The sequence below is a fragment of the Capricornis sumatraensis genome, chromosome 6 (genome assembly GCF_032405125.1).
Source record: "Capricornis sumatraensis isolate serow.1 chromosome 6, serow.2, whole genome shotgun sequence".
Lineage (NCBI taxonomy): Eukaryota > Metazoa > Chordata > Mammalia > Artiodactyla > Bovidae > Capricornis > Capricornis sumatraensis.
In genome coordinates this window covers 47,974,157-48,032,472 of record NC_091074.1, presented here as the reverse complement: position 1 = coordinate 48,032,472, position 58,316 = coordinate 47,974,157, and the positions used below count along the sequence as shown (strand labels likewise).

The 58,316-nt window shown below is 38.3% G+C and overlaps 2 protein-coding genes and 1 pseudogene across 3 annotated transcripts; 2 read left to right on the top strand and 1 right to left on the bottom strand.

Moving 5' to 3' along the window:
* Positions 1–10,706: 10,706 nt before the first annotated feature.
* LOC138081392 (large ribosomal subunit protein eL33 pseudogene) lies at positions 10,707–11,041 on the top strand (annotated as a pseudogene).
* A 2,363-nt stretch (positions 11,042–13,404) lies between these two features.
* CDC37L1 (cell division cycle 37 like 1, HSP90 cochaperone) lies at positions 13,405–34,882 on the top strand. Its single transcript, XM_068973541.1, has 7 exons — positions 13,405–13,618; positions 17,365–17,646; positions 20,638–20,731; positions 23,328–23,443; positions 23,795–23,917; positions 27,587–27,751; positions 31,256–34,882. The coding sequence occupies exons 1-7, from the start codon at positions 13,487–13,489 to the stop codon at positions 31,355–31,357; spliced, it is 1,014 nt and encodes a 337-aa protein (XP_068829642.1). The 5' UTR covers positions 13,405–13,486; the 3' UTR covers positions 31,358–34,882.
* AK3 (adenylate kinase 3) lies at positions 34,783–56,092 on the bottom strand. Of its 2 annotated transcripts, XM_068973542.1 has the most exons (5): positions 55,831–56,092; positions 45,239–45,358; positions 44,095–44,267; positions 43,105–43,223; positions 34,783–37,807 (listed from the first exon to the last, which is right to left on the bottom strand). In XM_068973542.1, exons 1-5 carry the CDS (start codon positions 55,979–55,981, stop codon positions 37,687–37,689), a joined length of 684 nt encoding a protein of 227 aa, XP_068829643.1. In that variant the 5' UTR covers positions 55,982–56,092; the 3' UTR covers positions 34,783–37,686. The 2 variants fall into 2 exon arrangements, with proteins under 2 accessions (XP_068829643.1, XP_068829644.1); XM_068973543.1 differs by lacking the exon at positions 45,239–45,358.
* Positions 56,093–58,316: the final 2,224 nt, after the last annotated feature.

Genomic DNA, 58,316 nt, shown 5'->3' with positions numbered 1-58,316 from the left:
AGACCAGGAGCTGACTGTGGCTCCGATCATGAACTTCTTATTGGCAAATTCAGACTGAAGTTGAAGAAAGTAGGGAAAACCACTAGACCATTCAGGTATGACCTAAATCAAATCCCTTATGATTGTACAGTGAAGTGAGACATAGATTTAAAGGACTAGATCTGATAAACAGAGTGCCTGATGAACTATGGATGGAGGTTCATGACACTGTACAGGAGACAAGGATCAAAACCATCCCCAAGAAAAAGAAATGCAGAAAAGCAAAATGGCTATCTGAGGAGGCCTTACAAATAGCTATGAATAGAAGAGAAGCAAAAAGCAAAGGAGAAAAGGAAAGATAAACCCATTTGAATGCAGAGTTCCAAAGAATATCTAGGAGAGATAAGAAAGCCTTCCTCAGCGATCAATGCAAAGAAACAGAGGAAAACAATAGAATGGGAAAGACTAGAGATCTCATCAAGAAAATGAGATATACCAAGGGAACATTTCATGCAAAGATGGGCACAATAAAGGACAGAAATAGTATGGACCTAAGAGAAGCAGAAGATATTAAGAAGAGGTGGCAGGATACATAGAAGAACTGTACAAAAAAGATCTTCACGACTCAGATATTCACGGTGGTATGATAACTCACCTAGAGCCAGACATCCTGTAATGGGAAGTCAAGTGGGGCTCAGAAAGCATCACTACGAACAAAGCTAGTGAAGGCGATGGAATTCCAGTTGAGCTATTTCAAATCCTGAAGGATGATGCTGTGAAAGTGCTGCACTCAATATGCCAGCAAATTTGGAAAACTCAGCAGTGGCCACAGGACTGGAAAAACTCAGTTTTCATTCCAATCCCAAAGAAGGGCAATGCCAAAGAATGCTCAAACTACCACACAATTGCACTCATCTCACATGCTAGTGAAGTAATGCTCAAAATTCTTCAAGCCAGGCTTCAGCAATACATGAACCGTGAACTTCCAGATGTTCAAGTTGGTTTTACAAAAGGCAGAGGAACCAGAGATCAAATTGCCAACATCTGCTGGATCATGGAAAAAGCAAGAGAGTTCCAGAAAAACAGCTATTTCTGCTTTCTTGACTATGCCAAAGCCTTTGACTGTGTGGATCACAATCAACTAAGGAAAATTCTGAAAGAGATGGGAATACCAGACCACCTGACGTGCCTCTTGAGAAATCTGTATGCAGGTCAGGAAGCAACAGTTAGAACTGGATATGGAACAACAGACTGGTTCCAAATAGGAAAAGGAGTACATCAAGGCTGTATATTGTCATCCTGCTATTTAACTTCTATGCAGAGTACATCATGAGAAACGGTGGGGTGGAAGAAGCACAGGCTGGAATCAAGTCTGCTGGGAGAAATATCAATAACTTCAGATATGCAGATGACACCACCCTTATGGCAGAAAGTGAAGAACTAAAGAGCTCTTGATGAAAGTGAAAGAGGTAAGTGAAAAAGCTGGCTTAAAGCTCAACATTCAGAAAACGAAGATCATGGCATCCCATCCCATCACTTCACGGCAAATAGATGGGGAAACTGAACCAGTGGCTGACTTTATTTTTCTAGGCTCCAAAATCACTGCAGATGATGATTGAAGCCTTGAAATTAAAAGACATTTACTCCTTGGAAGGAAAGTTATGACCAATCTAGATAGCATATTAAAAAGCAGAGACATAACTTTGTCAACAAAGGTCCATCTAGTGAAGGCTATGGTTTTTCCAGTGGTCATGTATAGATGTGAGAGTTGGACTATAAAGAAAGCTAAGCACAGAAGAATTGTTGCTTTTGAACTGTGGTGTTGGAGAAGACTCTTGAGAGTCCCTTGGATGGCAAGGAGATCCAACCAGTCCATCCTAAAGGAGATCAGTCCTGGGTGTTCACTGGAAGGACTGATGTTGAAGCTGAAATCCAATATTTTGGCCACTTGATGTGAAGAGCTGACTCATTTGAAAAGACCCTAATGCTGGGAAAGATTTAGGCCAGGAGGAGAAGGGGACAACAGAGGATGAGATGGTTGGATAGTATCACCGACTCAGTGGACACAAATTTGGGTAAACTCCAGGAGTTGGTGATGGACAGGGAGGTCTGGTGTGATGTGGTTCATGGGGTCGCAAAGAGTCGGATACGACTGTGTGATTGAACTAACTGATGGTAAGCGCCAAGATGGAACAGTATGCAACATGGGAAAATAATAAAGCAAACCCACAAGTCCCAGCAGTAAAAACGCTAACATATAGGACTAAGAGGGGAAAAAAAAAGCATGGAACAAAAATGTGTAAAGTGTGCTGCCATTAGGAAGAGAATATGATGTGTACATATGTGCTAAGAATATTTCTGAAAGGAAAATCTAGAAACTACTCATGGTGGTTGTCTCTGGGAAAGAACCTAGAGTAGAGAGATAGAAAACTCACTTTTCATTTAATAGCCTTAGGTACTTTTCAAATAATTTTGCAAAATATTTACATTATCTAGTCTGAAAAGGAAAACAAAGTAAAACAAGTAGAGGGGCCTCTCTGGTGGATCAATGGTAAAGAATCTGCCTGCCAAAGCAGAAGACAGGGATTCAACCCCTGGTCCGGGAAGATCCCGCATGCCATGCAGCAACTAATAAGCCCGTGTGCCACAATTACTGAGCCTGTGCTCTAGAGCCCAGGAGCTGCAACTACTGAAGCCTGCATACTCCAGAGCTTGTGCTCTGCACAAGAGAAGCTATTGCAGTGAGAAACCCACACCCTGAAACAGAGTAGCCCCTACTTACCACAACTAGAGAAAAGCCCACGCAGCAACAAAGACCCAGCACAGCCATAATAAATAAATAAACACGTAGAAAATATAAACAACAGAAAGGATAAATACGGGATATAAGGACGGACCAGGAGCTGGCTTCTTCAGCACTGGGGCTCCATCTTCTATACTGCATGCTGTGAGAATACACACGCAAATGTGTCTGCTTTGCTTCCAGGGTATCTTACCATGTGACCCCTTGCTGTCTCAGGGACTCTAAAGCCCCTGAAATGATAAGCAACTTTTTATGTACAAACAACAGAATGATCTCTGTTCATTTCCAAGGCAAACCATTCAATATCACACTAATCCAAGTCTATGCCCCAACCAGTAATGCTGACGAAGTTGAAGTTGAACGGTTCTATAAAGACCTACAAGACCTTTTAGAACTAACACCCCAAAAAGATGACCTTTTTATTATAGGGGACTGCAATGCAAAAGTAGGAAGTCAAGAAACACCTGGAGTAACAGGCAAATTTGGCCTTGGAATGCGGAATGAAGCAGGGCAAAGACTAATAGAGTTTTGCAAGAAAATGCACTGGTCATAGCAAACACCTTCTTCCAACAACACAAGAGAAGACTCTACACATGGACATCACCAGATGGTCAACACCGAAATCAGACTGATTATATTCTTTGCAGCCAAACATGGAGAAGCTCTATACAGCCAACAAAAACAAGACCAGGAGCTGACTGTGGCTCAGATCATGAACTCCTTATTACCAAATTCAGACTTAAATTGAAGAAAGTAGGGAAAACCACTAGACCATTCCGGGAAATGGTCAAATCCCATATTATATAGTGGAAGTGAGTTAAGGGACTAGATCTGATAGATAGAGTGCCTGATGAACTATGGAATGAGGTTTGTGACATTGTACAGGAGACAGGGATCAAGACCATCCCCATGGAAAAGAAATGCAAAAAAGCAAAACAGCTGTCTGGGGAGGCCTTACAAATAGCTGTGAAAAGAAGAGAAGTGAAAAGCAAAGGAGAAAAGGAAAGATATACCCATTTGAATGCAGAGTTCCAAAGAATAGCAAGATGAGATAAGAAAGCCTTCCTCAGTGATCAGTGCAATGAAATAGAGGAAAACAACAGAATGGGAAAGATAAGAAATCTCTTCAAGGAAATTAGAGATACCAAGGGAACATTTCATGCAAAGATGGGCTTGATAAAGGACAGAAATGGTATGGACCTAACAGAAGCAGAAGATATTAAGAAGAGGTAGCAAGGATACATAGAACTGTACAAAAAAGATCTTCACAACCCAGATAATCACAATGGTGTAATCACTCACCTAGAGCCAGACATCCTGGAATGGGAACTCAAGTGGGCCTCAGAAAGCATCACTACAAACAAAGCTAGTGGAGGTGATGGAATTCCAGTTGAGCTATTTCAAATCCTGAAAGATGATGTTGTGAAAGTGCTGCACTCAATATGCCAGCAAATTTGGAAAACTCAGCAGTGGCCACAGGACTGGAAAAACTCAGTTTCATTCCAATCCCAAAGAAAGGCAATGCCAAAAAATGCTCAAACTACCGCACAATTGCACTCATCTCACACGCTAGTAAAGTAATGCTCAAAATTCTTCAAGCCAGGCTTCAGCAATACGTGAACTGTGAACTTCCCAATGTTCAAGCTGGTTTTAGAAAAGGCAGAGGAACCAGAGATCAAATTGCCAACATCTGCTGGATCATGGAAAAAGCAAGAGAGTTCCAGAAAAACAGCTATTTCTGCTTTCTTGACTATGCCAAAGCCTTTGACTGTGTGGATCACAATAAATTGTGGGAAATTCTGAAAGAGATGGGAATACCAGAGCACCTGACCTGCCTCTTGAGAAACCTGTATGCAGGTCAGGAAGCAACAGTTAGAACTGGACATGGAACAACAGACTGGTTCCAAATAGGAAAAGGAGTACATCAAGGGCGTATATTGTCACCCTGCTTCTTTAACTTATATGCAGAGTACATCATGAGAAATGCTGGGCTGGAAGCAGCACAAGCTGGAGTCAAGATTGCTGAGAGAAATATCAATAACCTCAGATATGCAGATGACACCACTCTTATGGCACAAAGTGAAGAGGAACTAAAAACCCTCTTGATGAAAGTGAAAGAGGAGAGAGAAAAAGTTGTCCTAAAGCTCAACATTCAGAAAATGAAGATCATGGCATCTCGTCCCATCACTTCTTGGCAAATAGATGGGGAAACAGTGGAAACAGTGTCAGGCTTTATTTTTTTGGGCTCCAAAATCACTGAAGATGGTGATTGCAGCCATGAAATTAAAAGACACTTACTCCTTGGAAGAAAAGTTATGACCAACCTAGACAGCATATTGAAAAGCAGAGACATTACTTTGCCAACAAAGGTCTGTCTAGTCAAGGCTATGGTTTTTCCAGTGGTCATGTATGGATGTGAGAGTTGGGCTGTGAAGAAGCCTGAGCACCAAAGAATTGATTCTTTTGAACTGTGGTGTTGGAGAAGACTCTTGAGAGTCCCTTGGATGGCAAGGAGATCCAACCAGTCCATGCTGAAAGAGATCAGCCCTGGGATTTCTTTGGAAGGAATGATGCTGAAGCTGAAACTCCAGTACTTTGGCCACCTCATGTGAAGAGTTGACTCATTGGAAAAGACTCTGATGCTGGGAGGGATTGTGGCAGGAGGAGAAGGGGACGACAGAGGATGAGATGGCTGGATGGCATCATGGACTCGACAGATGTGAGTCTGAGTGAACTCCGGGAGTTGGTGATGGACAGGGAGGCCTGGCGTGCTGCGATTCATGGGGTCGCAAAGAGTCAGACATGACTGAGCAACTGAACTGAACTGAACTGATAGTTGCATTTTCTGGGAAAAGAAGCTGTAATTGTCATTGGGCCACCCATGTTATTTGACAAGCAGCAGATAAGGAAAGTGGAGCTCTTCTCTCCATCACATTCATGTCCACTTATTAGAGCCAGTTGTCTCTACAAGGGCAGTGTATTCAATAAAAAGTGAGAAATATCTTCAGTGTCCTGTCCCAGGCCATTAGTTTATGTCTGGACTCAGACACATTTGTTAGACTCTAGAATCTTTTATGCCAGTGAATTCTTCATTAGCCAAAGTGAAGAATACCAGCAAATTGAGTTTCCAAAGTGAGTTGTTCATTAGTATTTGTGAGAAATAACTTCAAGGCAGGGGGTGGGCGAGGGGAGGAACCTCAAGTACCTAAAACAATCTGGATTATTTCAGCAATAACACAATGCCAGATTACTGATTTTTTTTTTTAAGTGCAGGCCCAGCTTCAAGATTCAGGAACTAATTTTTGTTTTAATGTTTCTCCTTCTTCAAGGAATTTCTCTGAAATGTTTTTTTTAACAGTTTCTTACAGTCTGATATATACATGAGAAAAGTTTTCCTTTCTGGCGTTTACTATAAATATATAAAAGAGCTCAATGAGCTATGTTGGGCTCTTTCCTGGGTTCTCATAAACTGCATAAAGATGAAGCTTATACATATATATATTATAAAAATCTTAAAATCACATCCTTTGGGGGAACTTCATATTAGAGGGATCAGGCTGTCACCATATGAACCCAGTGACCTCTCTCACCCTTACTAAAGGTGTCATCACATGTCTTCTTCCTATGTGATTCATAGGAAGCACTTTTGACACGAAAGGTGAAGTTGAATACAATTGAGACTCCAGAGCTGCAGGACATAGTAAGGTAGACATATATGGCTATTTAAATTTAAATTAACTAAAACTAAATAAAAATTAAAATTCAGTTCCTTACTCACACTAGTCCCCTCTAAGGTGCTCAATAGCCACAATGGCGAGTGGCTACTGTATTGGATAGTGCAAGTAGAATATTTCTGTAATCACAGAAACTTCTATTGAGCAGTGTTGCTCTAGAGCTAACTTCAGAGAGGATAGAGAAACGTGTTAATGACATCACAAGAAAGCAAACACATGTATCTAGAATGTGAAACATCCCATAAGACAACTAACCCAGTTAACCTGCAACAAGTCAACAATATTAAAAAAAAAAAAAAATGGCAGTGAGAAGGAGAAATGCTCTAGATTAAAAGATACAAGCTCTGGCAACCAAATGCAATATGTGGACTCTGTTGGAACACTGTTTAGACAAATCAACTTAAATAGAATATTTAACACTTTTGGGGAAATTTAATTATGGCTATAATACCAATAAATTAATTAATTAATCAAAATTAATTTTGATAGGTATGATAATGTCCCTTTGTTTATGGAAGCCAAATATCAACACTGTTTAGAGATGAATATTAAAGTATGTTGCAGAAAAGATCTCATGTCTAAGGCTTTGTTTCCAAATACTCTCACAAATAAATAAAATGAATAAAGGAAATGTAGCAAAATATTGATAACTGTTAACTTGGTGATGGATATAAGGAATATACTATAATTCTATACTTTTGTGTACTTAAAAATATTCATAGTAACAATTTAAAAATCTTTAACACATACTTAAATAGGAAAAGTAATCATATCTTTATGTAACTTTCACTGTCTTAAAATAGCCCATCAAAAGAGGATTCTTGGTGGTATTACTATGAATTCCCTTCAACAAAAGTCTTGCTGCTGGTCACTAAATCTGTCTGACTCTTTTGCAACCCCAAGGACTGTAGCCCACCAGGCTCCTCTGTCCATGGCATTTCTCAGGCTAGAATACTGGGGAGTGGGTTGCCATTTCCTTCTCCAGGGAGATCTTCCCAATTCAGGGATCAAACCTGTGTCTACTGCACTGCCAGGCAGATTCTTTACCAATGAGCTACCAGGGAAGCCCAACAGAAGTCTTACATAAACTCAAAGAGAAAACATGATGGATCTATTTACCTTAAATTCAGATAACATAAGAAAATTATTTGTAAGTAATTTTAAAAAGAAGTAATGCATTAAAGAACCATAGTCTCCGCATGAATAGCCAAAAAAGAGGGTGGCAATTTGAGTATTTCTTTAAGCATACATACTTCTTGAGAATTTCTCCCAAGAATCAGGAATGCTTGTAGGGAAGGAACTAAATTGCAATTGAACAGCTTTTAACAATCTTGAAGTCACCTCGGATCAGACTTACACAAGCTCTACTTCCCAAACTTTTATCAGAGTGCATGAGTCAAACTCATATTACTCTCGGGTTCTGCTTTGACTGACTGGCATTTGTAGGCTCAATACTTACTTAATGATACTGTACAAAACCTTCCACAAGGACTGCCCTTGGGCATTCTGGACTACATACATAATCTATATTTTTCCATTGTAAAGTAATTTCTATTCAGGAAAAATTAATTTGCTCCTTTGAGTTTCATCTGGTTAGTTCTATGTCCATGGAAGTAACAGGCTAATTACGACCAAAAGCAATTTCCAAGGAATTATATTATCCAATATAAGAAAGCAGGAAAGAGTCTGATTTAGTTCCAAGAACTGTAAAAAGTATCTGCTGTACTTGGGCATAAGATTTAGGCCCCAAAGTCAGCCATGGCTAAGATGAGGCTATTTATATCCATCCTATCTTCTCCTACCAAAACATAATTTTTCCCATTCTACCCTTTTTTACCTGTGTGTAATCCTACACCTTGCTTTTCATACTTGTTTCCATTCATTTGTTCCCTATTCATCCATCCTGCACACATTCAGTCAGTTCAGCTCAGTTCAGTCGCTCAGTCGTGTCTGACTCTGTGACCCCATGAATCGCATGATGCCAGGCCTCCCTGTCCATCACCAACTCCCAGAGTTCACTCAGACTCACGTCCATCGAGTCCGTGATGCCATCCAGCCATCTCATTCTCTGTCGTCCCCTTCTCCTCCTGCCACAATCCCCCCCAGCATCAGAATCTTTTCCAGTGAGTCAACTCTTCGCATGAGGTGGCCAAAGTACTGGAGTTTCAGCTTCAGCATCATTCCTTCCAAAGAAATCCCAGGGCTGATCTCCTTCAGCACGGACTGGTTGGATCTCCTTGCCATCCAAGGGACTCTCAAGAGTCTTCTCCAACACCACAGTTCAAAAGCATCAATTCTTCAGCACTCAGCCTTCTTCACAGTCTAACTCTCATATCCATACATGACCACCAGAAAAACCATAGCCTTGACTAGACGGACCTTTGTTGGCAAAGTAATGTCTCTGCTTTTCAAATATGCTATCTAGGTTGGTCATAACTTTTCTTCCAAGGAGTAAGCATCTTTTAATTTCATGGCTGCAATCACCATCTGCAGTGATTTTGGAGCCCAGAAAAATAAAGCCTGACACTGTTTACACTGTTTCTCCATCTATTTGCCATGAAGTGATGGGACCAGATGCCATGATCTTCATGTCCTGAATGTTGAGCTTTAAGCCAACTTTTTCTCTCTCCTCTTTCACTTTCATCAAGAGAGTTTTTAGTTCCTCTTCACTTTGTGCCATAAGAGTGGTGTCATCTGCATATTTGAGGTTATTGATATTTGATATCTTGATTCTAGCTTGTGTTTCTTCCACTCCAGCATTTCTCATGATGTACTCTGCATATAAGTTAAAGAAGCAGGGTGACAATATACACCCTTGATGTGGAACCAGTCTGTTGTTCCATGTCCAGTTCTAACTGTTGTTTCCTGACCTGCATACAAATTTCTCAAGAGGCAGGTCAGGTGGTCTGGTATTCCCATCTCTTTCAGAATTTTCCACAATTTATTGTGATCCACACAGTCAAAGGCTTTGGCATAGTCAAGAAAGCAGAAATAGCTGTTTTTCTGGAACTCTCTTGCTTTTTACATGATCCAGCAGATGTTGGCAATTTGATCTCTGGTTCCTCTGCCTTTTCTAAAACCAGCTTGAACATGGGGAAGTTCACGGTTCATGTATTGCTGAAGCCTGGCTTGAAGAATTTTGAGCATTACTTTACTAGCGTGTGAGATGAGTGCAATTGTGCGGTAGTTTGAGCATTTTTTGGCATTGCCTTTCTTTGGGATTGGAATGAAAACTGATCTTTTTCCAGTCGTGTAGCCACTGCTGAGTTTTCCAAATTTGCTGGCATATTGGTGCAGCACTTTCACAACATCATCTTTCAGGATTTGAAATAGCTCAACTGGAGTTCCATCACCTCCACTAGCTTTGTTCGTAGTGATGTTTTCTAAGGCCCACTTGAGTTCCCATTCCAGGATGTCTGGCTCTAGGTGAGTGATCAAACCGTCATGATTATCTTGGTTGTGAAGATCTTTTTTGTACAGTTCTTCTGTGTATTCTTGAGTACCTATTATGTGCTGGGTACCATTCTGGACAATGGAGGTACAAGAGTGAACAAGAAACAATCTATGCCCTTGTGGACCTTTCTTTCTAGTCAGGTACAAAGTGAAAGTGAAAGTCACTCAGTCATGTTCAACTCTTTTCAACCCCATGGACTATATAGTCCAGGAATAGTCCTGGAATTCTCTAGGCCAGAATACTAGAGTGGTTAGCCTTTCCCGTCTCCAGGGAATCTTCCCAACCAAGAGATTGAACCCAGGTCTCCCATATTGCAGGCAGATTCTTTACCAGCTGAGCTACTAGTTGGGTAAGAAATAAAATAAATACATGAATACAGGTAAGATAATAACCTTGTGATAAATACTAGGGAGGAAATGCCAAGTTAGAGGTGAGATCAAAAGTTATAGGTTAGGGGGAGTAAGAACCTAATTGCAACTCAATGGACAGGTCAGTCTAAGGGTATGATAGTTGATAAGATCTAAAAAGAAAAGCATGAGCACTAACAAGACTTTTAAAGAGCAAAGATACTCCAGCAAAGGGAACAACACATGTGGAAGGCCAGGAGTCAGGAAAGAAATGGATATATTTGAGGAACTGAAAGGCCAGTGAGCATACTAAGAGAAACTTGGGCAGGGGGTAGAGGAAGTTAAGAAATGACACTCAAGAGTTAGGCTAGCACTATAAAACGACAAATATGTCTGGAAGGCTGTGGTCCAAGGCAATTTTTGCTGGCTGTAAACAGGGTCTACGGAACCAAAGGGAACACACTGCTCTCCTGAAAATTGAAGGTGTATATGCTCGAGATGAAACTGAATTCTATTTAGGCAAGAGATGTGCTTATGTGTACAAAGCAAAGAACAACACAGTAACTCCTGGTGGAAAACCTAACAAAACCAGAGTAATCTGGGGAAAGATCACTCGAGCTCATGGAAACAGTGGCATGGTTCGTGCCAAATTCCAAAGCAATCTTCCTGCTAAGGCCATTGGACACAGAATTCGTGTGATGCTGTACCCTTCAAGAATTTAAACTTCTTGAAAATAAATAAAAGTGTGGATTTAAAAAAAAAAAAAAGGCTAGCACTAGAAGTTGACTCATTGGAAAAGACTCTGATGCTGGGAAGGACTGGGGGCAGGAGAAGGGGACAACAGAGAATGAGATGGCTGGATGGCATCACGGACTCGATGGACATGAGTCTGAGTGAACTCCGGGAGTTGGTGATGGACAGGGAGGCCTGGCGTGCTGCGATTCATGGGGTCGCAAAGAGTCGGACACGACTGAGCAACTGAACTGAATTGAACTGAACTGAGACAGGGTTAGTGTTGAGGAAGACAACGTGATTGCCTCCCTAAAAGCCATAAGCTCTTTTTCTTTGCCAATGGAACCCCAGTTTTGCATCGGTGGTGATGCATTTAGCTCCAGGGAATGAATCACAATTTATTTAAGCCAGTTCTGGCCAATGATATATAAGGGTAAGTCACTGAAAGTTTTTCAAGTAATAAAAAGTCACAAGTGAGTGAAGCTGTTTTCTTCTCTCCCTTCATACTTTGAAGTGAAGTCGCTCAGTTGTGTCCAAAGTAGCCTACCAGGCTCCTTCGTCCATGGGATTTTCCAGACGAGTACTGGAGTGGGTGGCCATTTCCTTCTCCAGAGAATCTTCCCCGACCCAGGGATCGAACCCGAGTCTCCCACATTGTAGGCAGACGCTTTACCGTCTGAGCCACCAGGGAAGCCTCTCCCTTCATACTTTAGGCGCTGTAACGTTTTTTTCCTAGGCCTTCCCTCCTAAACTCAAAAGGTTCAGTCACAGTGCTCCTCAACCTTCATTTGTAATTAATTATTAAGGTATAACATACATTCATTGGAAAATACCAGAGCAGCATAGTACAGGAAAGCTAAAAGTAGAAAGTAAAGATGCTCAGTGACTTCCTTGGCGGTCCAGTGGATAAAACTCCTAAAGCAAGTTTCCCCGGGTGAGATCCTTGGTCTAACTAAGATCCCACATATTGCTGAGGCAATATTTTGGCCCTGCCAAAATTTTTTAACTTTTTTTTTTTAAAGTAAAGATTCTCAGAAACTTTCCTCCCCAGCCCTACCCACCAGGAGTAATCATTAATAATTCTTGTTTATCCTCTAGGAACTTTCTATCACATGTGTACATACAAATTGTTTTTACACAAACTGAATTATTGTGTCTTGACAGATACGTATAGCTATATAAATATACATCTAAGAAAGTTGCCTTTTTTACTCACATTTTGGAGATATTTCTATACCAGCACATTTATATATACTTCCTTTTGTTCCTTGCCACCAAAAAAAAAAAGAAAAAAAAAAGCTATAATAAACACCTTTGTGGATATATCACTGGTTACTGGTACAAAAATAATTGTTGGATAGTTTCCCGGTAATTAAGCTGCCAAATCAAAGCATTTAAACCTCTGATACTGTCAAATTACCCCTCGGAAAGGTTACACATGTGATATTCTAAACAGCATTTCCTCACATCTTGTCTACATCCGGTGTTAACAAACTTCAAAAGATTGAAAACATGGCGTCTGGTTATTTTTATTTGGTTCTTTAATTATTTTGGGGGTCTCTATTATTAAGTAGGACAACAATGCCTGATTGTTAAACCTGCAAAAGTTTTTCAAGTCATATTCCCTGAGATGACCCCACCTCTTCCCCTTAAAATTTAATTGTGACCTTCGGCATGCAGGGCCTAAGGAGACCCATGCCTCAAAAAAAGGGGATAAAGCTTAACGATTAAAGGGCATATCTAGAAATAAAAGGAATCCCTCCCTATACATTCGTCATTAGTGGTACTCATCATTAGGGGTATTTTTTAAGCCCCTCAGTATTTTATCTTTGGCATACTCCTCCTCCCTGTCAAGCTTCGCAGAATCCTCGTTGCTTGTAACTCGAAATGAGAGGAAAATCGGCTGTTTTTCAAAATTCTCTTCCCTTCAACCGCCCCTTACTTCAACCCCCGCCTCAGACACTGGTTTACATATCCTTAATGAGTACGGGAATGAGTTGCAGGTTTTAAACAATACTTTCTCTGGACCTTCTAGGACCCACTGTTTACTGCGTAAGAAACTCCAGATAACCAGTATTTAATACGACACGACCCTCAGAGCCAGGGAGAGTAAATCAGCACCGCTGAAAGGATTCATAAAAAGAAGTTCTAAACAACAGAGCAGTCCAAACCCAACCCCTACTTCTAAGCCCCGGGACCCCACCCCCCACGGCCCCGCCTTCCAACCCGGAAGTGATGCACAAAGTGGAGTCCGTCTTTTTCCGCCGTCCGCCAGCTGCGCGGCCGGGACTAACGCTGCGCGTACGTCGGCGTCGGGGCTAGCAGAGGGATTCTGGGTAACGGCCCCAGCAGGCTGGGGCGGCTGGCTCCCCGCAGCGGGTTCTACTCGCGCCAAGTCCGTTGGCTGTGGGGGTTATAGAGCCGCGGGCAGCCGGACATGGAGCAGCCGTGGCCGCCGCCAGGACCTTGGAGCCTCCCTCGGGCAGAGGGTGAGGCTGAGGAAGAGAGTGACTTGGACTTGTCCCCCGGTTCTCCCCGCTGCCCGCAGCTGCCGGGAGGCGGCACCCAGGTGAGAAGGGAGCCCGTGTTCTGCGGGGTGGGGGTGGGGGTGGGGGTGGGGGTGGGGGGGATGGGGAGGTGTCGTCACCAGGCCCGCAGAGGTCTCTGTCTCTGCGACCCTGTTCTGAGCCCCCATCTCCCCCTTTTACCCACCCCGACCCCGGGCATCGGGGGCCTGATGTCATCCCATCGCTTTGTAACATCTACTGAGTTCTTCGAAGAGGGTCTGGCCATATATTCCCAACCTCCACCTCCACACACACCTTTTTCACCTTGGCTAATTTCTCACCCTTGAAATTCCTCTCCCCCACCCCTCTTCTGATGGCACCCAGATTTAGGACAGCTCAGTCTATAATGTTGACCCTTTGTCCTCTTGTGCCTGCTCTTATCCGAGCACTTTATTCTCTTGAAGGTTCTAATATTTGTGCACAGTTGATGGGAACAGTGAATGGTTGTATTTCAATAATTCTCTGAGCCCCTTACTAAAGACTTTAGGTCCAATTTATTTTACTGACTTGACATCTGAGCAAATTCTGCAAACCTTGCTTTTGATGCTGGCGTAAATCTCGGCCATTCGCGTGACCATTTCCCCCTTAAGTTTATGATTTTAGTTTTGCTTCGTACCATTCTTCAGTTAAAAACATATAGGCAAGCCTTTTCCTTTTCCTTCAGACTTTTCCCTCAGATTCCTGCCGCTTCCTGTGGTTTTCAGCCAAGCCTTTTTTCTCTGAAACTTATCCAGATGTGATATACTACCGCTTAGGATTTTCTAGGTCCTACCTTCGGGAGTGTTTATATAGTGCTCATATCACTTAGTCCTGGTTTTTCTCGTAACCTGTTTTCAGAGTATATTTCAGGATCACTGACTAAACACTAATAAGTAAAATAAAATGGAGTTTAGGTATCTGCCTTCTAGCCTTCTTACAAAATGGGATCCCTGAAGGCTTAACTGAGTTAATAGTTTTTCTCTAGACTTATCTTGCTGTTAATGAGAATGAGTGATTTAACTTGTTTTCCAGTAAGTGTAGGGTCGTTGATCTTAAGCCCAGCTCACAGGGTTGGTTGGCTGCAAAGAGAAAAATGCTGTTTCATAACCACAGACTGTTCTCCATCCAGCCAGTCACTGGGAAAGTACAAGACATTTTTTAGGAGGACAGAATGATAGTTGATAAGTCGATAGTCACTCACCAATTATGGATCGCTGTTGTCATCTTTATATACAAAATATGTTATATAAGCATGTAATGAATGTGGTACAGAGCTAGAGACAAAGAATGAACAGCAGCTGCCATTGTCAATTTTGAAGGCTTATAGAGAGAATAGAAAGGTCTCAAGAATTTCACTGCATAGTGATTGAATCTAAAGAGTAACCTAAAAGAAACCGAATTCTAAAAATAACTGTGTATTAATTTATAACTTTATTTAGCTGACAGGAATTTTAGGAATGGTTAGGCTTATCTCCTTCATTAAAAGTGATTTCCTTGAGACCATGTAGCTAGTCAGTGGCAGAATTAGATCCTGCCACATCCTGGTTTAGAACCCACTTCTGGAACCTGGTACAGTGTTTTTTCCCACCTACTGCACTGCCCATCCTGTGATGTAAAACTTTATTTGGCTGAAACTAACTTTGGTGCTAAAATTTACAGAATGATTTCTAATCCTAACTTAGTTCATGTATTTACAACAAACCTACTTATTTGTCTTGCTGGCTTTAAGTTTTATGACTTAAATTTTTCTTTCTGGAATATTTAGAATCAAATGTTTAATTTCACTTATAAACATTTTATAATCTCTATAAAAACAGCCTTGGTGTAATTTTACTAATACAGGGAACCTAGACATCTTTATGTCGTGTATAGTTCTGAGATCTAATTAAATGCAATTTGGAACTTAGAGATCCTGTTTGGAAATTTTTTTATGTCAAGTTATATTAGTAGACCTTAATGCTAACAGTTCCTTTTTCAAATCTGTGTTTATTAAATATAATCAGTCATCTCAATACATGTGGGATAGTTAACTCAAATGCCCAAACATAGTCTTTAGAGAAGAATTTAAACATTAATCAGTTTTAGAATTTGGAAATAAGATTTCTGTGTTTGACTTGAGAAATGATTTGAGAATTTGGTCCTGCATAATTTGACCATGCAAGATATTTCCGTTTGTCCTCATCTTTGTTAGTATTTGTCTTTTCTTACAAAATAAATTTGACAAGTTCATTTGTCTCCTCTTCCTAGTTCCTTCTTAAGCATAGCTAATCTACAATTATTCTTAATCCTATTTTAGAATAACAAAAAGTAAAAATAAATACTTGGTTGACTAGGACCATGTGGTAAATGAGTAACTAAAACATTTGAATACCAAGTGTCCACATTTGCCCAATAAGTCTTAAGTTTGCCTGAAGACTCAGCCAGAAAGGAGGAACCTTGCATGCTACTTGCCTTAGAATTCCTTACCACCACTAGTCTGTTCCTAGAAGTCAGGAGTCATTTATTCATCTAAGATTTATTGAATTCTAACCCCTCAAGAAGCTTATAGTTGAGTAAATAAGCACAGTATTGTGTGAAAGCACTCAAATGCATAAAGAAGTATGCATAACTTTGGTGGAGAGGGACAGGATAAGAGGGAAGGGAAGTGATGCTAGAATCTAGGATAGAGATGGGAGTTTAGGGATGGGGGATAGCCACATTGAAGTGGTGGGGGTGAGAAGGAAAGAATAAGCAAAGGAGTAGAAGAGTGAGTACAGCTGAATCAAGAGAGATAATAGGAAGTGAGATCATGAGGCACCATGCCATGCTACGAAGTTTGCACTTTAAAAGTTCTCAAGACTGTGAATATGTAAAATTATCATTTTTGTTAGATCACGCCAAGTCTAGTAGAGGGTGGCTTGAGATTAGAAAGGCTATACTTATATAATTAAAGTGAGAAATTATAAGGGCTTGAATAGTGATGCAGGTAAGGGAATAGATTGAGTATTATTCTGAATACCTACCTTGAAATTGGTCTTCATTTTGGCTAAGAAATCATGAAGAATGTGCTTTTAGCTTTTGTTCTATGAAGCCGAGGATTAGAAGGAATTAAATATTGGTGCTTTACATGTGGATGTTGAATAATTGTTAAAACTAAGTACTTTAGCATCTTAGCAGAACAGAATCACCAGGGTGGACCTAGTGACTTTTTTTAATTTAAAAAATAGCCTATTTTTATTAGGATTAAGTTAAAAATTATATATCTGATATAATCAGTTATAAATAGAAATTTCCTATAAGAACTTCTCAGATTACCAAGGATTGGGGTAATACAGAAAGAAAATAAAAACCAAGAAGTGATTACTTCTAAATAAGCAGTTCTTCACAGTGAAGAACTTGCAGAGCAAAACTCTAAAGGTCTGGTTTTCAGTATGTTGACTGATAAGATGATGAACTATATTTAAGCTTTTGTTTTCATTATTTTGTTCCAGGATTATAAAGGCTATAAATCAAATGTTTGTTGAGGCCCTGCTGTATGCAGGACACTGCTAGTTGCCAGGCTTTTTGTTGCTGTTAGTTGTCCAGGGAGAGACACAACGAAGAAGCTTAGCGTCTAGGTGATGAAACAAGACCTGTAATATAAAATTGTAACTGCAGACACATAAGGCTGGATACCTATGTGCCAAAAACATCTTAGAAATCCTTGACTGGTAGAAAATTGAACTGTTCTACATAAGCATACCTGTTCTGTTGCCTTCTTCATTTCTTAAAAATACTGTTTTTTATCCAGATGTATAGCCATGGAATTGAAATGGCTTGCCAGAAGCAGAAAGAGTTTGTGAAGAGCTCTGTGGCGTGTAAATGGAATCTCGCTGAAGCTCAGCAGAAACTTGGTAGCTTAGCACTGCATAACTCTGAGTCCTTGGATCAGGAACATGCCAAAGCACAAACAGCAATATCAGAACTGAGGCAACGGGAAGAAGAATGGCGGCAGAAAGAAGAGGCTCTAGTACAAAGAGAGAGAATGTGTCTGTGGAACATGGATGCCATTAGCAAGGATGTTTTTAATAAGGTATTATCTTTTATTGGGCCTACTGAAATAAGGAAAGACTGAAATGTTTGTGCAAACCAGTTGTGCATATCTGATAACAAAACAACAGAATCCTGTAAACAGTATTCAATTTTGACAGTTTAGGAAAAGTGATCGTTATAGAAACATGTATCCCAAGTAGTATCTAATGTTGGTAGTCCTTAATCCAATTATATGGCTGCAGCATAGCACACTGAATATAAATGTGGGTTCTAGAGTCAGACTGCCTCAAATGTCAACTTTGTCACAGCCTGGCTTTGTAACCTTGGGCAGATCACTTCCCTAAGCCTCAGTTTCCTCAGATACAAAGAACAGGTATAAAGATTAAGCAAGGTAACATAATAGAAGCAGGTAGCATGGGGCCTGGCATGTGGTAAAGCTCAGATGTTACCAGAAATTTCTGATGTTGCTGTGCTTATCAGCTTGCTTTCAATTTTTTTGTTGTTTAGTCACTAAGTTGTGTCCAGCTCTTTTGCAGTCCCATAGGCTGTAACTCGCTAGGCTCCTCTGTCTGTGGGTTTTTCCAGGCAAGAATACTGGAGTGGGTTACCATTTCCTTTTCCAGGGGTTCTTCCTGACCGAAGGATAAAATCCATGTCTCCTGCTTGGCAGGCAGATTCTTTACCACTGAGCCACCTGGGAAACCCAACTCTAATGTAGTTACTGGTTTTATCAAGTAAAACAAAGTTTCTCACTGTTATTTACCAGTATGTATTTAGTAACCCTCAGATAGTAATCTGGACTTAGTGTTACAGGCATTACTGCTGAAAGGAGTAGTAAAATATTTATGCCAAGTTAGTAATTTATTAAAAGCAGTCTTCTGTTTCTCACTGGATTACATAGACCTTATTCTTTGACTTTTGTATCTGAAAAAGGAGTGGGCAGTGAAATAAAGTCATTTTCATCTAAATGTGTAAAGTAGTACTTCTTTCTATTTGTACTAAACTCTCAAGCCTCAGGTGTAGACTGCTCATTCTTGTCCAAGTCCACACTCATTTTATCTTCAGTAGGTAGTACTGTCGCTCAGTTGTGTCCGACTCTTTGCGGACCCCATGGACTGTAGCCTATCAGGCTCCTCCATCCATGGGATTTTCCAGGCAAGAGTGCTGGAGTGGATTGCCATTTCCTTCTCCAGGGCCTTCAGGGGATCTTCCCGACCCAGGAATCAAACCTGGGTCTCCCGCATTGCAGGCAGACGCTTTACCGTCTGAGCCACCAGGGAAGTCCATTTTATCTTTAACCTTCATTATTCTCTAGATGTAGTGTGTAACACTACTTGTTTCTGCTCTGGCATCCACTCTAAAAGCCTCTTCTTCCCCAGGCATCTTTAATTTCTTTCCTCTGAACTAGCTCTAGTCCTGCTGCAGCAGTAAGTAATACACATAGGTAAATGTCCTGTCCTACTAGCTTTATCAGTGCTTTACTCTGTAATGAAGCTAAATTGTAAGAGTATAACATGTTTCTTGTAAAAAACAAAACATAGGCCTGTAAAATAGAGTTGAAAGGCTTCCTTCATTTCCCATTTTCCAGAGATAACCTCTGATAACAATGAGTCATATCTTTCTAGACTTTCTGTGCTTGTACCAAATTATATATTTTTCTTTCCCCTCAATAGAATCATTATTTAACAGAATGATTCAGTATCTCTGTGTATATTGTTCTAAGGGATGTGCCTTAAGTGTTACTTTATTTATGTTTTGCATTTATACCCCAAAACTATTTAAAATGATCTTTTTATAATGAAATGGTCAAAACAGTGTTCTTTTGTTTATACAGTTATTGTCTCAACACAAAGAAAATATTTTTGTCTCTGCTTTTAATTATTTTTTTTTCTTAAGTTAGATTCTAATGTAGCCCACATTTGTACCAGAATTAATTAGGACTGTCTTTATGTTCCAGTCATTTGCTGAAATTCATGCATTCATTTTGTTGGGGAGCTTGAGATTTGAGAGGACAGGTCTAGATCTGCGCTGTCTGACAACTTGATAGCTGCTAGCCACATGTGCTGTTGAACGCTTGAAATGTAGCTAGTCCAAACTGAGATGTGCTGTAAGTGTAAAATACCAGATTCCGATGGCTTAGTACCAAAAAAGTAAAATATTTCATTAATAATTTTTATATTGCTTATATGTTGAAATAATAATGTGTTGGATATGTTGGGTTAAATAGATACATTATTTCATCTGTTTCTTTTTTTAATGTGGCTGATAGAAAACTTTACAGTTGTGACTTGGATTGTATTTCTGTTGGACAGTGCTGGTCTAGATGGCAGGAATACAAAGAGAAAAAAAATGCTTTTATTTTGAAATATATAAACTTGTGTGTTTCCTGACTATAAACTGGCAGAGAGCTAGTTTTAGATTTCCATTTTTGGCAGTGATGATCTCAAGGTTTAAATGTGATCACATGATGTTCTGAGAAACTTTTTGCCAGTTTTTGTGGCCAAGTAAAAACTTCATCTTGGTCTGTTTTATGACTTTAACTGAAAATAAGCACGTCCTTAATAGAAATTTATACGTGATTTCAGAATCAAACTATTTACCTCTCCTAAGAAAAGTTTATAACATTTTAGTTTTATGTCTTATCAAAAATTTTGTAGTGAATATACTCTATAATCTTTGAATTTTTGAGTTTGTTTCCAGCAAGAACTCCAAAGATTAGACTAGAGTTGCAAATATTTAATGGAAATGAATAATGCAAAAATGAATTATGCATGTAAAGGATCTTTCTATACCTGCCTTTGATAGGCATATTTGGTTTTACAAAAAAGTTAATTCATTTGTTTTTCTCTGTGATTTCTAAAATAGAGTTTTACAGATGAATTTAATGATACGGTATCATTTTACTGTATTACCTTTTTATAATGTCTATAAGGAGGATTGCTGGGCATTCAATATCTGAGAAAGAAGATCCAATTAGAATATATCTGATTTTAAAATATATTCAATTTTAACTTCAAAACTTTTTTCTTAGAGTTTTATTAATCAAGATAAAAGAAAAGAAACTGAAGATGAAGATAAATCAAAATCATTTATGCAGAAACATGAGCAGAAAATTAGACATTTTGGTAAGTCTACTACTTGAGTTTCCTTCTTTTGTAATGTTTGGTATCATAAATATATGTACAGAAGGTGAATTTATAAAACAGAGACAAACTCCAGTTGTATAGCTACTTCTGGCACAGTTCTATGGCTTGTTTTAGAGCTATACATAAAAAAATAGAGTGACAGAGTAAACTGAATTGTGAAAAAAAGCAAAAAATTCAACCTGTTTATATAATGCTGCCCTCTAAGACCTGGTTGTCGTTTTTGTTTTTACTACCTAGACTCTGCATGTCCCAACTAGTCCCTGCTTTTGTCTTTTTTCATCTTTGCTTTCTCAGTATCTTATTATCTTACTGTTGTAAGATTAGCGTTTTTCAGATTTTGGACATGATGCTGTACAATTCATGCAGATCCTTCAACTGTTATTCAGATAAATAACAAGTAGTAGAATACAGTCTATAATAAGTAAGAGAAATACATATACAAATAACTGAAAAATAGTTTTCTCTATTGGACAAAAATGATAGGATGGGGATTGATTTCAGTGAAGGCTTCCCAGAGGAGGGAACATCTGAGTCAGATATTGAGGACCATATAGGCGCTTTCCTTTAGATAAAGGGAGGCAAGGCAGCAGCCACAGCATGTACAAAGCCAGAGTCGGGAAGTAGTGTGATATGTCCTAAGAATTATAAGCAGTGACAGTACTGCTGGAGTGAAAATGCTACTGGGGAGTATAATGTGTCAATTTAGTAAATATATGTTAATAAGCTTTTTAAGTGATATTTTGAGACTTTTTTCTATTGGTGTTTTTCTCCCAAAGTATTTAGAACATCATTCATCCTTATGTCAGTATAATGGATACTACTTTAGTTTTTGTTTTTCTTTTTTGTAGTTTATTCATATGTTAATTTTTCTCATACTTTTTATTTTTAAAAATGAAATAAGCTTGTATTCTGTTTAATTCAAGAATAGTTTCTGAAGAAGTAAAGTTTATTTTTGCACATATTATCATTCCAGCATTATTTATTATAGAAACAAATAGAAAAACTATGATCATCTTCAAGAGTTGATTTTGTCTCCATTATTAAATAGGTAGTTTAAAACCTTTAACATTTAATGACACCCTTTTTCATGGCCCTTGCAAGTGTCACTAACCCTTTCATATATTCTCTTTCCTTCGAAAGAGACCAAAATGGATAGGAATTTTGTGCCTGAGTAAGTTACAGTGCTGCCATGGAGAAGTAAACAGGAGAAGCAGTGGTCTCTCTGAATAGTTGATGGAGTTGAAAATATTCCCTCTTCAGGAGTGTAACAAAGCTAAGGCAAAATTGCTGTATAGGATTTATTTTATGGCATCAGGTATAAGAAATAAGGATTATACTTTCTTTAGATCTGACCCCTAGAAGTTATTACTTAAATTCTTTAACTGTAGTTTGAGAAGAAGTTTAAAGTCACTTAAATAATCATTATGTTTCTCAGAATTTAAAATGACCTAGTCACTGTGCCCAAAGTGTTGGGGAAATAACTAAGCTTGTAAAACTCTTTATGAGAAAATGCTAAAATGCTATTTTCCAATTTTTTAAATGAGGAAAAAATCATTTATTTTTAATTGATTTCCTTGTGTTACTGTGTATTTCTCAGTAAGACATTTGTCCTCAGTTTTGTTTTTACTCATGTTCTGATATGAAACTTTAACATACAGAAGTTCATTTTGTGTCTAGAGAAAGGATTTATTGCTGAACTATTGAGGTAGCCTTGTAGAATTTCCACGATGATTCTCGGATAACTTTCTTGGTTGGATGAGTCTAAATAAAGCTCAGCACTTTGCTGATTCTGTGATTACTTGGGTGGTGTCAACTTTTTGACCAAATTTCTTACTAATTTGGGTAAAGATGACAGTACACCTTTAGTAGCATTTGGATTAGTTTGGTATTTTGAAGCAAAATGGCAGCATTTCCAAATATACTTACCCAACTTTACAAAGAGTTTATTTTCTGTGCCTAAACAGTGATCATAATTAAATGGTTAACATGACTAAAATGGTTAAACTACATTTACTATTACAACACTGACTGGATTGGTTTCCCATGCAGTATTTTACTATATAAGACATATTTTAGTAAATAAGAGGAAATGTAATTTTTCTGAATCTTTTATTAAGTCTTTGTTGGGTCAGTGTAGTTTACTTTTGAAAAGTAAAGGTTTGAAACAAAAGGTTTTGCTTTCTTTTCCATCTTTCCAATAGAAAAATTTGTATTCTATGAATAAATAATACTGAATCTCCTGAAGTGACCTGTACTTAGCTTTAGCCTAGAATGACCAACCAGCCGTGTCTATTTGCCTGGGACTTTGGGCTTTCCCTAGATACAGGGCTTTTATAGCTTTAAACCAATCACTGTACTTTATCCTGACAAATTATTTGAAATAAAATTTGCTGTGAATTTTAAAAGCTATTTCCAATATGCTGGTATTGCCTTATTACCTATCTTCATTTGCTCTTTTACCATAACATTTCTATGGTAATACAAGCTGTCTTTAAAGAGAATCATTTTAAAATGCCATTTCTTTGCTTATAGGAGGAAAGTATTTGACATTCATGGCCTAATTCTTGTTTTACAGGTATGTTAAGTCGATGGGATGATAGTCAGAGATTTTTGTCTGACCATCCATACCTTGTATGTGAAGAAACTGCTAAATATCTTATTTTATGGTGTTTTCATCTAGAAGCTGAACAGGTATCATGTGAAACTTGAATTTCTGAGAACCTTAGTGGAATGCTGATTTGCTTTTTGTTTTTCCCATTACTTTAAATGTAAGCAGGAAGGTCATTAAATGGAATTCCAATTTTGTTTTGTTTTCAAGATCTGCTTGAGCTTACTCTTGGCATCTTTCTTTAGTTATTTCAGTTAGCATAGGGAAACGTTTTTCCAATGTGCTTTCCCTGCCTTCCTGTCCCCTCATCTCTCTTGTTCCCATATACTATAAACCTTTTTCTTTTTAAACCTATTAAAAACTCATGTTTTAAAAATCCAAATAGTAATCACAACATTAAGTATATTTCTTGTAATTTTAATGTTTATTTTCAGAAAGGGGCTCTGATGGAACAAATAGCACATCAAGCAGTTGTAATGCAGTTTATTATGGAAATGGCCAAAAACTGTAATGTGGATCCAAGAGGATGTTTTCGCTTATTTTTCCAGAAAGCCAAAGTAAGTAGCTATTTGGTATTATTATTTTCTTTATTTTTTTATTGAAGGATAATTGCTGTTTGATATTATTAAATGGGAAAGTTAGGTTTAGCTGAAACCTCTTTTTGTCCATACACATCAAAGGAGGCCATCCAACCAGGATGCCACAGGCTAGATTCTGGAGATTTTATAATGAAAAGAAAAATTATATTGCTGTTTTTATGCTAATTTAGATTTTAAGAGCCTGTACTATATAGCATTATGTGAACTTGAGACCCATTTACATGAATGTATATATTCAGGAAAATTAGAGGAATGGTTTGAGAAAATAAAAAACCTGTAGTTCATAGAATATTATCCAGCTTTCAAGATTATATGAAAATTATATGAAGTATTTTTAATCTGAGAAAATGCTTTGCTATTAAGTGAAAAGACACAACACACACATATATATCTAGGATGATGTCAGCTATATTAAAGAAAAATAAATATGTTTAGAAAGATCGACATTTCACACTGACTAAATTAGTAATGATTTAAAAGTTGTATAAGAAGTAGAGCAATAGTAATTCATATTAACTGCCTGCTGCTGCTGCTGCTGCTGCTAAGTCGCCTCAGTCGTGTCCGACTCTGTGCGACCCCATAGACAACAGCCCACCAGGCTCCCCGGTCCCTGGGATTCTCCAGGCAAGAACACTGGAGTGGGTTGCCATTTCCTTCTCCAGTGCATGAAAGTGAAAAGTTAAAGTGAAGTCACTCAGTTGTGCCCGACTCTTAGCGACCCCATGGACTGCAGCCTACCAGGCTTCTCCATCCACGGGATTTTCCAGGCAAGAGTACTGGAGTGGGGTGCTATTTCCTTCTCCGCTATAGGAGTGTAAATTGGTGTAACCACTTTGGAAGATTTTGTTGTAAAATTGAACAAGGCAAGTGCCAACAGCCAGAAATTGTCCTAGATATATACCCTCGAAAAAAATTTCTCAACATGTGGTCCAAGGATACTCAAGGGTCTTCAAGACCCTTTCTAGAGGCCCTGAGTCAAAATTATAATAATACTAAGATGTTATTTGTCATTTTCACTCTCCTTCTTGTGTGAGTGTGCAGCTTGGATTGATACAGAAGCAGATGTATGAGTACAGCTATCTTCTTTTAAGCCCAGACTTCTCACTAAATTGTTTTGGAAATTTAGTTTAAAGATATATATATATATATATAATATGTTTAAAATGTTAACATGTAATGAGTTTGTTATTATATTTCAGTTAATATTTAATTCCTAAGTTTAATTTCTAACATGTAATTATTGATAGATACAGCCCACATAAACAGGCGCACTTTAGGTTCCTCAACAATATTCAGGAGCATGAAGCAGTCCTGAGACCGTAAAGTTTGAGAATTGATGGCCTGGAAAAACTCCTGTGTATGTGCTTCATAGAACTGTTCATAGTAGCAAGAAGTCTGGGAATAGCCCAAGTATCTGTTAACAGTAGAATGAATAAATTGTGGTATATTCATTTAGTAACATACTAATCAGCATTGGCATGGATAAAAAAAACAAGAAACTGAAAAAAAACAAGTCTCAGAATGAAATATCTGCTATTATTTTTAAAGTATTTTATATTTTAACAAGGAGAACTAAGTAAATATATTGTTGAGGGGTACATAAATAAGCAGTAAAACTGAAGAGACAAAGGAGTGATTGACAAGTCACTGTTGTGACCTCAGAGAGAGAGGAAATGTTCATTATTGAAACTGATCTCTAAAATACTAGTATTGATCTGTTTCCTAATTTTTGTGGGTACATAGTAGAATTTTTGCCCTCTAAGTTGTACATATATATTTTACGTGATTTTTTGCATATTTGATACATTTGAGCATACACAATTAGAAGAAAATGTACCAGAAGTTTAATTTTGATTAGACTTGAGTGGTAGAATTACAAATGGTTTCCATTTTCTTTTTCATATACTACAATGAACATATTTCTTTTTATAAATAGAGAAAAACATTGTATTTTTAAATTATAAAAATGTTTTAGTGTGGCAGAAGTTGTACCTTCCACTTCTACTGTTAAAATAGGAAAATTTCCCCAAACAGTAGTTTTAATGAGTAAATGATTGAGTTGGTATTTTAGGTTTCTGATGACTGTTTTAAATTTTGACACACAGGCAATAAAAAAAAAAGTTTCTTCTTCATCTTACATTAAAGGATATGTATGAACTAGTGTTTAATAGCATGATGGAACATAGTCATATAATATGTATTTTTTGACATTTATAATACTTTGACAAAATAGAACTGAACAACTCTGAAGCCATAGATGTTAACATTTTGTTCTTAGTATTTTTTTAATTAAGGAATAACTTTCATGAACTATTTGCTTTGGGAAAGGTATTCTAAGCACTTCACATGGATTAACTCATTAAACATTCATAACATTTTATAAGGATAATTACTTTTTTTTTTTACAAATGAAGTTAGCATAGAGAAATTGAGCAAGTGACCCATAGGTTGCTTAATAAAACGAAAATCAATCAAGTCTCTCTAGATCTAAATACCTAGGGTTTAGGCATGCAGTAAGGTCAGGAGTTGTGTCACTTGATTCCTTTAATGGTTTGTTACATAACCATTTCAGAAGGATTACTTTTGGATATGAAGGGTAACATTGCACGTGTCTCCCTAAGTACCATTTATTGACTATAAAGTGAAGTGTTATAAAGAAATGACTCCTAAATTCATTAAAAAAAAATACAGAATAGCAGCACAGAACATTATATTATTTGTATAGATATTGATGCTAATAACTAATCCATAGGTTTTAATGCAGTTACACAACCTAAACTACATTAAAGAGAAAAATCACACTGCAGACAAATGGACCCAGTGATAATTCAGGAATGAGACTTTGACAAAATCTTTTCCACCACTTGAATTTAAAACCTATGTTCTATTGTGTAGGATGTGCTCTGTGTCATTTTTTTAATCTGCAAAAGAAATATTTATAAATGGAGGCTACTGCCAAAAGGATATTTTGCATTAAGAATTTTCTTTATATTGTATACATTATGGAGAGAATTCCCCTCCCTCAACATAACTCACTGTACTTTTTTTTCCCATATTCTTAAAAGAAAGTACTTGCGTAACTAAAACAGTAAGGTATTTTCATACCAAAGTTAAATGTTGACTTTAATTGGTTTTTAGCTTTTAACAAATAGGGATTTTAGGGTCAGAGACTTACTAACAACAGGTAGTAAGTGTTTCTGTATTAACTGACAGAGAATTAGAAGGTTTAAAGAATATCCCTTGGCTGTTGCTTGGCAGTGGGACGAGGAGAGAAGAATGTGAGCGATTAAATGAGGACTGTTTTGGATCCTATCAGGAATACAGATAAATCAAGAGAAATACAGAGGAAGCCTACTTTATTTCATTACATTTGTGTGTATGTCTAAAGAAGGGTTCTTATTAGTTTGTTTTATTTTGCTGAAGCAGAGGGAAATGAAACAAACCAATCTATAATATTCATATAAAACAGGCAGTTTTCAGAAATCTGACAGAGATCTTGGTGGTTTCTACATTAAACTGTTCACCTCATCTTTACTTCTTCCACTTCAGGCCTGGTATATGCTTTGTTAGAGTTTACTGTGTGGTCTGGAAATCTTGAAAATAAGTCTTTTTGTTTGTTTTTTCAAGGCAGAAGAGGAAGGTTATTTTGAAGCATTCAAAAATGAACTTGAAGCTTTCAAGTCAAGAGTCAGACTTTATTCTCAATCACCAAATTTTCAGCCTATGACAGTTCAGAATCATGTTCCCCATTCTGGTGTTGGATCTATAGGTTTATTAGAGTCCTTACCACAGGTAAGTTGAAAAAGTAAATATTTTATAAATATATTCACATAATATTTGTTCTTTTGGACTTCTCTTTCTTCTTGTATGTGTGGTCATTTTAAATATTCTTGCCTCAAAAGATAACTCCGAGTTTCATCTCATGCCATGTTTTGGCATTAAGTTTTATCCATCTCTTAGGTATTTTAGAGAGACACCAAATTCTACTCCTTTAAATATAGAAGAGATGAGGACTATCTAAGCATTCTTAAGGGCACATGTGATCTATTGATCATCTAAGTCATAAACTTCTTAAGATGGCTCCAACATCCCATCCTGAGTAGAACTATACTGTTAAGAATTGAAGATGGATTAGCTCCGAGCATATACCCAAGTAGCAACTGAGGTGATTTATTGCATGAGTTTATTAGTATTATCTTTTTAAATGTTGGTGTTGCCTACCAGATAAAACATTTTAGTACAAATTAATGTAACTTACACTGAACTGTTCTTTCTGGTAATATTGGTCAACTGTTTAAGCATCTTAGAAGTCTGTGATTAGATTAACATAAAATTATCTCACGAGCGTGAAAGAATTTATGTTAAAAAGAGGAAGTTGGACCACTGGGTCTGCCTGATTCTACTTAGAATTACAATTTTAAGTTGTCACTAGGAAGTTGCTGCCCATTTTAGTTTTAGTAGCATTTAAATTGAACCAGTCATCTCTCATTTTCAGACCAGCTTTAGCATTTTAGCCTGTTGCCTACATAGTGAAAGGGAAGTCTAGACTTCACTCAGAAGACAGTATGAAGAGAGACCTGTATTTATTTTTAATTCTCAAAGAGTTGTAGGAATTGAGATTTTCATTGCCTTGACTGTATAGCTATAATTTCACTAGTCCAGTTACTTGTAGGCCAAAGGGACAATTTAAGGAAAGTAATTGATCATATTTAACTCAGCCAAAAATATAATTCTCAAGAATAAGAAAGAAAATCTGATTTTTAAATAATTAGTCATGTTACCCCTTAGACATGTAAGCAACATTCTCCCTCAGTTTGTCCCCAGATTACCTCTTAATGCTGTTTTAATAAAGTGATGATTATCTCTGCAGTTCTTTGAGAAGTAGCCCAACAGGTACGCAGTCTTTAAGAAATTTTATGACTAAGTCACTGTCAAGTCCAACATATAAACCTCCTAAAACTAAGGTGTCACATAATGAATGCAGAGGAAAAAAAGAGACTTTTGAGGATGCTGCTGATTCTAAACATAAGAGGGGAAAGAGAAGATTTCAGCTAGAGCCATAGAAACACAGTCACCTGCTTGAGGGATGGATAAGATGGAAAACAACCCGAGGGATCAAGTTGTCAACTGAGAGGAGATTTGGAAGAAGAGCTTAAAATAACAACTTATTTTTATTATATATCAACTTATAGATTACAAAACACTTGTATGTGGTATCTTATTTAATCTTCTCAAAAAAACTCATTTTATGGATGAATAAAGTGAAGCTCCTGTAGGTTAAGTAGCTTGCTTGAAGTCAATACAGTAAGTGATGGAGCTATTATTCTAATCCTGGATTTCTGTCCTACTCCACTGCTCATTCACCTACATCATAAACTGTTGTTGAATCATATACTAGAATTATGACAACATGCTCAGTTGTGTGCTCTTGGGAAGAACTGGTCTCTGAGACAATAAATGTGTTGAGAATGTTACTGGATGAGAATATGGGGTAATCAGTGGGATTTAAGTGTACATTAGGTTAGGTATATTGAGTGCTTTTTGTTTTTTGAAGTCTCTTCGGTTCTTAGGGCTTCACTAGTGGCTCAGCAGTAAAGAACCCACCTGGAATTCAGAAGAATCAAGTTCGATCCCTGGGTTGGGAAGATCCCCTGGAGAAGGGAATGGCAACCCGCTCCAGTATTCTTGCCTAGGAAATCCCATGGACAGAGGAGCCTGGCAGGTTACTGTCCATGGGGTCACAAGAGTTGGACATGAAACCACCATTACTGCTACCTTCAGTTCTTAAGGAGTTGAGTTGACGAATTTTAAAGAATCTCTTCAGCTACTTCTTATAGTCAAAATTCTCTCATAAAAAACTGGAACCTAGTCTTAATAGAGAGTAACTGTAAGCTCTGTTGGACCTGGATGGTCAGAAAAGGTGTTAGCAGCCTGTCTCTTTGGAGAATGGGATAATATAACAATCTACTAATAATTTTTTATAAAACTTAAATTTGGATAATAGTTCAGCTTTTAATCTCTTTTTTAAATTGACAACAATCTTATGAGATAGACCAAGTACCAGTATCCTTAGTTTTGAGAGAACTGAACCAAGGCCCCCTGAACAGAGATGTAAGTAAGAGTTACCTTAGGCTTATCCTATATACTAGCTTTTACTGTTACTAACTTTTGATGAATTATTTTCTCTGAGGATGGCATTATACTAAGTGGAAGAGTCAGGGTTAGAACTTAGGTCCAAGGTTACTTTAGTGTACCAGACTTCAGTCAGTTATTTGTGCCAATCCCTTCATAAAAAACCTTATTGACAATAATACAACTAACTTCTTGTTCATTTTTTGACTTTTATAATAAAAGAATCCAAAAGTATTATACTTATTAAAAAGATTTTTGAGAACACTTCCTCCCTTTGGGATGGAGAGATCTGGTATCTATGCCCTGTATGGACTGTTTTCCTCATTGATGTATATTAAATAAACAGATGAAAGTAGGTGATTCATGGTAAAACTAAATTGCTAGGCGATATTCAGAACAACTGAGTAGACAAATTGAATTATTGGAAAAATTTCCTTAAAGTCCTGGGTCTTAAGAGCTTATGTGTCTATTCATGGTGCTTTAGTAACAGTGGTTTTATTTTTGCATTTATTGAGTAAGGTTTTCTGTTCCTAGTTTAAGAAATGAACAAAATTAGAACATTTTTGAGTTCTGTTTAAAAAAATAAAACCTAAATTACACTGTTCTTTTGTTTTCAACTTTTTAAATACAAGTCTCTTTCAAAAGATTTCTCACTTGAGTTTAACTTTTGAGAAACCAAAATAGATTCTGAAGGTAGCTATAACTTTCACTTAGTAAATAGTTTTTTTACCTTATTCTAGTGTTTTTGTAATTTTAATATTTACTATTATAATTAGATAGTAATCATCATAATACCTTGCTGGCTTAAAGCCATTTATCTTTTAAATTGTCAATAGCTGTATACATATAATCACATAGATATAGCCTTATATGATTAGTTAAAATTTGATAGTTTTCTTAAATGGAGGGAAGAGGTAGTGTCTATTACATTTCTTTTTTACATATATCATTCTGTCTTTGCCACATCTCTTTGGATTAAGTGGTAGTAATCTATTATTTTTTTCTTTATCGTCTTGGGTTTCAACCAAAGTCTGACTTCAACGTTCATCTTTTTTTCTATTCTGCTATACTACAGAGAGAGAGAGAATATGAAACTGAATATGCAGTTCCATGTACTGACATATAACTGATGATCATCCATTCTTTCCTCTCTATACTTTTCAGAATCCAGATTATCTTCAGTATTCTATCAGTACAGCTCTCTGCAGTTTAAACTCAGTGGTACATAAAGAAGATGATGAACCGAAAATGATGGACACTGTATAATTTGGTTAAGACTGCTGAAGCCAAGTACTATTTTGTTACAAGAAAGGAAGAACTTGGCTATTTTCTTGACACTTTTATGGGTGCTGCACTTTATTTTTGTTCGGTTTTTGATGGGAGGGAAAACAAGAGTACTGAAACGTTTTTGTAACATTTTTTTTATGTGCTGCTAGTTTTTTTTTTGTTTTATTTTTTCCTGAAGAGAGGAGTGGTACCATATGTTGCAAGAAGTCAAACTGGACTTTGTTTGGGTTTTTGGCTACTAAATTTGCCTTTAATCTTACTGTTCTCAATGTTGGAATCAAAGTATGAAAATCTGCACAAATGCAATGTTTACAAGAACTGGTTGATTCTAGGAGGCATCTGCTACAGTCTTTTTATATGGATATGTACATGTCCTACTTTACAAAAATGATTAAAGATTAAAATGTATCCTATTGCTAATTTAGCTGTCAAATCTGGTGTTTGATCATATTAAAAGCAATAAATCAGTAGTTGATAATCTGCTTTACTAAATAAGCTGGGTAGTACAAATTAAAAGTCTTTCCCCTTAAAATAATATTACATTTGTTTCTTCAGCACCATCAGTTAAATCCTTAACTATAGTATCAATTTTATATGGATACTAAATTAACCCCCAAGTATTCTCAGACATATTTCCCTTAGAAGTTGATTTTACCCTATTGACATTTTAGCATTAGGGTTATATAGTGATATAAAAAGTGATAAAGCTCATAACTTTTTTTTTTCTTAGTAAGATCCAACTTAAAGTTCACTCTTAATTTCTTGACATAGTCTGGGATCTCTCAGGGAGCGAGTTTTGAAAGAACTAAAGGCCTGTAAGAACAAATAGGAAAAATAATCTGATATTTTAAGTTACAGTTATTGTTTTACTCAGATGTGGCCCAAAGACTTTTTTAAAAGGCAAGGGAAATATTTTGACACGAACTACTTCCTTCTAAGAATTTGGTGATCCTTACTGGCAATGATGGCTTTACTACATTTGTCATTCCTCTCTTTAGCTCAGTTACCATAGAATGCTCCTGAGCTTTAATACTTACCTATAGAATTCACCTTAAATATGCCAGGATATTTGACGGTTCGTTTTACTAGGATTGAGATGACTGTTAATTATGCTATCCTTATTATTTGAGGATTAACCTGACTTACAGGAACATGAGCTTTGATTTGCATCAGGTGTAGTCTTTGGTGGCTGAGCCCCGCTGGGACTAGTAGTAAACATGTAGAAGATGACAGATGGGATTTGGACTACATGTCTCAATTTGAGAAGCCACCCACATGGTGACCAGATCTGTGATGGTGGCTTCATGTGCACCTTGTTTTAAAGTAACTTGAGGTGATAAGGCACTTAGTACTCATAGAAACAGATTGGAATTACTGAATCATACATATGTAACATCACAATCTTCCTGGTTTTCAGAATAAAACTTGTTTTTGTGCTTTTAATACTCTATAATAAAATGTTTGACTAATTTATGTGGTAGCATTCATCAGCCTATATATATATATTTTTAACCAGTGACCTAGTTATAAAAGTTTCTGCTTCTGCTTTTTTTTTTCCCTATTTTGGAGCAAGCTCTTGTTTTTTCTGTCCTATCAAATGGAGAATGAATATAGGAATAAAATTCCCAGCTTCATAGAAAAGTAACTTGAGCCATTACTTTCTATTTCTCAACCTCACTTTTCCCCAAAATTTGCCTGTAAGCTCTAAATTGTTTTTAATTTCATTTTGCCTTAGAGAGGATAAAAACTGAAGATTGGAAGGAGAGAAATTACCAACAAACTGAGTACACTGTTCCTGGAGGATATTTTTGGTTTCTATTTTCTAAAATACGAATTATTTAAGAACTATTTAAAATTTGGTTATGTATATGCTTTTACTTAGGAAAGTGTTGTATGTTTTCAATGTGAAAGTGATTGGATTTATTTTGGGAGCTACTGACTGACGCCATAATTTGCACCTAAAGACTATAACTTACAGTTTAGCAGTACTTTAGTACTCAGAACAATAAATTGACATCCTTTTTATTTTTCTTTATTTTACTAAGAACGAATTCCTATTAGGAGAAATGTTTTCTGTTTCTTAAATAATAAGGGTATTCTAAGCAAAAGAATAATTTGTTTTTCAGTTTGCACAATTTTCTCCAAACAAATTATACAAACCATGGAAAATCTAAACAAATGAAGTATCTTTGATATCAGAGTGTCTATCAGAGATTCTTCATCTGATAAATTAATCTTCTAATGAAAGATATTTTTTAAATAGCTATCACTACATTCCTTGTTAGTTCAGTTTTATCAGTGGTGGTAGATATAACACTAATTTAAATCAAAGATTATTCTCTAGGAGAGAGAGATAAGTAATATTCTCATCCAGTTATACCATGGGTTCTTTCAAATTCTGCCTAGTGAGCTCACATTCTCCTGTAATTTCTCTCTAGGAAAATTGGGACTTCTGTCAGACTGGCATTCCTATTACCCTTTTAAAAGTAAACTAAAATGGTGCCCAAAAAACATAAATACAGTTTAGTAGTGGCTTTACAAGATGAAAACATTGATTGTGAGTTTAGGCAAAGTGATTCTGAAGTTAATCTTGGGATATTTTCAGAGAAGAATAAAAAGATGTCAGTTTACTGTTCTCAAAGTTGGTCATGTATTTCAGTTCTTAAACTGATACAGGACAGAAATGTACTTATCTCAACTGAGGGTCAGGCTTTTCATTTCAGTTTTGCTTCTATATCCTATGCATTTTAAAAGTGCACATTCATTTCCCATCTGTAATGGACATGTATGTGCTATTTCACAGGTCTTCTGAGAAGCTGACTCATCTAATAAGTACTTGCTTGCTTACTATGTAAGCTGATGGTGGGGAGAGGTACAGTGATGAATAAAAGTTGATTATGAATTGCTTAACATCTAATGACGAAGTTGAAACCATTGTCATAAGCCTATTTTTTTTAATTCCCACATATTTGACTTGTTTCTTTAAATGACATTTGTCATGCTGCTTACTCTTCAAACACTTTTTATAGAGTCCTTTGGTAAAATATGACACATCACCAAACTGATTCACACTTTGGTGACCATGCAATTTCACATGCATAACAATTTTAACTTTTTACTCAGTGCTAAATGTAGTTATTAGTGAGCTGAAGGAAAAAAAAAAAGCTATAGCTGGATGTGGACTCTACAAAGTATACTGGCTTTTACCAGAAGCTTTAAACACAGATTATTTTGTGTTTAAAAATTTTAAACTATAACTTCTAAAATCAGAATCTTGAATTGCAAAGATAGGAAGGGTGTTTTTGCAGTTGACCGGTGTCTTGTCTTCTTTTGTCAATGAAAAGACAACATATAAACATGCTTTTAAATTTATTGCTGTTCAATATTATAGAAGTTTAATATAATGAGGTTTTTAATTACTATGATTTGTTAGGTAAGTTTTGTCACAAACTATGAATGTTCAAAATATTTTGCTCAAATGCCACTGAAAATAGCTGGAGGGAAGTAGTTGTTGGGCAGGATTTAGAAATCTAAACTATTTCAGTAAGAAATATAAATAGAAAAAGAAATAAATGGAATTAATAAATATGGTGCTGCTGCTGCTAAGTCACTTCAGTCGTGTCCGACTCTGTGCGACCCCATAGACGTCAGCCCACCAGGCTCCCCCGTCCTGGGATTCTCCAGGCAAGAACACTGGAGTGGGGTGCCACTGCCTTCTCCGCTCTGGATGGTACTAACTGCCAATATGCATTTCCCACAACACACTCTGCTTATGAAAGGTGTACCAAAATAACTGTGGTGCTGTAGAAAACGGTAATGGTTTGAAGCCTTACTAGCTTTTAACTAAGGCACAGCAGCTTCTGGCCGTGGCAGTCAGCTCTGGACACACTTCATGTGGCACACAGATCATAATGATAGGTATTACAGCAGAAAACAAGTTCTTTTTGTAATAGCACAGGTGTTTCCCAAAGTCATGGATGTATGCAAAACTTTAGTTTTGGGAGTGGAGAGGAAATGGTCACAGGAAGGACAGGTCTTGATTTTCATAGCCATGTTCTTCTATCCCTCTTTTTGATTCCCAGATCTCCTGACAGTGTCTAGAAGGCCAGTATGGCTGCAATACTGCAGCAGGAAATAAAGGGTAAAATGAAACCAACCTATGTATGTAAAAGTGTTCTAAGACAATTATTAGAAAGCAGAGACTAACTCAGAAGCCAGTGAGACATGAGGGCAATAAAGGGAAGGTGAGTTAGAGTGGGCCCTGTGAGTTACCAAAGACCAAGTAATAGCCACAGATCTGAATTTTCATTTAATGTTAGTTCATTGATAAACTGGATAATTAGTACCCAACATTTTTAGAATGTACATACTAACATTGAAATAAGGCAGTTATGTGAATATTAACCATAGTCCTTTTTAAAAGCCTCAGTACATTTTTGAAAGATCAATATTGAACTTTTAAAAATCAGAGAAAAGTCAGCTTTTTTTTCCCCACAAGATACGTAAGAATCACTTGCTAGCATTTGTATTTTCAGTGCCTGGAATAAAATGGGCCAAATTTCCAAAGGCAGTTAATAACAGCTTATACAATGACTTGTTTCATTTAATCTAGCACCAAGTAAGAGAACTGAAGATACTGTCAGATTTCTCCTTCACTTCTCATATTGCCCCACTCTTCCTACCAAGCTACCACTGTACATAATAAGCATGCATCCTGTTGCCCCTCTAAGGAATAAAATCATTTTCATTTTAAAATGGCTGTGCAGATTATATTCACTGGTAGAGTTCTTCCCCATTAAGGAAGGATAGCAGTGAACATGAGCAGGTGTCAACTTTGATTAGGAATAAAGAACTCTTCTAAGCCAAATGAGTTTGCTGGTTCTTTTTAATATGTTGTGTAAATCCTTTTAATTTCTACACCTGTTTACTAGTTATGATTGTTATTTATGTCAAGGGAGTTTCCCCCAGGCAAACCTGATCTATTTCCTAATGACAAAGTATTCTTACTTAACCTAATGCCATGAGTCTCCTTTCCTTCTTCACTCTTTCCCTGCCTTCCTTCCTTCCTTCAATTTGCTACTCATCAAGGCAGATCATACATTGGGATCAAAAAAGAAACTGGCAAGTAGGTCCTAAAGTGCACATTTTTCAACCTGAGTAACTTCTGAAAACATGAGAGTTTAATTACATACTCTGTTGAAAATTCAGCTTTGGTGCTTTTACAAGAATTTACGATGTCAATTTCTACGAAGTCATATCCCTCAGTACACAGGATTTTCAAAAGAAAATAAGTGATAGAAAAATACATTTTGCTATGTACTAACTGATACATTTTTATTGCAAACAAAATCTGGAGTAAAGTGAAAGTTGTGTTTAAAAACAACAAAATACAGGATATACTGTTATTGAAAGGTTGCTAGTGTAAAGTGTAAAAAAACCCCAGAAACCTCAATAGTCAGGGGACCACAAGGGGGAGCTCTCATGCCTTGTGAAGATAGCACAGCCCAAAAGGAAGAAGGCAAGACTTCTGGCAAGAACTCAGCCAACGAAAAGCCATGGACTTGTTTACCACAGCCCTCCCAACTTCGTTTTCTCCTCTTTAAAGTATTGTCATTCCCATGCTGTGGGGAGGACTTGCACCTGGCTCACCATGGTTGAGACTCCAAATTGCAATTATCTGGTGATTCCGAATAAACCCATTTTAGGGGAGAAATATCTGTCAATCTGAGGTCAATAAAAGGCAGCAGTGAATCTGCATCCTGCAACTAATCTATAAATTTAGTTGCTTCCCCCCCGGCCAGGAATTCCATAGACAGTGTCCCACAGTTTGTGTATCACAGTGCTAGAGGTCTCTTTTTTTTTTCACATCACTATCCACAAAAGCCTCTGATAAGATACTTTCCACAAGTGATACGGAAATTTTTTGTTTTACTTCTCCAGAAAAATGAGGAAACTTTATCCACCACTTCTTTTCTGAACAAACTTAGATTACCAATTGCCCTTTCAGTTACACTCACCAATTTTCAAAAGTCTAGTTAGACACTTATAATGTTTTATAATTGTGCTAATTAAATTCTAATTTTATCTAGTTAGAAGGTAACTAGATAAAACACACTAAACATTTCAGAAGATTAATCTTCATAACTGACCCTTTTGGCACATCCTTAATTTCCAGGATAAAATCAGCAGAAATGAAACTAACATAATTTTCAAAGAATTTATACAGGCCAGAGTCTTAGGACAAGGAACTCGTAGATGCACAAGACAAAGGAGCTTCTGCTCATCCTGCTAGTTACATGGACTTTTCCTCATGGAGTAACTGATGTTTCCTGGTTTCTTTGTGGAAGTTTTGTTTGTAGGAAAGCATATACGTGTGGCCAGATCTTGTTGGTTTCTGTTCCAGAGAATGTTTCCAACACCCCTTTTTTCCTAAGGATAAAAAACAAACAAGACAGGTCTGATAATAAAAAAAGATCACAGGCCAGTATCACAAATGAATATAGATGCAAAAATCCTCAGCAAAATACTAACAAACCAAATTAAACAGTTACGGATCATACACCATGATCAAGTGGCATTTGTCCCAATCAGTCAGTCAGTCCAGTTGCTCAGTCGTGTCCAACTCTTTGCAACCCCATGAATTTGCAGCACGCCAGGCCTCCCTGTCCATCACCAACTCCTGGAGTTCACACAAACTCATGTGCATCGAGTCGGTGATGCCATCCAGCCATCTCATCCTCTGTCATCCCCTTCTGCCCCCAATCCCTTCCAGCTATTGTTAAAATGACCATACTATGCAAGACAATCTACGGATTCAGTGCAATGCCTAACAAAATACCGACAGCATTTTTTTAATGTGTGATTATTTTTGGCTGTGTCGGGCCTTCATTGCTACCTGGGCTTTCTCTAGGTGCAGCAAGTGAGGGCGACTCGTTGCAGCGGCTCTCCTGTTGCAGAGCACAGGCTCTAAGGCACTCAGTAGTTGCAGCTCACAGGCTCATTAGTTGTGGCAGGTGAGCTCAGCTGCCCCATGTCATGTGGGATCTTCCTGAACCAGGGATCAAACCAGCATCCCTTGCATTGCAAAGTGGATTCCTAACCACTGGACCACCAGAGAAGTGCCCAATGGCACTTTTCATGGCACTAGAACAAAAAGTCTAAAATCTGGATACCCAAAAGACCCCGGATAGCCAAAATAATCTTGAGAAACAACAGAGCTGGAGACATCATTCTCCCTGACTTCAGACTATACTGCACAGCTACAGTAACCAAAATAGCAATGGCACTAGCACAAAACCAGATACACAGACCAACAGAACTGAATAGGCAGCCCAGAAATAACCTGCAGTATGGTCAGGCTAATCTATGACAGAGAAGGCAAGAATATACAAGGGAGAAAATGCAGCCTCTTCAATAAATGGTGTTGGAAAAACTGGACAGCTACACACAAAAGAATAAAATTAGATTGCTTTCTCATACAACATAAAGAAAATCAAGAAGGATTAAAGACCTAAATGTAAGATCTGAAGTCATAAAACTTCTGGAAGAAAACGCAGGCAGTACACTCTTTGAAATCAGCCTTAATATATATACAACATGTATATACATTGTGTATATACATATATATATAAATGATATATATATTGTGTGTATGTGTTTATTATATATATATATATATGATCTGTCTCCTCAGGCAAGGGAAACAAAAGCAAAAATAAACAAATGGGACTACATCAAACTAAAAAGATTTTCTATAGCCAAGGAAGATCAACAAAATGAAAAGGCACCCTACTGAATGGGAGAAGATATTTGCAAATGATATATCTGATGAGAGGTTAATATCCAAAATATACAAAACCCAACATCAAAAAAAATAAATAAATAAACAACCTGATTTTAAAATGGGCAGAGGACCTTAACATGTCTTTTTCCAAAGACATACAGATGGCAAACAGACACATGAAAAGATGTTCACCATCACTAATCATCAGGGAAATACAAATCAAAACCAAAATCAGATCAACTCGCACCTGTCAAAATGGCTTTTATCATTAAAAAAATTTTTTTAATGGATAGGTTGAGGACTTCCCAATTCGGGTTCAATCCCTGAGTAGAGAACTAAGATTCCAGATGCCACTTGGCATAAACCAAAAACAAATTAATTACTTTCTTTCTTTTGTTTTTAAAGATAATAGTGTGGATTTAATGGTCTCAGTAAGTACAGATCTGTGTGATCAAGAACAAAAGGCACTTGGCTGGGTGCTGGAAAACCTAGATTTTGGTTTCAGTTGTGCCCTCTGTCTAACAGAAATGGTCACTTAAGATGCATCTATCATTTTCTGAGCACATGCTAAGTGCTTTACATATAATAATTGAATCCTATTTAAAACTCAAGTTTCATTGTTTTACTGATGAAAATGTGTTAGGGATGTGAAGTAATAACCTGAATCACCAAAATGGTAGTAGGCTTCAAAACACGGGTTCTGTCAGACACTAGAACACCCTTGGCTTTCTTTTGTCTGCTTACCTCTTTGCGAGACAGCTTCCTAATACTTGATGAGCCTTCCTTCTTTCACCTAGGTTTTTTTTCCCTCTGTGCCCTCCTTCTGAATTTTAAAGGAAAGGGGAATTCTAGAATGTTGTTTTTATCATGTTTCCTACTGGGTTTCTCCGTTTCTTCCCAGGCAGATTTGTCTGGCTTTTTACCAGGCCAGCAATCAAAGTCTGTACTCACTAGTTCCTTGAGGTTCGATGGTGAGAAGGATCAAAATCCAGGGGTCGTTTTTCAAAACAGAAAAATTCCTGCCAGAGATTCTGGCATTCCAATTGTTTATCCTCCGCCTCCAACTACTCATATACACACTGGGTTTAAAGCTCCAGAAGAGCAAATGAAGAACTCTGGTTTATCACTTTCTAAAAACAGGATCAGTCATACCTCTGCAAGTTTTTCACTAGATTTTAAGATGTTCCACTGGGAACAAAAACATTCCTTAATGCATTCCTCATAAGATCTGCCACAGTTAAAGACTAACTTAAATAATTCCCACTGTTTTCTGGGTTAAGAAACATCTGCTAAACCCCTCCTTCTTCTAAGTTCACAAGCTTCTTATAAAGTTTTCAATAGAACAAGCTTCTTAATTGTTCTAAGCCTCTTGAAGAGCTACCTTAAAATCAAGCCTATGTCACAAGTGGGTTAACACGTTGCTTCCAAGGGAACAACTATGCACACCTATTCAGTCCTAAGGCTGAATCTTGGATGAACATTTGTCATCTTCATGCCTATGTAATAAAGTGGATCCAGCTTAAGCTATCGGTCCTCTAAAAAGAGCATCATGTTGCTTGTAAACAGCGACCTAGTTATACTATCAAATGTCCCACAGCTGAGAAGAGTTTTAAAAGCAACAATGTAACTGTCAGTATTTTAAAATAACAATGCTGATTCTCACTAAGGTTACTGCAAATACCATTTTAAACTGTTGGTTAAGCCCAGTCCTAGATCTATGCACAGGAGCTTAGAGGGAAAAGTTTCCATTAAGGGCAAGAGGTAACAAAAGCCAGCTCAGAAAGACTAGGGTATCTCCTGAGATAGGGACCCGAGACCTACACTTCATCTCTACAGCCTTCCCCAACTTCCCCTCCCACATCTCACAGAACTAATGCTTACAGCCACTGCACTTCCACTGCATTCAGTCATGACTTCCGTCAATAGCCCCACAGTGTTGTTACCAGCTCTGCAACAATGTGCTCTCCCTTCTTCTAGTTACTTTTGAATGAATAACAAACCCCTTTTGGGAAACAACCTTTTCACTAAATTCAGTCCATGAGACTCAGATGGGATAGTCCCCACCTCCCAACTTCAAGGATGGACATGACCAGAGCTAGTTAGTGCCAACTCCATGGCTTTTGAGGGCAAAGAGACTCTCTTTTTCTGGGATAGATGAATTGGAAGGAAGTGAGCTGGAATGTTGAGGGGCTCACACAGGTAGAACCCACCTGAGACTGCTGCCAACACAGGAAAACAAAACTAAGAGTGACAGAGGCCTGATGACTCTGTTTGAACACCTGGACCCAAACCATCTACCTTTGGGCTCTTCAGTTACATGACCAATAAATTTCCCTTTTGCTAAAGCTTGTGTGAATTGGGTTCCTGATTGATATAAGCACCTATCACACTGTATGATAAATACTGTTTACCTACCATTTTACCTCACAAAGAAAGCTGAGTTTCTTTGGGGCTTGGCAAAGACTGGGTCTAATTATCTGTGTGGATCACTGGCCCAACATAGTGTCCACAGGATAAACAACATTCATCAATACTGAATGATTCAACAGTGCCAGGACTGTTTTTAAGTCTTTGTATGGATTCTCTCATTTAATTCCCTTAACAACCCTATAAAAAAGGTACTATATAATAATTGCTCTGATTTTGACAAATGAAGAATTCATGGCACAGATGTTCAAACACTTTGCCCAGGGCCACATAGCTGGTAATCTGCAGGAGCCAGGTTCATTATATAATCACAAAATTATACTAAGAGTTAGTGAAGAAAGTGAATTGCCAATTTCCTTGTAATTTCATCCTCCAAAAATAAGTCTTAAAATAATTTGGAGACTGCTACTTCAGAATTCACTGCATAGTTACTCAATTACAACAACAAAAGTAATAGCCAATAATCATATAGCGCTTAATGTGTGTCAGACACAATTCTAAGAATTACACATGTTACCTCCACCTTTCAACCCTCCAGTCTCAATCCCATTTTGCATGGAAGAAAACAGAGGTTAAGCAGGAAGTTAAGGCCAAGTTAATAAATGGTGAGCTGGGATTTGAACTTAGGCACTCTAGCTCCAGAGTCAGTGCTCTAACCACAGCACTGTTCTGTCTTAATGCTGAGTCATTATTCAGTAAGTGAATGAATAAAGGAAAGTGAATGTAATCAACCCTCTGTTAGAGAGGGGAAGGCTGAATAAAGAAACAGAATTGTTTCTTGGCCCGAGCCAAACATTAATTCACTGGAGTTCCTGTATTTGTGGGGGGATATGAATTCCCTGAGGAGTTAACAAAACTATATAAAAATGAAAACTTTTAAACACTATCTGCCAAATAAATGATCTGAGGATTAGCTGCCCTTTGAGAAGCTTTTGTGCTATAGTGTCCTCTACTGTCACAGGGAGTGGGCACCATTAGGTTTGCCTTCCTGGCATTCACCCCAGCCCTCCCTCCCTCCACCAGACAGCAGAGTTTGGGTGAGACTGACCCACTGCCTGCTCTGGGTGTGGACCAATCAGTATAATCTCTCCCATCCCAGCGACTGGCTCAGAAATGCACAGTAACCTAGGCCTAAAATGCAAGGCATTCTCTGACCACAGTAGCTGCTCAAGTTGGTTAATTCTAGCACTTCTGTTCACTGGGGAAAAGGTGACCCCTCACCCTTTCATAAAGAGGATGCTGTGCCTGCCCCTAGCAACCATCAGCAACTATGCAGGAAGTATAAGGACAGAGCCAATACAAACCGGAGATGAGCAAAATTCTGATCAAACCTGGGGGCAGCTGAAGCCCAAACTACCTCCTGGAATTGTGTCATAAATAAATTTCCTTTTATTATTTAAACTAACTCGAGTTGGATCGTCTGGTATTTTAGCATTTTGGCTGGAAAGCATGAAAGATCAGAAAATAATTTAGTGATTCATCATATAAGAGAAGTTCTGAAAAGCAACCAACTTACCGGTAGTACTCCAGGACGGGCTCTGTTTGGGCTTCATAAGCTTTCAGTCTCTTGACAACTGTCTCTGGTCTATCATCCTCACGCTGTACAAGAGGCTCCCCAGTCAGATCATCAATTCCCTAAATGGGAGTTAGAAGGGCCAGCATCAAGCATCATAGTTTTGAAGGATATTTTTATAGGTAGTTAACTGATTTGTAAACAGACATCTATGTAAGCACCACACAAAAATGTGCTTTTTAAGTAAATGGAATCAAATTCAAACCCAAGTCATTGCAACACAGTGCCATGAGACCCCAGGAATGTTTCCACGGTGGCAATCACCTTCTTTTTACAGCCAAAGGTTCTTTAAGCAGCCTCTAAATAATTTTGTATTATATATTACATGTATATTATATGCATATTATGAAAAAAAGTGAAAGTGTTAGTCACTCAGTCATGTCCAGCTCTTTGCAACTGTAGCCTCCCAGGCTCCTCTGTCCATGGAATTCTCCAGGAAAGAATACTGGAGTTGGTAGCCATTCCCTTCTCCAGGGGATCTTCCTGACACAGGGATCAAACCTGGGTCTCCTGCATTACAGGCAGATTCTTTACCATCTGAACCACCAGGGAAGCCTGTGATATTATACCTATATGAAAAGGATTCAGCTACAGATTGAGAATCTGAACTGTAATCCCTAAATAACCCAAGGTGTCATTAATCCCTACTGCCCCAATGCTTAACACAACACCTGGCAGAGTAGAAAATCAACACATGCTTTTGAAGGAACAACAAACCCCTGTTGCCTCTGAGGATGTCTTTACCACCAAGTTGACTGGACTAAATCAGCAGACTATGCAAGTAATCTGAGAACATGCCCTCTGGAGTTCTGGTCATCCAGGAATATCAATGTAATCTTTGAGGGCAACTGTCTCCAGATGACAGAGGTCATCTGTCATCTGGAGACAGCTGGCTGCGCAGAAGGCAGAGTCAGTTCTACCCCAACTACTCACCATGGTTTTGGGAGGGTTGAACTCGATGTTGTAGACACGGCCGCTGCCTGGATGGATCCAGCGAGCAGTAAGGCGCTGCTTGATGACCTCAAAAGGCACATTCAGGTTAATCACTGTGTCAATCTGATAGGCTCTATCCAGGGCTTCTGCCTGCGGAAGTGTCCTTGGAAAGCCTTTACAAATTAAGTTAAAAATGAACAAAGAAAGAAAGGACCAAGGGGAGAGAGGGGAGAAGGAAGAAAATTAATGTTGAGCAACCTGAACAAAAGCAGTAACACCAGGAAGGCTGGTGACACTTGTAGGGCAGCCCTCAGTTAATATTTTATATATTACCTTGTCCAGACCAAAGGTTGCTCAAATATTTGGTCAAACAATATTTTGGATATGTCTATGAGGGTGTCTTTGTGTGTGGGGGGCGGGGATTAACATTTAAATCAGTTGACTGAGTAAAGCAGACTATTATCCCTAATGTGGGTGGGCCCCATCTAATCCACTGAGGGCTTGGATGGAACAAAGGGCTGGCCCTCTCCAGAAGATAGGGGGGAATTCCTCCTACCTGACTGCCTTGGAGTGGGATATGGCTTTTTCCTGCCTTTGGACTCAAACTCAAACATCAGGTCTTCCTAGGTTTCACCAGCCTTCAGACTCGAACTACACCATCACACTACCAGCTCTCCTGGGTCCCCGGCTTCCTAACCCACTCTGAATATCCTGAAACTTGTCCGCCTCATAACTGCGTAAGCAAATTCCTTGTAATAAAGACCTCCCTCTAAAAACTAAAAATCAACCTATCCTCAAGGATCCCGCGGCACCCCTGGCTGGGGAAAGTTTACATCTTACTGTAAGTTACCCTCCGTCCTTCCTTCTTCCTTCTGGGATCCGCCCTCATCCTAAATATTCTCAAAAAGGGGAGCAGGAACAAAAGTCATATCTGAAGGAGCTTAGAAATAATGCAGTGCACTTCCCTCTTTGCATTTAAAAAAAGCAGCAGGACAGAGAAGAAGACTGGCCCCCAAGTCCCCAGGGTCAGGAGTGGCGGCACACAGTCCTGCCCACCATCTGTTTCTGTAGCACGTGCAATGCTCACGCTCCAGTCTGCATGCATCCTTTTGGGCAGCTGAAATATTCTCAATGCTCCACCTACCATCCAACAGCCAGTTATACTGGGTGAGATTTTTCAGCTCATGAAGGACCAACCGAGTCATGACGTCGTCTGGGATGAGCTTCCCTTGGTCAATGAAAGTCTTGGCTAAAACACCAATTTCTACATTAGAGGCAGGAAAAAAAGGCAAGTCAGCAAGTGCCTTTATTCTATCCCATTCTAAGCCTCTAGGAAACTGGCTGCCTAAAGAAGCCCCCTGGATAACACACTCATTTGAAAATGTGCATCATCAACTTTTGTGATAAAAAGAGATTGTAAAAGAATCAATGCCTATTTCAAAATTTCCATCATATAAAAATAGATAAATGTAAAAATAATGAAAAGATATAAAGCAATAGGTTAGCAGTAGTCATCTCTGTGATAGAATTATGTGATTTAACATATTTGTACTTTTCTGTATTTTTCTAAATTTTCTATCAGAAAAACATATACACTAAAATTATTTTCTTAATAAGAAATTGAAATAGTCATTATTTTTAAGTGGCTCAGCTTAAGTACCTGAGATCTTGTTACTGTAGACATTTTTCTAATCCTCTAAAGTAGATGCTGTTGTCACAATTCAGGTTTTGACCAGATCAACACTGTGATCGTTACATTTTTATAAATGAAATACACTGAAAAGCATTTATGAACACTTTAAAATATTACCTACAATTGTATGTTATTCTTGTGCAATGGTATTTTGATTTTCTCACCATCTGTTAGCAAATTATTTGCACCCATACAGAATTTGTAATGCCACTGCAATAATCTGTGCACTTACATTTTTGTGTTTGTTCACTTAACCATCATTTTGTAAATACTTTTCAGTGATTTTATATAGTCATTCAGTCATCTTTGGAAAATATATCTATATTTGATAAAAATACACTCTATCATGGCAGTATATACTGTTGGACATTTAAATTTTTAAATTAGTCTTGATTTTTCCCTACCACTTCTGCTTTAAAAGATCTTAACATTCTTTTTCTTTTTTCTTTTTTTTGGGGGGGGGGCGCTTCTGAGTTATTTCTGATGGATAAATTCTCAGGAATCAGAGATTAAAGAGTCAATGCTTATGACTGTTTTCATAATTCCTGGTATGAACTGACATACTGACTTCAGAAAAGATCCTAAATTGTCAAATTCATGAAACTTCAGATTTCTAACTAAGCACATTAACTACATGGAAATTGGCTGCCATTTGACAGGTGCACTGCTTAGATTTACAAACAATATCTGGAACTGGGCCTGAGAGCACCCTGGACTCACTAAAACACGGTATTGGAAAGGTCCACATACTTAATATGTGTGCACCACAATGAGACATCACTTCACAGTCACCAGGATGGCTGTAATCAAAAAGACCTAACGAGTGTTGGCAAGAATGTTGAGAAATTGAAACCCTCATATATTGCTGGTGTGCAACATCTCTGTTGTCAGGCTTTTGACCACCATGCTGGGGGACATAAAGCTCAAACTCACCAAGAGTATTGAGGAAAATCACAATTCTCCAGGGCTGAGTCCCTAACACTGATGTAGGCAATTTAGAAAACAGTCTGGCAGTTTTTCACGAGTTTAAACAGAGTTACCATATGATGCAGCGATTCAACTCTTAGGTATATTTTCTCAGAAGAAATAAAAACATTAGCTCACAGAAAAACTTATATATGAATGTCCATAGCAACATTATTCACAATAGCCAAAAATTGGAAACAACCCAAATGTTCATCAAGTGACAAGTGGGTAAATAAAATGTGGAATATCCATACAAAATTCTATTATTTAGCCATAAAAAGAAGTACTGATACATGTTACATAGTGTATGAATTTTTAAAACATGCTAAGTGGAAGAAGCCAGACACAAAAAACCACATCTTACATCACTCCATTTATATGAAATGTTCAGAGTAGGCAAGTCTAGAGAGAAGAAAAATCAGTGATTGTCCAGGGCTGGCAATATTGGGGGGAAATGGAAAGTGACTGGTAATGGGAACAGGGTGGCTTTTAGGGGGTGATAAAAAATGTTTTAAAATTGACTGTGGTGATGGTTGCACAACTCTGAATGTAATTTAAAGAAAAAAAAAAAACACTGATTCAGAAATATAGACCAATGGAACAAGATAGAAAGCCCAGAAATAAACCCATGCACCTATGGGTACTTTATTTTTGACAAAGGAGGCAAAAATGGGGCAAAGACAGCCTCTTTAATAAATGGTGCTGGAAAAACTGGATAGCTACATGTTAAAGAATGAAATTAGAACACTTCCTAGCACTGTACACAAAGATAAACTCAAAATGGATTAATGACCTAAATGTTAAGACCAGAAACTATAAAACTCTTAGAGGAAAACATAGGCAGAACACTCAATCACATAAATCAAAGCAAGATCCTGTATGACTCACCTCCTAGAGTAACAGAAATAAAAACAAAAGTAAACTTGGGACCTGATTAAACTTAAAAGCTTTTGCATAGCAAAGGAAACTATACGTAATGTGAAAAGACAACCCTCAGCATGGGAGAAAATAATAGCAAATTACTATAACTGACTAAGGATTAATTTCCAAAATATACAAGCAGCTCATACAACTCAATGGCAGAAAAATAAACAATCCAATCAAAAAGTGGAAAAAAGACCTAAACAGACATTTCTCCATAGAATACAGATGGCTAACAAACACATGAAAAGATGCTCAACATTGCTCATTATCAGAGAAATGCAAATCAAAACTAAAATGAGATATTACCTCACACGGGACAGAATGGCCATCATCAAAAAGTCTACAAACAATAAATGCTGGAGAGGGTGTGGAGAAAAGGGAATGTTCTTGCACTGTTGGTGGGAATGTAAATTGATACAGCCACTATAGAAGACAGTACGGAGATTCCTTAAAAACTAGGAATAAAACCACCACATGACCCAGCAATCCCACTCCTAGCCATATACCCTGAGGAAACCAAAACTGAAAAAGGCATATGTATCCCATTGTTCATTGCAGCACTATTTACAACAGCTAGAACATGAAAGCAACCTAGATGTCCATTGACAGATGAAAGGATAAAGAAGTTGTGGTATATATACACAGTGGAATATTACTCAGCCATAAAAAGGTATGCATTGAGTCAGTTCTGATGAGGTGGATGAACCTAGAAACTATTATACAGAGTGAGGTGAGTCAGAAAGAGAAAGATAAATATTGTATTCTAACACACATATATGGAATCTAGAAGAATGGTACTGAAGAACTTATTTATAGGGCAACAATGGACAAACAGAGAGAATAGACTTATGGACATGGGGAGAGGGGAGGAGAGGGTGAGATGTATGGAAACAGTAACATGGAAACTTAATTACAGATAGCCAATGGGAATTTGCTGTATGGCTCAGAAAACTCAAACAGGGGCTCTGTATCAACCTAGAGGGGTGGGATGGGGAGGAAAGTGGGAGGGAGGTTCAAAAGGGAGGGGACATATGTATACCTATGGCTGATTCATGTTGAAGTTTGACAGAAAACAACAAAATTCTGTAAAGCAATTATCCTTCAACAAAAAAATTTTAAAAAACACAGTGATTCATAACTTAAGAGTTAATTTTATGGTATGTGAATTGTATCTTAAAAAAGATTTTTTTAAAAAAGAAAGTAAAGACAAAAAATACCTGGTAAGCAAAACAAGAGAAAAAAAAAAGCCACTCATATAACTTATATAACTCAGCACTACTTAGATAATTATCATCAAAACTGTTAACATTAAAACCTACAGACACTGTGAATAAATAATTCCATGCATAGTCTAACAATCTTTTTCACTATCACTAACAACTTTCTATATCACTATTTACAACAGTTTTTAAAATCTGAAGTCCATATTGCTTTCATTTAAAAGAAAAAATAAAAATGATTCAACTCTCTATATCAAAATGTAAGCAGTTTGTTTATTACATTTCAGGTTTTCATTCCCTGTTAAAATTATTGAAGGACTCTTGTCCAGCATATTCTTTGGACAGTCAGTAAATTTTTATTCCCTTGATTGCCTATAATTTAATGCTGTATCTAAATAGACTCCTCACTAAAAAGACTATTTCTTTTTTGATTCCAAAAATTAACAAATATGTGAGCTTCCACACCTACAAAACTCAAAAGGTAGTTTAAAACTAAATCATTCAAAACAAGCTAATTTTCTATAAAGTTGTACACCAACAAAAATAGAAAAGGAAGGTTATAGGAAAATAGGAAGGGTTAAAACTAGCTTTTTATTTTTAAGGATAATAATGAGAAATTCTAAAACACAGAAATATTAATCTGAGAGATGATATTTGTATTATACAAAAAAATTGTTAATTTTATGTCTCCTTTTAATGTCTAGTCATTCTTATAACAATCCTCAAGCCAACCACACCTCATATCTGAATGATCTAGAAACAACTTATGTTTGAGCATTTATGAAGTACAAAAGAGGGCCTGACCAACATGTAAATACAGTTCTCTTTTACATATGCCAAGAGAAGGAGCTAGAGAATTAATCTAGTTTCTGACAAAACTGCTCTTAGCTTTCTTATAATGTATATACGTCTTTACTTTAAAAACATGTTGAAGCAAAACAAAACTAGAACAAGAGGGAATGCATCAAATGATAGCTTTACACCCAATCAAGGGTTTAGAAAAGAAGACTTTCTCAAATAATAAAGACTCTGAGTCAACCTAGTGGTTACCTTTGGCAGGGTGGGAAGATGTGATAGGTTGGCACATGTGGTGACCCTAAAGGTACAGGTTTTCTGCCTGATGATGGGTAATATCCATGGGTAATATTCATGCAAGTATCAATACTTCTTTTTATGGCTAAAGAATAGAATTCTGTATGGATATTCCACATTTTGGTATTCATTTTATTCTTCTAACCATCATAGAAATCATAATACTTTCATGCATGGGATACCTCACAAGAATAATACTGAAAATCGAAACATCCCTTGACAGTTGTTCTCCCTCCAACCATCACTCAAGCTGAAACCTCTTCAGTGAAGCACTTAGAAGAAACTCCCATTCCAGGTCTATATTTCTCCCTGCTTCAGGACAGAATCTCAACTCAAGGCCCAAGTAGGTCTGGCCTCATCTCTCTCCTCTACTTACCTCCCCACCACTCCCACACAACCCTCAAACCATGGCCCCAACAAGGAGTTGCACTTTATGTTCCCCAAGCCTTTGCACAAGCCTCTTTCTCTTCTCTGTTGCCTGATAAGCTCTTGCTCATCTTTCAAGGTACTTCCTGATGAGATGTCCCTTAACCTCTGAGGCAATCAAAAGTTCCTGCTCTGGACTTCCCTAATGTCACAGACTTATCTCTGTGGGAGCACTTATCACACTGTTGAAACTACATGTTCACATGTTGGTATAAACAGAAGTGTGCCCCTTAAAATCTGTATGTTGAAGCCCTGCCCCCCAATGTGGCTGTATTTAGAAATGGAGTCTTTAGGTAGGCAATCAAGGCTAAATGAGGTCATAAAGGGGGACTTTAATCCAGTATGACTGGTGTCCTTACACGAAGAGGAAGAGACATCAAGAATGTACACAACAGAAGAAAGTCCACATGAGGATCCAGTGAGAAGGAGGCCATTTGTATGCCAGCAAGAGAGGCCACACCAGAAAACCAACCCTGCTGGCACTTTGGTCTTGAACTTCTAGCTTCCAGAACGGTGAGAAAATAAACTTCTAGTGTTTAACCTACCTGGTCTGTGCTATTCCATACGGCAGCCCAAGCAGACTAATCGCCATCTGACTGCGCATGTTCTGACTTGAGCACCTCCAGTGAAATATATTTGTCTCTGTTGTTGCCAGTACCCAGCTTGGTAAATCCACAGATGAATGACTGGATAGATGAAGAGATGAGCTGCCTGGATTATCCTGGATTCCAGCCATGGAATTTTAAAAAGGCCTACCTTACTTTGTTAGAAAAAAAGAAATGGAGCAATCCTCATGGAAAGCAATATTGTTAAAGGTAGGAAACTGCATGTAGTTTATTGTGATTTGTATAAAAAAGGAAAAAAAGAAAGAGATAAACAATGGATTGTATGTGCATGAAATAGCTCTGGAAGAATCTTTTCACTAAATGTCCTTTTATATTTTTTGGAGTTCAAAACCAAGTAAATGTATTACCTATTACAAATAAAAAATTTTGCCATTACAAAAATAATTTGCTCTACTGTCAATACCATTCTGACGAGGCACAGCTATGCTGTCTGGGTGTACAAACTAGAAGTTTTGTTAGATATACAGAAACTTGGGAGCTGACAAATGTTTTGAGGATTCTACCGAGTTCAATTTTCTCAATTTACAAATGAGAACAAATGAGATTCAAAAGGGGTTCATTTAGTCCAGGATTATGTTTTTGAGAAGCACCAAGCTGCAGTGCAGTTTCTCAAACTTTGGACAATCACATGGCAACCGTACAATTTCTGCCATAGCAGATCTATCATTTACTATGTAATTTCTCTAAAATGACTCAGGTTTTTTTAGGAATAAAACTGCCATATGACCCAGGAATCCCACTACTGAGCATATACCCTGGGCTTCCCTGGTGGCTCAGAGGTTAAAGCGTCTGCCTGCAACGCGGGAGACCTGGGTTCGATCCCTGGGTCGGGAAGATCCCCTGGAGAAGGAAATGGAAACCCACTTCACTATTCTTGCCTGGAGAATCCCATGGAGGGAGGAGCCTGGTAGGCTACAGTCCATGGGGTTGCAAAGAGTCAGACACAACTGAGCTAACACCCTAAGAACACCATAATTCAAAAAGACATATGTACCCAAATGTTCACTGCAGCACTATTTACAATGGCTGGGACATGGAAGCAACCTACATGTCCACTGACAGATGAATGGATAAAGAAGATGTGGGGCATATAAACAATGGAATATTACTTAGCCATAAAAAGGAATACATTTGAGTCAGTTCTAGTGAGGTTACACAGAATGAAGTCAGAAAGAGAAAATCAAATATCATACATTAACACACATATATATATGGAATCTAGAAAAATGGTACTGATGAACCTACTTGAAGGGCAGGAATAGAAACACAACCATAGAGAATTTGGACACAGTGGGAAGAAGATGGTAGGAAAAATTGAGGTAGTAGTGTTGAAACATATATATTGCCATATGTAAAACAGATAGCCAGTGGAAATTTGCTATATAATACAGGCTCTTGTAGCTCAGTTGGTAGAGAATCCGCCTGCAATGCAGGAGACCCGTGTTCAATTCCTGGGTCGGGAAGATCCACTTCCCAAGAAGGAAATGGCAACCCACTCCAGTATTCTTGCCTGCAGAATCCCATGGAAAGAGAAGAGCCTGGTGGGTTACAGTCAGTCCATCGGGTTGCAAGAGTCGAACACAACTTAGCAACTAAACCACCACCACAGGGTGCTTAACATAGTACTGTGTGACAGTCTGGAGGGATGAGATGGAGTTGAGGGGTGGGAGGGAGTTTCAAGAGGGAGGGGACATATGTATTGTTATGGCTGATTCAGATTGTTGTACAGAAGAAGCCAATACAACACTGTAAAACAATTATCCTCCAATTAAAAATAAATTTAAAAAAAAATGGGAAAAGAGATTTTTTTTAAAGATTCTTTTAATTTAATAAGCTGTACTGTTCAAGAAATTAAAGGGTTGGTGCGCTAATTATCATTTTTTCAAATACAAGTTGAAATAAAATTTTTTATTGATTTTATAAATTTGAATTTAATTTTTATTTTAGAGAAAATTTTTTGTCTACCTAAAATTATCTCATGAATCTCAACTTGGGAAACACTGCATAATGGAAAGAGTAATTTAATTGGCATACAAGAGACCTGGGTGTTCACACTTGTCTCCCGGTGACTGCTTTTTATTACTGAGCAAGTTCTTTAACCTCTCCTGAACTCCGTTTCCTCATCTCTAAATGAGAGGGCTGGACTAATGACAAAGGGGCAGACACTGAAGTTTTCTGACTCCAGGGTTCACTGGTGGTCTACAGTTACTCAAGGTTTGCTTCTGTCAACAGGTTGCCTTTTATTTCCAGGGTCTTTATCACATCTGCTGGGATGACTTTAAACTTTAGCTATAAAACACAGACATGGATTAATCATTGTGAAATGGTGGTTGGAAGGTAATTTGGCACCATACTTCCTTAGCACTATTTGAGGATACAGTATTTATAGAAATTCCACAGTATGGAATTTATTTGAAGGAAGTTAAGTGGAGATGCTGCCAAATATTCATGTACCAGCATAATCATAACAATATTAATTATAGCAAAGAATGGTTAACCACATAAGGGTATAATAATAGGAAAATGTTTCAATTAATAATTGTGCAATCTTGATGAAATTAAATATCGTTTTAAACACCACTTAGTGATGTGTGAACATAATCACAATAAGTGTAAAAGAAGGTATCCAAACAATCATTTAGACTGTAACAATTTTTCAAACACACGCAAATACAATAGAGAAAAAAAAGAAAAAACAGAAGAAAAAGCACCAAAGAGTTAATTATAGCTGTGTCTGGATGGTAGAATTATAAAGGACTTTAATTTTCTTTATACTCTCATGTTTTTCTGACTTTATAATAAATATGTTTTTCTTCGCATCAAAAAAACATTAAACAGTATTTTTTAAATAAAAGATTAGACCTCTCCTCTGGTGCTGATCCTGTGTGAAATATCCAATCCGTTCACAAATATTTATTGAGAATGTATGCTTAGACCTGAGATACAGACCATCTGTAATAACAATCTCATGACACCTCCCTCAACTCCATTTCCTGCTTTTTTTTGTTGTTGTTAAAGAACTGCCTGTAGAGACTCCAGAATGAGCAGGTGTCTGAGGCAGACTGAACATCTTTCCCAAAGATCCTCTCCTGCCTCCCTCTAGTCTCTCTTTTCACGTTGTGGAGTCAGAAAGAGGATGATGGGCTTGTCAAGGGATGTTATAGATAAAGAGGTTTGTTTCTTAATTTTAAAAGTTCAGTTAATTTGCTTTAAATTTAATTTTTTAAAGTTTTCTGTTTTCACAAGTTAACATATCTTTAACTCCACTGAAGGTTGTCTCTAACCACGTAGTTATGCCTCACTGCTGAGTTATTTTTCAGAGATTCACTTTCGGATTCCTTACTCCTCTCCAGTTTGGATAATCTTACCCCAACGGGTTGCAGTACTGGGGACTATACAGTGTTACCTAACGACATCAATACATAGGATCAAGAACACTCAGCAAGTGAGCTAAACAGTTTAATCTTCTGAAGCTTAATTAACTACAAAATACTTTATGATTTTTTTTTTGAAGATGAATGTTAGAAGAGACAAATAAAACTAGTAATTCACCAGATTAGGTGATGAACCACAGAACTCCAAGAAACAAAAAACAGTGGAGTGATTATTCTTTTCATTTAAAAGTCAGTGTTTTAAAACAAAGGGAAACTCACCTAAAAATAACCTACATGACACATCAGTAGGGGATCAGTTAAATAAATCATAGCAGATCCAGCAAATAGACACCTACACAAACATTAAATAATGAAACGGATTTCTGTGTTTTCAGATGGAAAGATATCCCAGATATAAGGCGAAAACACACTGGTGCAGAACCCATTTTTAGTAGGATTATATATTGCATAAAACAAAGGATACAGATATATATACTTGTACATAAATACAGATTTCTAAAAGGAAACACATGACACTGCTCCCCTCTGAAGAATGAGGTAGAGAACGAGAGGACTTTAATATTATATACTTCCATCCAAAATTGTTTCCAATTCTTTTTTAACTTGTGTAAGCGATTAGTTCTACTTTCTAAAAGGAGCGTCAAAATGACTTTGTTTTGGAAAGTAAAGGTTAACGCTTCTGAGAGAAAAACAAAAAACAAAAAAAACCTCACCTTGCCATTGACTTTTTGAAAACAGCTTTCTTAAGATTGAGTTTACATAAGATAAAGTCCACCCATTGTACAGTGTAGTTTGTTGACTAGATTTTGTGCTGAGTTATAAGAACTTATTTGAAATGAGAAACAAAACAATCTTTCCGATAACAAGGCACAAGAATAGCTTTCGTGTCTAAAGATTTAAGCCAATTTTGCGACAGCAATGAGGATAAACAATACTCGGTCATCAGAGTATGGGGGAAAGGTCAGAACCAGAAAGTTCCATAGAGTTTAACAAACAAAAAGTAAAAAGAGAAAGAGCTAACAATTCTCCAAGGGCAAAGGCACGAGGAGAATAAGCCATACACAGCTCGGTGGACCCTTAGGAGCAGCTGCGACTGGGGCTGGACAAACTTCTCAAAGCCGCGGGGTTTCCTCTCATCTTTGAACTTCGAACATGTCCTAACTTTCTAGTACCTTCCCTCAGTAACCCTCCTGAAGCTGTGCACTGAGGTCAGAGGTTTCGAGGAGAAGTGGCTCAGCAGTCCGAGGACTCCTCACTGGGCGGCAACTGGGAGAGGCTGCGCCCGCACCCCTGAACCTGCATTCGCCGGACCTATTTCCCGCGCCCTGGCCCCTCCGCCCACAGAGCCCCACCGGTGACAGCACGCGGCCACCCCTCCCGCCCGGGCTCCCAACCTGTGCCCCGAAGCATATTATCTCTGAGCAGGTCCCCGCTGGAGAGGTGCTTCAGCTCGAAGTGTTTGGTGATGCGCGAAGACACGGTGCCCTTGCCAGAGCCCGGCGCCCCCATGATCGCTGCGCGCAGTAGCCGCGCAGACGCCCCCATAGCTGCAGAGAGAGGCCGGGCCCGCGCGGACAGTGGAGCTTCGGCCTGAAACTGCGCGCTCACCCACTTCGCCGCCCGGGCCGGCCGGCTGGCTGCGCGGCGAGCAGGGGGCGGCCTCGTCGCCCAGGCGTTCCCGGAAGTGAAGAGACAGCCACTGGGCAACCGCGCCCGCGCCCCGCCGCTGCAGCGCCCGCCCCCCGCGACCCGCGCACCCCGGCTCGTGGCCCCACCCCGCCCCGCCCCCTCCGCGCAAGCCGCGCACCCTCGGCCCTCCCGCGGCGACCCCTGCCAGTGCGACCACTTCCCCGCGCGACCTGCGGCCCTCCGCGCCTCGTCCCCATCCGCCCGCTCCCCGCCGTATCGCCTTTGTTTTTCTCCGCCTCCGGGGGCCCTCCTCGGTGACCCCCGGATGTCCGCCACTTCCCTCAGGCCCGGACCTCACACCTGTCAGGGCCCCGCCCTGTCCTGCCCAGTCCCAGCAGGAGAGACCTCGCCCGGTTCCTTGACACTTGGCCACTCCTGCCGCGCCCCCTCCTGACCTCTGACCGCCGCTTTGCTCCTCTGGATTACAGGATATCACCCTTCCCCCCAACCCTCCTTCACCCTTCACCGCTCATGCACTCCAGGCCCTATCTTGCTCAGTCCGGGAGGATTGACCGCGCTCGCTCTCGCTTCCCCAGACCCCGGCGCGCTTCTCTGCGCGTCCCCCACTTGCTGCCCCCTCACCCTTGCTCCTCGGTCCCCAGGGTTAACAGAGGTCCTCCCTTCTCCTCCTCCTAAACCCGCAGTCCCTTCCACTCCCTTCTCTGCTGCTGAGACTCTTCCTCCTCCCTAGGTTTCTAACGGCGGTTTTTGAGGTACGTTTATCTGAGTAGAGTCACAGTGGGTGGCAGTGAACCCAAAGGGCTCTCCTCATTTCAAAGAAGAGGAATCCCAGTCGAAATTGAGCACAGGGTTCTAGGTCACACGTCTGTGGAGGGCTGTCTCTTACTTCCCAGGATCACACTTTCAGATTCGAAAGTAACTGTTGCTTTTACTCGGCAGAGCCTAAAAATACTGACTCCTCCTTAGGTTCTATTGTTTGCCTTCAGCCCGCCCAAGCATATTGTCTCACCTATTGATTCTATAAATACTTATTCATTTAAATTCCCATTCCTGCAGCTGAAAGTCTAGTGGTGGAGGCAGATAAATGTGCAAGGTAATTTAAGATAAGTACTATAAACAAAATAGGGGGCTTCCCAGGTAACTCAGATGGTAAAGAATCTTCCTGCAATGCAGGAGACCTGGGTTCGATCCCTGGGTGGAGAAGATTCCCCTGGAGAAGGAAATGGCAACCCACTCCAGTATTCTTGCCTGGGAAATCCCATGGACATGAGAGCCTGGCGGGCTACAGTCCACAGGGTTACACAGAGTCGGACGGGACTGAGCAGCTAAAACACAAACCTGAACAAAGTAAAATAGAATGCGTGGAGGACGGCTGTTTTATATCTAGTGGTCAGTCAAGCTTTGAGGAAATGGCATTTATTTGCTCTGAGTAGTGAATGGGAAGGTGGAGGGAGAGGGACAAAGTCAAGGAGAAAAGGCCCTAAAATGGCATGTTTTTCATGTTCCAGGAATAGAAACACAAGACAAAAAGACCTATTTCCTCTGTAAAATGAGCATGGAAGATTAGTTTGGAGTTGTTCAAATTATGGATATAAAGTACAATGCCAGCCACAGGTTAAGTGTGCAGTATTACATTAGAGTCATCATTATTGTTATATAGAGTCACATTATTGTTACCCATTTTTGTAGAAGGTCACTATGCTAAGGAAGAGAGAAGGTTCTGTGAAAATAAACAGTGCCATCCTTCACATAAGTTGCCAAATGAGTAGCCTCAAACTACTTTCAATTTAAAGATAGAAATTATATCAGAGAGAGATGGTAAGAGAAAGCTTGCTCCCCAGTGAATCTGAGCTGGGAGAATGGGTGGGGGAATTCAATATGTAGACAGCTCTGTACGTGGAAAGAAATTTAGTAGCTCATTCATATTTCTTACTAAGAAAGCAAGAATGAAAATAAAATAATTAAATATTCGGCTCATGTAGTTAGAAAAAAACATCAAAATAATGCTTTGAAAGGATTAGATAAAGAATGCAAATGAAAGGATCAGAAAACTTAAGAACAGAACTAACAAAAAAATGAAAAAGTTTGGACAAGTACAAGTTACAGAACACTGGAGAACAGGTGCATAGAGATTCCTCCTGATCTCCAAAACTGAGAACATTTGAGGGTTTAGATGCAAAAGAGACCTCAAAGAAAATCCTGGGGTTATTTGGCTTAGGAAGAAAACAAA

Coding starts and splice junctions, on each gene's coding strand:
- CDC37L1 (XM_068973541.1), top strand. CDS start 13,487: ATGGAGCAGCCGTGGCCGCCGCCAGGACCTTGGAGCCTCCCTCGGGCA. Junction 17,647..20,637: donor GCAAGGATGTTTTTAATAAG/GTATTATCTTTT, acceptor CTTTTTTCTTAG/AGTTTTATTAATCAAGATAA. Junction 27,752..31,255: donor TATTAGAGTCCTTACCACAG/GTAAGTTGAAAA, acceptor TATACTTTTCAG/AATCCAGATTATCTTCAGTA.
- AK3 (XM_068973542.1), bottom strand. CDS start 55,981: ATGGGGGCGTCTGCGCGGCTACTGCGCGCAGCGATCATGGGGGCGCCG. Junction 45,359..55,830: donor TAATATGCTTCGGGGCACAG/GTTGGGAGCCCG, acceptor CCTCTAATGTAG/AAATTGGTGTTTTAGCCAAG. Junction 43,224..44,094: donor TCAACCCTCCCAAAACCATG/GTGAGTAGTTGG, acceptor ACTCCCATTTAG/GGAATTGATGATCTGACTGG.